Source organism: Nicotiana tabacum, chromosome 3 (genome assembly GCF_000715075.1).
Source record: "Nicotiana tabacum cultivar K326 chromosome 3, ASM71507v2, whole genome shotgun sequence".
In the NCBI taxonomy this organism is placed as follows: Eukaryota; Viridiplantae; Streptophyta; class Magnoliopsida; order Solanales; family Solanaceae; genus Nicotiana; species Nicotiana tabacum.
Window position 1 is genome coordinate 39,629,527 of NC_134082.1, and position 72,089 is coordinate 39,701,615.

The window sequence follows — 72,089 nt, forward strand, 5'->3', positions numbered from 1 at the left end:
CAGTGGCTTTCTTGGGACAAGTGGTGTCCAGTGAGGGTATTCAGGTTGATCCGAAGAAGATAGAGGTGGTACAGATTTGGCCCAGACCGTCCTCAGCCACAGAGATTCGCAGCTTTCTTGGTTTGGCAGGTTATTATCGCCGTTTTGTTCAGGGATTCTCATCTATCGCATCGCCCTTGACCAAGTTGACTTAGAAGGGTGCTTCATTTGTATGGTCGGACGAGTGTGAGGAGAGCTTTCAGGAGCTCAAGACAGCTTTGACCACAACTCCAGTGTTAGTTTTACCATCAGTTTCAGGTTCATATACCGTATATTGTGATGCATCGAGAGTTGGTATTGGTTGTGTTTTGATGTAGGAGGGTAGAGTTATTGGTTATGCTTCTCGTCAGTTGAAGCCCCATGAGAAGAACTACACGGTTCATGACTTGGAGTTGGCTACCATAGTGTGTACGTTGAAGATTTGGAGACATTACTTGTATGGTGTCTCTTGTGAGATGTTTACTGATCATCATAGCCTCCAGCACTTGTTCAAACAGAAGGATCTTAATTTGAGGCAGCAGAGGTGGTTGGAGTTGCTTAAGGATTATGATATCACTATATTGTACCATCCGGTAAAGGCCAATGTGGTGGCCTATGCTTTGAGCCGAAAGACGATGAGTATGGGGAGTTTGGCATATATTCCAGTTGGGGAGAGACCTCTTGTAGTTGAGGTGTAGGCCTTGGCCAATCGGTTCGTGAGATTAGATGTTTCGGAGCCTAGTCGAGTATTAGCTTGTGTGGTTTCTCGATCTTCCTTATACGATTGCATCAGAGAGCACTAGTATGATGGTCCGCATTTGCTTGTCCTTTAGGACAGAGTTCAGCATGATGATGCCAGAGATGTGACCATTGGTGATGATGGCGTGTTGAGGATGCGGGGCCGGATTTGTGTGCCCAATATGGATAGGCTTCGGGAGTTGATTTTGGAGGGGGCCCATAGTTCGCGGTATTCCATTCATTCGGGTGTCGCGAAGATGTATCAGGATTTGAGGTAGCACTATTGGTGGAGAAGAATGAAGAAAGATATTGTGGGATTTGTAGCTCGGTGTCCCAATTGTCAGCAGGTGAACTATGAGCATCAGAGACCAGGTGGCTTGCTTCAGCAGATGGTTATTCCTGAGTGGAAGTGGGAGAGGATCACTATAGACTCTGTAGTTGAACTTCCACAGACTTTGAAGAAGTTAGATGCTATTTGGGTGATCGTGGATCAGCTGACCAAGTCTGCGCACTTCATTCTGGTGTGTACTACCTATTCTTCAGAGCGGTTGGCAGGGATCTATATCCGAGAGATTGTCCGTTTGCATGGTGTCCAAGTTTCCATCATTTCAGATAGGGGCACTCAGTTTACCTCATAGTTTTGGAGGTCTGTGCAGCGAGAGTTGGGTACAAAGGTTGAGTTGAGCACAGCTTTTCACCCTCAGACGGATAGGCAGTTTGAGCGTACTATTCAGATATTGGAGGACATGTTGCGTGCTTGTGTCATTGATTTCGGAGGGTTATGGGATCAGTTTCTACTGCTTGCAGAGTTTGCTTACAACAACAGCTACCAGTCGAGTATTCGGATGGCTCTATATGAGGCTTTGTATGGGAGGCGGTGTAAATCTCCAATTGGTTGGTTTGAGCCCGGTGAGGCTAGGCTATTGGGGATAGATTTTGTACAGGATGCTTTGGAGAAAGTGAAGGTGATTCAGGAGAGGCTTTGTACAGCGCAGTCGAGGCAAAAGAGCTATGCTGATAGGAAGGTTCGAGATGTGTCCTACATGGTTGGAGAGAAGGTTCTATTGAAGGTTTCACCCATGAAGGGTGTTATGAGGTTTGGGAAGAAAGGGAAATTGAGTCCTCGATTCATTAGACCTTTTGAGGTGCTTCGGAGGATTAGGGAGGTGGCTTATGAGCTTGCTTTGCCACCCAGCTTGTCGAGTGTGCATCCGGTATTTCATGTTTCCATGCTCCGGAAATACATTGGGGATCCGTCTCATGTTTTGGATTTCAGCACGGTTCAGTTGGATGATGATTTGACTTATGATGTGGAGCCAGTAGCTATTTTGGGTCGTCAGGTTCGAAAGTTGAGGTCAAAGGATATAGCTTCAGTGAAAGTGCAATGGAGAGGTCGGCCCGTGGAGGAGGCTAATTGGGAGACCGAGCGGGAGATGCAGAGCAGAGATCCTCACCTATTTGAGGCTTCAGGTATGTTTCTTGACTCATTCGAGGACGAACATTTGTTTAAGTTGGGGAGGATGTGACGACCTGGCCAGTCGTCTCATGAGTTACCGCTCCGTTTCCCCTATTTCTGCTTCTTTATGCTTTGTTTATCCGTTTTACGTGGTATCGGGTTGGTCGAATCGAATTCAGAAAGGATTTGGTAAGGTTTGAGACACTTAGTCTCTTTAAGGAAGCTTAAGTTGGAAAAGTCAACCGGATGTTGACTTATGTGTTAGAGGGCTCGGAAGTGAATTCTAAGGGTTCGGTTAGCTTCGGGAGGTGATTTGTGACTTAGGAGTGTGATCGGAATGGGTTTTGGAGGTTCGGAGTAGGTTTAGACTTGAATTGGCGAAGTTGAGATTTTGGCGATTTCTAGTTGGTAGGCGAGATTTTGATATATGGGTCAGAATGGAATTCCGAGAGTTGCATTAGTTCCGTTGGGTCATTTGGGATGTGTGTGCAAATTTTCAGGTCATTCAGACGTGGTTTGGTCTGGTTTTGATCAAAAGCGGAAATTGGAAGATTTTAGAAAGTTTGACTTGAATCCGATGTGTTTTGGGTGAATTGATGTTGTTTGAAGTGATTTGATGATCGGAAAAAGTTTGGATCAGGTATTAGGATATGTTTGTGCTTTTGGTTGAGGTCTCGGGGCCCTCGGGGTGATTTCGGATGGTTAACAGAGAAGTTGGATTTTTGTTGCAGCTGCTGAATTTGCTGCTTCTGATATTTTCGCACATGTGGATTGGGGACCGCAGGTGCGGCGCCACACGTGCGGGAGAGGAACCACAGAAGCGGATTTTGAGGATTTTCCAGGAACCACAGATGCGGTGTGGGACTGCACCTACGGAGTCGCAGGTGCAGAAGGCTGAGCGCAGAAGTGGCTGTGGGCTTTTAAGTGAAGGACCGCAGAAGCGGTGGTTTTGGCCGCATATGCAGTACCGCAGAGGCAGATAAAGGATCACAACTGCGAAAATCCCTGGCCAGAAGGTATATATTGTCTTCTTCGCGAAATTTTGCCAAGTTCATTATTTTTGAAGACGGGAAAGGGGCTAAGGCATAGGATTTCAAGAGGAATCAAAGGATATCAGTTGGGTAAGTTCCCTAAGCTTAATTACTTGGGTTTAAGATCATTTTTCCATTGTTTAATCATGGTTTTAGTGGAGATTAAGGAAGAAAAATTGGGGATTAGGGCTTGAGATTAAGAGACCTTTAAATGGGGATTTGAGGGGTCATTTGGACTCCGATTTCAGTGTTCTTGATATGTTCGTGAGAGAATAAGGATTCCGTTGATGTAAAAATTATCGAATTCCTAGACGTGGGACAGGGGGTCGGGTTTTGGTAATTTCAGGGTTCTTGGTATTATTTGATTGTTTTCACTTGGGCTTCGTTCCCTTGGAATATTTTGACGTCCTCGTTCTGATTTTGGTTAGATTCGACGCGAGTGGAGGCCGATTCTAGGGGCAAAGACGTCGCAGAGTAGTATTTTCACCGATTTAAGGTAAGTAACCATTGTAAATCTGGAAATGAAGGTACAAACCCCGGTATTTGACTTGTTTTGATAAATGCGGTGACGCACATGCTAGGTGACGAGCGTGTGGGCGTGCACCGGTAGGGATTGAGCCTTGGTCCGTCCCGTAGCAACTATTAAGCCGCGTATTTGATTTGGAAATATTATATTATTCCGTATTTTGGATATTTATACTGTATTATGAGTTGTATGCCATGTTTGGGGCCTTGTGCCGACCTGTAGAAACCCTTAGGGGTGTTTTGACTATTTTTCCGCGCTTTACTTGCTAAAAACATATCCTCAGTCATGTTTTACCTGTTTAAATGTTTAAAACTGGTTTTATCTTTCCACTTCTAATTGTGAGGACTATTTGGGCTGAGTTCCCTAATTTCTATTGTCGTGCCCGAGAGGCTGTGAGGTTAATGACTAAGAGAGGTTGAGAACCTAATAGTGAGGATATGATATGTATACATTATGGATCGGGCTGCACGCCGCAGCGATACTTATATGGATCGGGCTGCATGCCGTAGCGATATATATATATATATTGGATTAGGCTGCGCACCACAACGATATGACGTTTGGGCTGTAGGAGCTCCTCTGGAGTTTGCACACCCCCAGTGAGCGTAGTAAACTGTAAATTATGGATCGGGCTGCACGCCTCAGCGGTTACTATGATTTCTATTATTATGAGACACTAATGAGCCGAGTGCTGAGAGTGAGTACTAAGTGACGAGGGTTGAGTCACGAGTGACTGAGAGGCAGCCCGAGGAGCCTTATTCTAAGTAATTCCTTGCCCGAGAGGCCCGTTTATGACGATTTTACTAATTTCACTCTTCTTTTAAACAAGCCTCTATTGGAAATATTGCTAAGTATATGATTTCAAGTGTTTTAAACTGAAAATGTTGATTTATGACAAAATTGGTTTTTAAACTGTAACATTGATCCGATATTCTGTTGAGTATTCAATTATATGTTTTATTCGAATTGCTCGTCACTGCTTTCAGTCCTTATTTACTTTAGTTACTTATAGAGTTGGCGTACTCACGTTACTCCCTGCACCTTCTATGCAGATCCCGGTGCCCGAGTGGCAGAGTGAGGGTCCTCGGCTGATTCAAAGGTTGCCAGAGATTTCAAGGTAGCTCATGGCGTCTGCAGCCTTGTTATCTCCTTCTTATCTTGTTCTTTTTCCGCATTTTGTTAGACATTCGTTGTATCAGACAGTCAGTTAGGTAGTAGAGGCTCAAGACTCGTGACACCAGATATTTGGGGTTGTGTTGTCTTATGTTTTTTTATTGGATTACGCATTATCTTAGCTATTTTAAACACTTCTTATGAAAACCGATATTTAATCCTATGTTGGAAAAATGGTTTTATGAAAGAAATTCGATGTGATTGATGGTTTGGATTGGCTTGCCTAGTAATGTGATAGGCTCCATCACGACCGGGTATTTGGGGTCGTGACATGGCATCTAACCTAACCCGCTAGGTAAGCCAAACAATAATTACACAATTCCAATGAAGATAAATAAGAACTCACTAAGTGAAATAACTGAACTTTTTTACATTAGCCCAATGATTGGTAGTACAAATCACGAGCTACTAAAACTAGATTTATAAAGCTGGTATGAAATAATACATATATTTGGAATATACACAAATAGGATTTAAAACGAAAAACTACCAAGGAGAGGTGAAAGCTATGCCGGCAGGCAGGTACATCTTCAATGCCAGCTCCCACCATATACAGCAGCATCAGTTCCAAGATCTGCACGCAAGGTGCAGAACTGTAGTATGAGTATAACTGACCCCATGTACTCAATAAGTAACAAACCTAACCTCGGGTTGAAAGTAGTGACGAGCTCGGAAGATGATCAGAGTTCAACACCAATAGACAATAACAATTCATAACAATACAGCGAAGACATTAAAGTATATAATTTAAGAGATATTATGCTCAGCTCGTTCACAGTTACGGAAAAGTAGATATGTTTTTCAAGTACAACAGTCCAAGTCCAAATCTTACCACTAAAATTCAATATATATGAGTTTATCAAAAGAACTGTGTTTTTCAAATAGCAGAAAAGACTTTTCATTTACCAACTAGCATGAGGAAAGTACATCTCTATGCCTACATGTCAATATACATATCATGTCATCAAATGCCATATATCGCTTGGCATAAGAAAAATACATCTTCATGCCTACATGTCAAATATACAAATCAAGTCATCAGATGTCATATTACCGTCTAGCATGAGGAAACAACATATTTATGCCTACATGTCAAAAATACACATCAACTCAATATCATTACAGTGAAACCATCAAGAACAACCACACTTAGCACGCTCGCGGTTCCTGGCACAAAGCCCTCACTATCACACATAACACTTAGCACTATACGGGTACCTGGCATAAATGCCCGTCACCAAAGCACGTATATATAACATTGTGCATGCGCCCACTGCTGCCATACCAGACTCTGGAGAGGCGGATCCTACCCAAGTGCTAATCATCATCACGTAGCCCAATCGTTGGACCTAGGGCACGCGTAGCCTCAAAATCAGTAACATTTTGCCAAATGTGGGCCTTGGCTTACGCTCTACCTCAATATCAATATAATCGTGGCGCCTTGCAACCCGATCCAACATAGCTCTATGACTCACATCAGTCATCAATCCGCTCAAGTCTCCATATGCCAACATCTCATAGAAAACATAATCTAATTATATAACACGGAATACCACAATATGCCCCAAATACAGCTCAAACTCGTGTCACGTACAAGGACACCAATAAAATGTGAGACGGCATATCAAAATTGCACCTAGACATAGAGATAACATGCCGATGTGACTATTATGACTTAACAATATGACTATGGCTAAGATAAATAGATCAAAATGGCAAAGATAACCCTATCATAACTCAAACAATTAAGCAGATAACTTAGACATGATTTCTAGCATGAAAAATAACCCACGTAGTCGTACGAATGGAGAAAACATGATATCAATAAAGCATGATAGCAAAACAAGGCATATAATAGTTTAAAGACTACCTGGATCACGAATACCTCGGCGCGCGCACACACATCCTTCACCTAGCACGTGCGCCACCCATAACACATCTCAAATATCTTAGGTATCAGGGATAAATACCCTCAATTCCAATTTTAGAAATGTTACTTACCTCGAACAAGCCAAATCAAATATCGAGCAAGCCAAACAATAGTGCGAATCAACCTCCGAACTGCTCGAAACTAGGGAAAAGCAACTCAAAAACATCAAATAATGCCATAGGAAACAAACCAAGCCATAAAGGTCGGATCTTTAATCCAAACTATAAGTCAACCAAAAGGTCAGCCCGATCGCACCCCAAAACCCGACAAAACTTACAAATTCTGAGAACCCATTCAAATAAAAGTCCAATCATACCAATTTCACTCAAATATGACTCCGAGTCGTTGTTCAAAGTCCAATTATTCATTTTAGGAAAGTTTTGGCAAAAACTCCCAATTTCTCTTTTAGAATCATCAATCAAATGCCAAAATCGAAGATAAAATCACGTAATATAATCAATACCGAGTCAAAAATACTTACCCAAAATCCATGTGGTGAAAATCCCCTCCAAAATCGCCCAAATCCGAGCTCTATAACACAAAATGTGATAAAATGAGCTCAAAGTACGAAATAGAGTACTTATATGCACTACCCAGTGGGACCCTATGCGATCGTGGTTCCATCCTCGCAATCGCGATGCACAAAATCAAAATGCCACAATTTACACTATGCATTCACGAAACTTCCGTTGCGAATGCGATGAACAAACCTGCCAGACCTTCGCGAACATAGACAAACCTACGCGAACGTGAAAAAGAACCTATCATAACTACCCAGCCTAGCTTAATGTTACGTGGACGCGTAGTCCCAGAGGCGAACACGAAGAAGACCAGATCCTAACACTACATGTCGTGGCTTCGTCTTCGCAATCACGAAGAAGAAATGAAGCATCAAAAACCAATGGAAACCATCAATAACTAACATGGCCCAAAAAGGTCTGAAACCCGTTCGAAACTCACCCGAACCTATCGAGACCCTGTACGGACATGCCAACAAGTCCCAAAACACAATACGAACCTACTCAAGGCCTCAATTACACATAATAACATCAAAACCTCGAATCGCACCTCAATTCAAAATTAATGAAATTTTGAACTTTCAACTTCCAAAACTCGAGCCGAACCATATCAAATCAACTCGGAATGACCTCAAATTTTGCACACAATTTCCAAATGACATAAAAACCCTATTACAACCTCCAAAACAATAATCCAAACTAGATATCATCAAAGTCAACTCCCAATCAAACTTATGAACATTCCAAACCTTCAAATTGCCAACTTTCACCAAATAGTACCAAAACCTTCTAGAAATATCCAAATGCAAATTCGGGCATACGCCTAAGTCCAAAATCACCATACGGTCCTAACGGGACAATAAAAACTCCGATCCGAGATCAAATGCACAAAAGTCAAACTTGATCAACTCTTTCAACTTAAAGCTTCCTATTTAAGAATCATTCTCCCAAATCAATTCTGAACAACTCGAAGACCAAAACCGACCATACATATAAGCCATAATACATCATATGAATCTACTCAAGACCTCAAACAACCAAACGGAATGCCAATGCTCAAAATGATTGGTCGAGTAGTTAGATTCTCCCCCACTTAAACATGTGTTCGTCCTCGAACGTGCCAAAAGTCGTAACACAACCATCAAATCACTAATCAACTCACCATTAACATGCCCATGGGTTATCCCATGTCACCCCAAACTATGTAAGTTTGAAAACACAACCCAACCAAAGATTCTCTCCTCAACTTATGTCCATGAACCTCATAATCAATTCTCCAACATCCGGAATCCATCATAAGACTTGAATCTCGCTTCTATATACTGTATAAGTCTGAACAAGTTTTATCAATCCATATCCACATTCCAAAACATAATCGCATGATATACCACATAACTCAAATACTCATAGCAATAGCTTTCGATTGCAATAGCTAATCAATGACAAATTCGGTACCGGTAACAAACCTCATATGAACTGAAACCTTATTCTGAACCTTCGTACACTGCAAATGAAGAAAGAAATATATAGATACTCATAACCACTCATCAGATCAACAAGTCATAGAGCTTTCTCGCGCGATAAGAACCATTGCAAAACTCTAAGCTGACTAATGACGTTATTCACCTAGACATACCTTAACAAATTCGATAGCACTCATTCCAGGTCCAAAATCCCATCTCATCCAGTACAAACGACTCGACTGACATGCCACACCAATACTACCTAGACCACATACCATGCAAACCAAACAAGCAACAACTCGAATGCTCCCAATAATGGAAAGAAAATCAATGAGAGAACCCTTTTGCGAGCTCAACCGCTACCACCACAAGGAGAAAAGTTATGAAACCATCTCATAGAGGAGGGAAAAATCACATGGAGTAGCACAAGGATCATATCCCAACATAACTTCGCTGCGATGCGTGATCCAATCCAAACATCGGTCTACATGGAATACTCTGCCATAATGCCCACAATCAATAACCATGAACATATCAACAACAAACATGGGAAGTGTGTGACCATAACTATGGAGAAATGGATAGCACAATATACCACAAACAGAAAGACCATAACCAAGGCACAATCAACCATTCAACACCCCAAGAGCTATCTCGCTTGAATTCCATCACTAGGCCAAAACAGAACCGCGTCATGCGTGTAAGTAATCAACAATCTCACAATACATCGTCAGATAGAAGAGTAACACATGGAACATATCATACACGAATAAGATCAACTCTAACCGAATGACACACCCCTCAACAGTAGTTGTGCTGAGTAACCAAATTTCGGCCTGATGTAGAAGACACATTCTCATTAGGCCTAGCCTCCAAATCAATATGATCCTCCCAATATAGGTAGATAACCTTTGAAGAGTCCGTAGTAACCTATCCATAACATATACAATCAGCCATCAACCTCTTAACATACCTTCACTGTCCGCAACCAAGGAACAATCCGTCTATGAGAACCCCCTAGTCTTCAAATCTCTAGAATACAAGAATCATCATATCCGATCCAAATTCCAACACTCGAATGACTAACACATCCCTCATACACGACCACCAAATAAGAAATACCTCTATAATTCTTCCATGCTGCATAGAAAAATCTGAACATTAATAGTCGATCAACCAGGCGAGTACCGTAATAGCAATGATGCATCCACAAGTCAAAACATAGTGCCCCTTCTGAAATGTGCACCCTTCTCGGGTGATACCAGATAGTGCTAGCTTTCTTCTAAATATCTGAAACTGTCCATGTTGTCCAGAACCCATGACCTTCCCTTCAAGACTGAACCGAAACCTTGTACATGCAAACCTCAATCTTATATGACACACCTCATCTATTATGCCATCATATGAAAATACGAGAATCCTATTATCAGCTTTGAATCATAGGTAGGATAGACACCCCCTCAACTAGAAACCTTCCACTTGATCCTGCATCTAAGAGAAAATCACAACATCCAACATAATCATCATTCCTGTCAAAAACATCCCCCCCAAACAGTGGTCGAAATCATCAAGTACTCTTCGAAACCCATTTGCACATAACCAAGCCATCAGAACTGAACCTCTCTAACTCAACCAAGTCACACAGATCGTCAATCCCAAGAGCATTGTCACAACACACCTACTAAACCTCGCTATACCAAAAGAACCAAAATAACCGATCATTTCTATTACCATGTTGATCCACACCACTACCACACTGACCTATTTCTTCGAGTTCCTTTAGAATTGCCTTCAAGTTAACACTTTTCTTTGCTAGTACACTACGACCCTTAACCCAACGCTCACCACAAGGGATCCTAGCATAAAACCACATCGCCCTAAAGCCCATAATCCACTATATTCCCTCTTAAGCACCCAAAAGTACCATAATCGAGATAACCACTCTAAAAGACCTTCTCTGGATCTGAAGTTATTTCTTTTAACCTCTCAAATGATGAAATGTTGAATCAATAATGATATAGAAATACTCCAAGTCTCAACACAATCCAATGCAAATCTCAGATCTTAGCCATATACAGATTTGAAAAACCCTCAAATACCACATATGAATCTTGAACTTATTGGAACCTTCTATAAATTCATCCACTATGCTCTATTCTCAAATGCATTGCCAATACAAGTCGAACGACCATTGATCCATTAGAAAATGATTGGGTATGTTATTTGTGTTGGATGTAATGTGTTAAGGAAAAGGAGTCACTCGGTTGGAACCTTCTATAAATTCATCCAATATGCTCTCATCCACTGGATGCATAATGTATTACACACCAATACCTAAAGAAGAAACCCCATCTTAACGCAACCGAGTGACTCCTTTTCCTTAACACATTACATCCAACACGAATAACATACCCAATCATTCCAGGATTTCCATACATTTATAAAGTGTAATACATCATGCATCCAGAGATTTCCTTGCTCAAGTCATCCTCAAAACCAGCCTCTGCAAGTCATAATTGTCCTCAAATATGCCTCAGACGGAAACTAATACAACATACAACCATGCAAGTTGATCATTGGTAGCAGGCTCCCGCACTTGGCTTGAAGCCATAGAACATAAAATTCGATAACACACAATACCCTTACTCTATATCCTCCATGATCTCGTACTGTAATTCAACTGAATCTTACACAAACTCATGTAGCACAAATCATAAAATAGCTCAAATCACCCGCTAAGCGCATATCCATCCTCGTGACGGTCGTGCAAACTACTTTAAGTGATCCAAACTCAAATTGCAACACATACACACCCCGCTGGTAGAAAGGAAACTCTTCACAGAAACATAATAGGGGTTACTCAATCTTAGAACATCCCAAAGGAGATAACCCACCTACTTAGCCTCCAGTGGAATCCCTCTATGACCCCATCATGGTCGTGACCACTATGCAATCGCTAAATCCTCTCGAGTTTGAACTCGTCAACAAGACATAAGAATCTACTTCATTCCACAAATGAACAACATAAAGGATCCCTCAAAAACACTTAAACTCAAGATTGTACGACACATAAACACATAAATCAATCATCCATCATTCTTTCACAACCCAAGAAAAATTCTTTTCATCACATCGAACTATCTAAGCACATTCCTCAGTCACGTGATACTCCTTATATAGCTATCCAACCCGCTCACTTAGCCATCAATCCCACTCCTAGGGATGTTACTGGACATATAAGTCCAAAAGCACATACTTGCATAACTGAAACCACCGAGCCCATGCTGCGGTTTGAACCTGGCCTCAAGTCCTCCATTTTGTCCTATCTCTGCAACACAGAGAATACATATCGCACCTCATCCGTGACAAGCCGTCTATGCACAACTCATATTAGACACTCAACATAACATAAGAGTGAGTGGAAGGACTTTAAAGAGATGCACTTCAAGCTGAATCAATGTTGCAAGATAAGGGAAAGAAAGATGGGAAATTTTCCTAAATGCCCTGTAGCCTCACGAAGATAGGTATGGACGTTATCATACCGATCTGCAAGACTCTACTAGACACTTTCTCATGACTCATTATGAACCTAGAGCTCTGATACTAGCTTGTGACAATCCAAAATCCACTAGCTGTGATGGCACCTAACCAAACCCGCTAGGTAAGCCAAACAACAATTACACAATTCCAAGGAAGGAAAATAAGAACTTATTAAGTGAAATAACTAAACTTCTATGCATTAGCCCAAGAATTAGTAGTACAAGTCACGAGCCACCAATACTAGATTTATAAAGCTGTTATGAAATAATATAACATCTATTTGGAATATATATAAACAGAATTTCAAATCCAAAACTACCAAGGACAAGTGGTAGCTATATTCAAAAGGCATGTACATCTTCAATGTTAGCTCCCGCCATACGCAACAGCATCAACTCTAAGATCTACATGCAAGGTGCATAAGTGTAGTATGAGTACAACCGACTCCATGTACTCAACAAGTAACAAATCCAACCTTAGATTGAAAGCAGCGACGAGCTTGGAAGATGGTTAGAGTCCAAAACCAATAGCCAATAACAATTCATAGCAATATAATGAAGACAGTAAAAATATATAACTTAAGAGATGCTCGTTCATAGTTACGAGAAAGTAGACACATTTTTCAAGTATAACAGTTCAAGTCCAAATCTTACCACTAAAAATCAATAACATGAGTTTATCAAAAGAACCATATTTTTCCAATATCATATAAGCCTTTTTATTTACCAACTAGCACGAGGAAAGTACATCTCTATGCCTATATGTCATGTACATGTCAAGTCATCAAATGTCATATACCGTCTAGCATAAGAAAAATACATCTCCATGCCTACATGTCAAATATACAAGTCAAGTCATCAAATGTCATATTACTATCTAGCATGAGGAAAATATATCTCTATACCAACATGTCAAATATACATGTCAGCTCAATATCATCACAGTGAAGCCATCAAGAACAACCACACTTAGCACGCTCACGGTGCCTGGCACAAGGCCCTCACTATCATATATAGTAACTTAGCACTTTACGGGTGCCTAGCATAAATTCCCGTCACCAAAGTACGTATATATAGCACTATGCGTGTGCCCATTGCTGGTATGTCAGACTCCGAAGGGGCGGATCCTGCCCAAGCGCTAATCATAATCACATAACTCAATCGTGGGTCTTGTTGCACTCGTAGCCTCAAAATTAGTAACACTTAGCCCAATGTGCAACCCGATCCAGCATGACTCACAACGTGGCTCTACGACCCACATCAATCATCAATCTGCTCAAGTCTCCATATGCCAACATCTCACTAAAAACATAATCCAATTATATAACAAGGAATATCACAATATGCCCCAAATACAGCTCAAACTCGTATCACATATAAGGACACCAATAACATGTGAGACGGCATATCGAAAGTGCACAAAGACAGAGATATAACATGTGAATGTAGCTATCATGACTAAACAGTATGACTACGGTTAAGGCAAATAGCTCAATATCGCAAAGATAGCCCTATCACGTCTCAAAGAATAAAGCAGATAGCCTAGACATGATTTCTAGCATGAATAATAGCCCATGTAGTCATACAAATGGAGAAAATATGTTATCAACAAAGCATGATAGCAAAATAAGGCATATAATAGTCTAAGAACTACTCGGATCATTAATACCCCGGTGCACGCACACACAACCATCACCTAGCACGTGTGTCACCCCAACACATCTCAAATATCATGGTTTTCAAGGATAAATACCCTTAATTCTATGTTTAGACGTGTTACTTACCTCGAACAAGCCATACTAAATACCGAGCAAGCCAAATAATACTCTAGAAATGCCATCCCAGGTAAATCAACCTTTGAACGGCTCGAAACTAGCCAAAAGCAAATCAAAAACATCAAATAATATCATAGGAAACAAACTCATGCAATAAAGGTCGAATCTTTAATCAAATACTCAAAGTCAACCAAAAAATCAACCCGAGTCCGTACCCAGAAACCCGGAAAAATCACAAATTTCGACAAACTTGTTCGAATACGAGTCCAACCTTACTTATTTCACTCAAATCCGACTCCGAATTGATGTTCAAAATACAATTATTTACTTTAGAAAAGTTTATACAAAACCCGCTAATTTCCTTTTAGAATCATCAATCAAATGGCAAGATCGAAGATAGAATCATGTAATATAATTAAAATCGAGTAAAAAATACTGATCCCAATCCATGTGGGAAAAATTCCCTCCAAAATGGACCAAATCCAAGCTCTATAACTCAAAATGTGATAAAATAAGCTCAAGGTCTGAAATAAAGTACTTATATGCACTGTCCAGTGGTACCTTACGCGATCGCGGTTGTACCCTCGCAATCGCGATGCACAAAATTACACTTTCATATTATATGCTATGCGTTCGCGGCACTTCCCTCACGAACGCGATGAACACACCTTCCAAACCATCACGAACACAGGCAAACTAGCACGAGCGTGAAGAAGAACCCATCATGACTGCCCAACCTAGCTCACCGCTACGCGAACGTGTGGTGCCAGACGCGAGCACAAATAAGACCAGCTCCTAAAACTACATGATCGCGGCTTCATCCTCATGATCGCCAAGAACAAATGAAGCATTAGAAACCAACAATAATCGACATGGCCCAAATTGGTCCAAAATCCATCTGAAACTCATCTGAGCCCCTCGGGACCCTGCCCAAACATGGAAACAAGTCCCAAAATATAACAAGGACTTACTCGAAGCCTCAAATTACACATAACAATATCAAAACCATGAATCACACCTCAATGCCAACTTAATGAACCTTTGAACTTTCAACTTCCAAAACTCGTGCAGAAATATATAAAATCAACTCGGAATGAACTCAAATTTTGCACATAAGTTCCAAATGATATAACGAATATATTCCAACTCCCAAAACAACAATCTTAATCCGAAATCATCAAAGTCAACTCTCAGTCAAACTTATGAATATTCCAAATCTTCAAATTGCCAACTTTTACCAAATAATGCCAAAACCTTCTAAAAACATCTAAATAAAAATCCGAGCATACGCCTAAGTCCAAAGTCACCCTTCGAACCTAACGGAACCATCAAAACTCCTATCCGAGGTAATATACATAAAAGTCCAGCTTGGTCTACTCTTCCAACATAAAGCTTCCTGTTTAAGAATCATTCTCCCAAATCAGTTCTGAACAACTGGAAGACCAAAAATGACCATACACACAAGCCGTAATACATCATATGAATCTACTCAAGACCTCAAACACCGAACGGAATGCCAATGCTCAAAACAACCATTCAGATCGTTACATAGAAATCTTATTGATAATTGATGCTTTCTTCCAATAGGAAGGTCTCGCTCCCAAGGTTTGGGGCGCTTTGTCAAGCTTCGAACTTGGGGAGGCGTGGCTGGCACTCGATGCCGCACTGGCCTGAGCGAACCACTCTTTAACTCATGATCATTCGACCAAAACTAAAACATACATAGGTCGAGTTAGCTGATCTTATTCCTTTCGTAGCTATCATGGGCCTACATGGCCACAACTCGTAATGTATAACTATAAGTAGAAAACACTATATCACTGAACCATTTTTCTTAAAACATGAATACATATGGGCTGTCAAGGCCTCTGACATACTGTACAAAATAAACCTATGTCTGCAAAGCTTCTAAGATTATTTGACATCAAATTGGATAGGGTACCGGCCTACCCATAAGTCTGTATCAAAATTCTGACACGATGACTCATAGAATTGGCTGCACTCCGAATGAGGTGGAGCCTTAGCGATCCTTCGCTGAATGCCAATCCCGTCTACTATGAAGGCTCGTCAAACTGATTATCTATACCTGCAGTCATAAATGCAGTGTCCCCAACAATAGAATGTCAGTACAAATAAGAACCTGGGGGAGAGACTAGGAAGGAACAAGATTTTTCCAATGGTAGAGAACAACAAGAATATTGTCAATTGATGGTATCAATTTGCAGTTTTCTCGATGGGGATAAAGTAAATTTATATAAGGGTACAATTCATAACCGTTTGCCCTGTTAAATTCCTGCATGTTACTAGTATTTATTACATTAATTACCCGTTACATGAGGTGATTTGTAACAGTTGAAGTGATAATAGCCAATCGCGCATAATCAAGGATTCAACTAATTTCTTTTCATATTCGTAGCTATTAATGATCTTTCCATATATGCGTCTTCCAATGTCCCTAATTATCAACCCTATACATGTTTTCTCTTTTTCAGCTAACATGCACGATATCTTAGTAGACGATCCTGTGGGTATGACTCATATCTTCTTTGCACATCATTCTTCTTTATTGCTTCGATTCCCAAGCCACCTATCATCATAATATTGGTCACGTGGTGAGTTTATTTTTCACCAATACAAATTTGAAGAGATACCACATGCTACAACCCAACTAAGCATATGGAATTGATACGGGACTACTGATTTTAATATATGTCTAAAATGTGATTCTTGAAAGCCTCATGCTGATGTGGCACAAAGAATGATTTTCACTAAGAGTATAGCATGAAAGTTTCTTCTTCTTCTTCTTCTCTTTTTTTTGTGCCTCGATCCAACTCCAAATAATGGAGCCAAAAGTGTGATGACTCTGCTATTGGGAGCTCTTATGTCTGAAGCTGACATTTAATGGAATTGAGAGATGAGGCCGTGATGGGATTAGACAGATGATTTATGTGCAGTTTATTGGTTTTTTTTTGTGTGTGTTATGCTTAGGGTTTTTTCCATGAGAGTATTATGGGAGATGATGACCATCGATTTAATGAAAAGAAATTTTTATTAAAGTGAATGGAGAGTGCAAACGACGAATATGGTAGAGATCGGGTGACTATCTACTATTGAGGTCAATAAAGTAATTATAGTGATTGAAAATATGAAAACAATTACTTCATTTTTTTCACGTTCATAATGCCATCTTCTCTTATTTTAGCCTAGAGATACCCTAGTAATAGGTAGAAACAACTATTCCATTTCTCCACTTGAGTTTCTTTGCAATAAAACAAATTCTCACTAGTCTTTTCTCAATTATTCACAATAAATTTTTGATAATTTTCAGTTTTTACTCTAAAATACTAATGAGAAAAGCATAAAATTTCATTATTCACAATTTAAGTACTAAAGTTCAGTTTGGCTCTAAATAGGTGCGGAGAAAAACAATAGTTTTGTTTCTACAACTAGATGGTTGGTAATCCCGAAGAATTAAGAGGGGAAAAAAGAGAGAAGAAAGTGGAATGGGTGTAATCACATGTGTTCATTTAATTTGATATTTTGCAACATTAGTCGCGGGTAAATATCATGCGCTTTACTTATATTTTATGTCTAATAAGTAGAGGCGGATAAGGGATTCAAAGTTTATGGGTTTAACTTTAAGGTTTTTAATATTAAACTCATTATATTTTTAAAGATATGAGTTCAAATATACTATTTGTTCTAACTTTAATGAATTTTTACACATAAATTTATACTGCGCATTAAAAGTTATGGATTCAATCAGCTCTTTTACCTTTAACTTGCATCCGTGCCTACTAATGGAAAATATGGTCTGGAAGCTTCCTCTCTCCCAGCAAGCAAAACGAGCAACATTTTAGTTGAGGTATTTAAGTGAAAAAAATATGATAGGTTTAGGGCTGTTTATGTATTTGACAATTTAAAAATTATTTAATTTGTACATGATCAACACATACTTTTGTAAGAATTGATTTGCTAAATATCAAGTTGGCATTATTCACAAAAATATTCTCGTCACCTGTATCATCATAGATAAGGCGTATTGTGCTATGTGCAACAGCATTTGTACATTGCGCAGGAAAGTTTTAAGTTTTGCATTGTCAATTCCCAAATTGATCCTATCCAAATTCAGCTAGACTAGCTTAAACCACAATGCTTTCTGCACCAAGAGCACCAGCACCGGCGGTGGCGGCGCCCGCACGTTTCAAATTCCCAAACGTATGTGGGAATCCTGTTAATCTTCTTCTGCTGCACAGAAATGTTGGTAGTAGTTGCAAAAGGGTGGTGGTTTCAACTAAAGCTGCTTACAGTCGTATGCCAATGGACACACCAGGGGCTTACCAGCTTATAGATAAAGAGAGTGGAGATAAATTCATAGTATGGGGAGGTACTGAAGATGACGACTCTTCCATCCCTTCCAAGGAAGTTCTCTCATGGAAACCTCTAGCTTCTACTTCTCCTGACAACAACCACCCTCCTCCAACTCAGAGTAGCAGTAATGAAGGTAAAATGAAACTTGTGATTTTAAACATGTCATAACTTGGCATAAAATGAAAAGTTTAAGTTAAATTGTTTTTAATTTTTTTTCCATAACAAACTAAAAAAGGAAATATGGTCACACTAAGTAACATTTTGGCCTTTTTGTTTAAAATTGTTTTAGATGTCTTAGTTTATTACTAATGCAGAACTTTGTATACTGTGTTAAATGTTAATTGAAGCAAGTTTTCAGGTGTGTTAGCTTTTGTACTATCCAAAATGGGCTGTTCAACGTGAAAGAAGAAAGGAATCTTTTTGTCGAAAATAAAATATATGGAGGAATTTTGGTGAATATTGATGCTAATTGGATATCAGGATTGTTTTTTTGGTGAAATGTTTTATGTACTAGCCAAGATTAGCAATCTAGTATTGATAGAGCAAGGGAAAAAAGTAAAAGACGATATTGTTTGTTTCAGTCTGATTACTACCAATGGGCAATTTTGTGCGTCTATGATGTTGGATCTGGAGCTTACACTTTTTTTTGGTGTATTAGGTTTTTAATTTCCAAAGTGAGCGATACAGTATAGAGGAAAGGAATGTGTAGCGCTATTTACAGAGTATATGCAACAATCTTCCTTTGCTTACTATGATTATCTATCCTCCTGTAGAGTGAAGTACTGAGTTCACTGTGCTTAAGATTGCAACTTATGCTGTCTTTTATTTATCGATTGAGAAGAAAACATATGTGCCATATTTTATTAGGTACTTGCCAAGCCAAATTATCAGATGGTTTACATTCATCTGCTGATTATAACACGAGCTTTGAGGGATTAAAACTGCCATAACGTTCAGGATGTGTATTACTTTATGTTTCTAATCAGATATATATTGGTCCCTCTTATAAATCTCCAAATGTGTTGTATGGAAATTCTTTCCTATGCTTTTCCTTTATTTTTGAAGTTCTTTCTTACGGCTCTGCAGCTTCGACTAGGGGATTGACAGGGAATTTCGGCAGACTGAAATTTCGAAGAATGAGAGATCTAGTAAGAAAAAGCTACACAAAAAACAAAGAACGCGATGTTGTTGATCACGACAAACACAATATTGCAGATGCCTCTTCCCGATCATCATGCAGTTCATATAATGAACCTGATCAGTTAAAAGAGCAACAAACGCTTAGTCTTCCTAGAGGCCGTGCCAAAATTCAGCAGCTAGAAGACAGAAAGAATTTCCAAAAATTAATCAGAGTGGAAGATGAAGATAGAGATATAGTTATCGAAAATGTTAGCAAACATTTCGCAGGCTATAGCAGTGATTCTCATGCAAAATCTGCAAGAGTAGTTCATCCTGGATCAAAAGCTTCGGCTTCTCCCTTACGTGGATGGGGTGGGGGATCAAGTCATTACAGTCTTAAGAGGGAAGAAATTTTTAGAGAAAGGCGAAACTTGGATGATGAAAACAATTTCTTTAGTAGAAAATCCTTTCAAGAGTTGGGATGCTGTGACTATATGATAGAATCCTTAGGGAATCAGCACTTTGTGCGCCCTTCACATATTCAGGTAGATAATTTACTTTATTTTGAGCATGGAATGGTCAATAGTCCAGGTTACCTCATTGCTTTGCTGCAATTCTAATGCATAATAGCGGCTAACATGCCAACAGTCTCATGGATATGGTAGTTTGAATTGCATCATCAATATATCTGTCTGGGTATCTTTACCTCTGCTTCAATTGGCTAGTACGTGTCCTCTGAATAGCCTGCTTTTAAAATATTTCTTCTGGATGTTTTCAAGTTATTCTTGATTTCCTATTATGATTCCTTTGACGCTTCATTTCCCTCAAAATACGGCCCAGCAATGCCTGCTTTAATATTTTTTCGTGCCGGCAATTTCTTATCTGTCTTTAGATGGCTATCCCTAGTCCCCATGTATTATTTTGAGAAATCTCTATTTATGCTTCTTACAAGCAGTAATTATAGACTACTTGCAGGCCATGACATTTGGACCCATCATTGCTGGAAAGAGCTGCATAATATCTGATCAAAGTGGATCTGGAAAGACTTTGGCATATCTACTACCACTTATTCAATGTCTTAGGCAAGAAGAACTTCAAGGACTTAGCAAACCATCATCTCAAAGTCCTCGGGTTGTAGTACTGGCACCAACAGCTGAATTGGCTTCTCAGGTCTGTCAAATTTCCTCTTCCATTAAAGGAACATTTGCCACTTATTCCCCCAACTGTTCGGCAACCACACACTGGAAAAGGAAGAAAAAAATGAGAGAGAGAGAGAAGCATTAGTCGATTACCAGCTCATAACTTTATGGCTGCGACATCAACTTCACCTAAATTGGTGTGACAAGTGCGTTAGAATATATTTTACACTAATTTCCTAGCCAAAGGCCCAATGCTATATTCTCATAATTTTCATGGCACGTCTTCAATGTAAAACATTTACTGCGCTTCTACCATCTCTAAGGGAAAAATTCAATTAGCCATTACGGTTTTTTAATAATGAATCGGTTGGGTGATGGTAGTAGAGTAAGCTTTTGGGGACATACATAGTGTGGAGGTAACACTTTGAGTATCACTTTTCCTAACATATACAAGATTTCATGCCAAAAGAAGATGTCGATTCAAAGCATACGGAGGATACAAGGTGGAGATACGCATTGCGATTTGAAGTTTAGGAGGAACTTGCAAGACTAGGAGTTCATTGAATTCCAGGGATAGATGGAGTTGCTCAACAAGCAGAATACTTGTCACGACCCAAAATCCCTCCAAAGGTCGTGATGGCGCTTAACCTGCTTGCTGGGCAAGCCAACACTCAACAACAACAATATAATTCAACTATTAAGCCTTTAACTGATTCATGATATAAATAACAAGGCGGAATAAGTTCAGATATCAATATCAAAAATACCTGAATCCTAGACAGGGTCTAAACGCGACCACAATTGTCGCACAAATCCCAAGAACTGGTGTCACCAAATCATCACAAGCATCTAACAAGAGTATATAGTCTCAACTGAACAATGTCTGTTCGGAAAATGAAAATACACAGACATCTATAAAAAAGTAGGGAAGGGGGACTCCATATGCTGCAGATCGAATCAAGTAAAACAGCTCACCACGAAGTCTCCAACAAAATACTCCTACTTAGCTCAATGGTACACTAGGGGTGGCAAGCGGGCGGGTCGGTTTGGATGTGGGCGGGTCGAAAACGGGTAATGCAAAAAACGAATAAAATATCCGCCCCGAACCATATTTAATACGAATAGAAAATGGGTTAACCAGCGGATAATATAGATATAGATATTATCCGCGACTTCTTAAATATGATCACTTTTGAGAGAATTCCTAGTCTCCCAAACTTGAGAACCCCCAATTTGAGTCTTTGCAAATGTAAAAGTTAAATCCATTAGTTATTCATTTTTTAAATGATAATATGGATCTTATCCATATTTGACCCATTTTTAAAAAATTCATTATCCAACCAATTTTTAGTGGATAACATGGATGAATAAATGTTTTTTTTATCCATTATGCCACCACTAGGTACTCCACTAGGTACTGCTGATACCAGCTTCAGAACCCACAGAAAATGTGCAGAAGTATAGTATGAGTACAAAACTATGATACTCTATAAGTATCAAGTCTAGCCTCGAAGAAGTAGTGACAGTCGACACTGGCACTTACTAATAGCTTAATGAGCATATGAAAACATAATTAGAACATGAAATAAAGCATGATACAATCAATTAAGCTCACCAGTAGAAATATGACAACCTCGAATTTAAATATGCTTTTCAAACAAGAGAAAGAATACAATATCAATTACTCAATCCTTTTCATAATCATGATATGAGTCAGTCAACATTCATAGATAAATAAGAGCCACTACATGAGTCGAGGCTACTTCAACTTTCATAACAATTCAATGTACTTATTTAACATTTTAAGTCTGATCGTGGCATCAACAAGAGCAAGAAGCCAAAAGCCAATAAATCATAAATCAAGTAAGGCAATTGTTTGACTACGACTAAATAAAAAGCCCATACGGTGAAAGTAGCCCATCATATCCAATCAACAAGTTATAACTCTAGCATGGCTTCTAATCATGATTAAAGTTCATCATGTAATCATAGAATCAAAAAAACATTAATAAACAATTCATAAGGTCCGAATAAGGCCTAACATAAGCCTAACTCTGTCCGGCTAAGGTCATAACCTAACTACCAATATACGCTCATCACCTCGAATATAAGTGGCACGACACATATAGCAAATAGATCACCTATAGGGACAATTCCCTCTTACAAGTATAGACAAGAGATACCTCTTCCCGGTAACACCTTCAACCTTCCAAAATATATTTTCCCTTCAAATCCACCTCCAAACGGCTCGAATCTAGTCAAATATTACTGAAACGAGTCAAATAATGCTATTAAAAATCAATCCCAATCATTAAAGCTTTAATCATTAATCAAATTCCAAAAAATCAACAAAAGTTAACCTGGACCCACATGGTCAAAACCCGAGTCTAAGGATAGATCCTGACTACCCATAACCCCAAGTCCAAATATACAAGTAAATTCCAAATCCGAGTCCAAATCGACCCATAAATCCCCAAAATACATCCTCTTATGTTCATATAAAAACCCTAATTTACATTTTAAATCCTTGTTATTAGGGGTTAAAATCCATGGGGAATCATTATGTAATCAAATTTGGGTAGGAATTACTTACCCTCAAAGTAGTAGTGAAACTCTCCTGAAAAATCGCCTCTTTTCGAGCTCCAATACTCAAAATAATGAAAAAAGAGCTAAACCTCGAAATACATCATGTTGTCAGGCAATTTGCATTTGCAGCCCAAAATATTGCATCTGCGAGACAGCTTTCGCGACCACACTCGCATTTGGGAGCTGTCCATGCTCCTTCTTCGCTTTTGTGCTAGGTCACACGCATCTGCGCCTACAACAAGAAACTCGCAGGTACGACCACCTCTGGCCTGATCAACATGCGCACCTGCGACATCTCTCCCCTGGGCGCGACTCCGCAGGTGCTACAAGCAGCTCGCTTCTGCGGCGTCGCCCGCCTTGCCAACATGCGCATTTGCTCACAATGCGCCACAGGTGTGACCAACACACCTGTGCACCTTTCATCGTAGGTGCGGTGCATCAGACACTAGCAACTTCCAAACAACACCAAAATGATCCGAAACCATCCCGAAACACACCTGAGCCCCCATCTAATCATACCAACACCAATTATGCACAATAGTCGCCAACTCCAAATGAATCGAATAATTCTTCTCATGGGGCTTTAGCTACCGTGACACATAAGCACATCACCCTACCACCCTGCATCAACACCGTGCCAAGACCAACGCATGAAGCATCACAATAAACTGTGTATGACCCTGAACCTGTGGGCAACACTAATACTGGAGTTGTAGTCAATGCAGCCTTGAACTTCTGAAAGCTCTCCTCACACTTATTAGACCATCTAAAAGGAATATCTTTCTGAGTCAACTTGGTCAATGGGGTTGCAGTAGATGAAAATCCCTCCACAAAACGACGATAGTAGCCCGCCAAATCCAAGGAACTCCTAATCTCTGTAGCTGAAGCTCTAGGCCAACCTTGAACCGCCTCAATTTTCTTTGGATCCACCTTGGTACCCTCACTAGACACCACGGGCTATATGCTGTGCAGAATGAGTCGGCCTGCTATGATGGCCTCTACCAAACTGACCCCTACCTCCAGATGAGATACCACTGAAGCTACCAGAACAACGAGGTCTCTTATCTCTCACCATAGCCTCTCTTCCATGGCTACGAATACGTCGAGCTATCTCCACGTCCTGGTGAAAAGTAGTCTGAATCCCTGATTCTCGAGCCATTGCAATCCTGATGCCATAATTCAAACACTCAATAAATCATCTCACCTTCTCTGCCTCGGTGGAGATCAAGATAGGAGCATGACGAGACAACTCTGTGAATCACTCCTCATACTCAGTCACAGTCTTGCGATCGTGCTGAAGATGCTCAAACTTACCTCTCAACTCATCCGTCCTAGTGCATGGGATGTACGGTTGGTTTTTTAGAAGATGGAGCAGCAAAATATTAAAAATATTGATTGAAAATATCTCTCAATAATTTTATTACGCATAACAAGGCTTTAAATAGCTAACTTTAAAACAGAATCTGCAGAATAAATATTCAAGTTCAAAAACCTGAATTATCTCAACTAACTTATCCAATTAAATTTAAATTTAAACTAGGACTCCTCCTACGACTAAAGTACTTTTTATTATAGTAAATCAAGTATCAGCAGTAACAAATGCAAAATCCAACACTCCTCCTTGCTTTTGTTGCTGCAATCTATAAAGGTTAATCCTCCTCAATTTCTTCTTTGGTAATTTGTGCTTGTGAATTTTTTCAAGTGTTTTTTAACTTGCATCCTCCTGCAATGTGACCCGTTCTTTTTTTTTTTTTTGGTTTTGTGCATAAAAAACAATCTTAGTCACCTTGTCTTATCTGAAATCTCTTTTGAAAGTATTTGATTCTGGACAATGATAGGATTTTCAGGGATTGCTCGTAAGAATTGTTCTTCCACTACAACATTCAACAAATTATAGGTTTTAAGATATGATTTTATTTTCACTGAGCAAATCCGATAGTTTTCGCCGGTGAAAGTTCGTGGAGCATTCAAAGAGAGACTGTTGCTTGCCATGTTTGAAAATAGGTTTAAAAATTGATATTGGTTAAAAATGATTTGAAAATGGTTTTTTGGAAGAACTCACAAATCCCGTAAGACCAATGAAGCTCTTGATATCACTGTTGGTTTTTAAAAGATGGGACAACAAAAATATTAAAAATATTGATTGAAAATGTCTCTCAATAATTTTATTAAGCATAACAAGGCTTTAAATAGCCAACTTAAAAACAGAATCTGCATAAAATCTGCAGAATAAATATTCAAGTTCAAAAATCTAAACTATCTCAACTAACTTATTAAAGTCAAAACTTGGTCAACTCTTACAATTTAAGCTTCCAAAATTGGAACTAAGTGTTCCAATTCACTCGCAGGCCATTCTTGATAGAAAAAAACTATCTCCACAAGTCATAAAAGAACAAACAAACATAGAAGAAGCATTAAATAGGGGAACATGGTTCTAGTACTCAAAAAATAATCGGCCGGTCGTTACAATACTTCACAGATTAGCCATGATGGTTGAAGATGGGGAAGGGAATAAGGGTGATTTTTCTGTTAAGTCCTACTATGGTGTGCTTCGGGCTAGAGAGGAAGCAACTCTTCCTCCTTGTTTGGTGTGGATCCCTAGAGTACCGAGAAATGTGTTCTTTTTTTCGCATGGCTAACGACGAGGGGGTGATTCTAACGGCTGAGAACCTGAGGAAGAAGGGAGTTACACGTGTAAGTTCTCAGGAGAAGATGTAGATCACCTTCTCTTACATTGTCATGTTGCATCTCGTTTGTGGGAGAAGTGTTGGGTTGGGTTGGAGTTCAGTGGGTGATGCCAGACATGGTTAATAAAGTAATATTTATTTGGAAATTCAAAGCACAGAGAAGAAGACACATGGCATGGGATGTTGCTCTACTTGCACTCATGTGGATCATTTCAAGAGAGAAAGGATCGGGAAGACTCTAGCTTCAGGGTATGGTTGACACCAAAAATTTGCCCTGAAGCTCCAGATAATGAGGAGTATGTAGGGAAAGGATATGGGAGGGAAGAGAGCGAGAGATGGGTGGGTAGAATATGGAAAGAAATGGTAGGTGGAGAAGTTTGGTGTCAGAATTGATAGGGGAGTCCTCGATAACGGCTAAAAGAGGAGTTAACATAGGCGTATTCAAATTTGGGGATGGAAAATGGAAGAAGAAGGGGGCAAAAAGACATTCATACCCTTGGATTAATGAGTTAATATGGAGGCCAAACTTGAACCGGTTTACTAAAAGATTTGGACCGGTCAAACGAAAAGAAATGACTAGTCAAACCGGTTTGTACTAGGTTTATCGACCCCATGTGGAGGCCTAGAGAGATTTGCGAGTCTATGTACTGTAGAATGGTGTCTTCCCACTTCGGATCTCCCCGAAGCCTCGAAAATTGATCGCGAGCCTCTCTCTAAAAAGATTATGCTGATGGAGGATGAGAAGCAGAAAGACCTAATGAGAGGTCCCAGGTTTTTCGGCAATGGAGCTGTCTAGAATATCAATGCCAACGACTTTCTCTTGAAAGGAAATTGGGGCAGTGTGGGTCGGAACTTCCAGAACATGGTTGTGGGTTCCTCTTTGGGTGCAAACAATGGAAAATCATAGGTGTCACAAGGGGTTCTTGGTGCTAGGAAGACTCCAACGTGATCGCCGACACTAGAATCTGTCTCAATCTTTTAAGGTGGGGGTCGAAATTCTGAGGAATGGGCTATAGGTCCTTTGTGCTCAAAATCTGGAAGTTACGGTGACAAACCTGGTAAAAGGACTTTACGGTGACAAACCATCGCCATGCAAACCCTATCTCCAAGAATCACAAGATGGCTGGGGCCTGTCTTGCCCATATAGCAGTGTCAACATATCTTGGAGCTCCGCATTCTCCTTCCATCTCCCACCCTGTAAGTGATGTTGCCATTGAAGGCTTCCCAATTCTTCATGATGGTCCTCCACATGCCGCACCGAAAGGTGTTGTGATTGCCTTGGTCCTCCAACCCCCTCCCCTGGAATCGTACTTTTCTATTATGACCTCCCTCCATAGAGCATGCTCTTCTAACCGAATCTCCACAGCCACTTCCCCAACAAAGCTCTGTTGAATACCCTAAGATCTTTTACTCCAAGTCCACCCCATTTCTTAGGGGAAGTGACTGTCTGCCAATTCACTAGATGAAATTTTCTAGTTCCATCCGCTACATCCCAAAGAAAATTCCTTTGAAGCCGCTCCAGTTTTTCTGTGATGCTCACAAAGCTTGCAACAAGGACAAGTAATAGGTGAGCATACTCGATAAAGTGCTTTTAATAAGCACTTCCTTACCGCCTTTTGACAAGTACCGTTTCTGCTAGCCTGCTAATCTTTTTTCAACCCTTTCGATTACTGGATTCCAAACTGTAGTATCCTTATGCGAAGCGCCCAATGAGAGACCCAGGTAAGTAGTGGGAAGGGAGCCCACCTTACATCTGAGAACATAAGACAAAGCATCAATATTAGCAGCCTCACCCACTTGGAAAATCTCACACTTGCCGAGGTTGATTTTGAGTCCTGATACTATCTGAAACCACTGCAAGACTTACTTCAGGTAGGCCAACTGATCCATATCGGCATCACAGAAAACCAGGGTGTCATCCGCAAAGAGCAAATGAGAGACTCTTCGAGCACTGAGCACCCCGATCGGAGCTGAGAATCCTCTCAAGAAGCCACCGCCCGCCGCACGATCCATCATTTTACTCAGAGCATCCATCACTAGAATGAATAGCATGGGGGATAGGGGGTCACCTTGCCTGAGACCCCTAGAGCTGCCAAAGAAACCACACGGGCTACCATTAACCAGGACAGAGAATCTGACTGAGGAAATGCAGAACTTGATCTATCCCCTCCATCTTGCCCCAAACCCCATCCGCATCATAATGAAATCCAGGAACTCTCAATTGACATGGTCGAAAGACTTCTCAAGGTTCAACTTGCATAGTAAGCCGGGTTCTCTATTTTTCCTTCTGGAGTCTACAAGTTCATTTGCTACCAAAGCAGCATCTAGGATCTGTCTACCTTCCACAAACGCATTCTTGGAGGACGAAAAAGACACGTCAAGAACCTTCTTGAGCCTGTTGGAAAGCACTTTAGAAATAATCTTGTAAATGCTCCCCACGAGACTAATAGGCCTGTAGTCTCGGATACAAGATGCACCTTCTTTCTTAGGCACAATAATAATAAAAGAAGCATTGATACTTCTCTCGAAAACACCATTCACATGGAAGTATTCAATGGCTTCCATCAACTTTCCCTTGATGGTGTCCCAACAGAGTTGGAAGAAGGCCAAGGAGAAACCATCAGGCCCGGGGGCCTTATCACCAGCACAACTCGACATAGTCTCGTGTACCTCCTCCTCCTCGAAAGCCCTTTCTAGCCACTCACTGTCTCCCTCCCCTATGTGGTTGAACTCTATTCCCCCCAAAGTCGGCCTCCAACTAACTTCCTCTTTGTTATGTTCTCATAAAACCCCACTATCGCCCCTTTTACCTCCTTCTCTCCCTCAATCCTCACGCCATCCACAACTAAGGACTCAATGAAGTTTCTCCTTCGATTTGCACCCGCCACCCTGTGGAAAAACTTGGTGTTCGAATCCCCCTCTTTTAACCAGAGCGCCCTCGATTTTTGCCGCCAACTAGTCTCTTGAGCTATTGCTAACTCGACTATTTCCCTCTTAACCTCCCCCATCTCGCTTTCTCAGATTCATCTAACTCCCTCGCCCCTTACCCTCTCTCTAATTCCCCCAATTCATGCATAAGCTCCCTCATTTTAACCTCTACCCTCCCAAAAACCTTCTTATTCCACCTAATAATATCTCCCTTGAGCAATTTAAGTTTCTTCGAAAGACGAAATGAAGGTGTCCCTGATACCCTGTAGCTTGTCCACCATTCTTTCACCTTGTCACCAAATCCTGGCACTTTCAACCACATGTTCTCGAATTGGAAGGGAGCACGCACTCCTCTCCCTCTGCATCCATCTAGCAAGATAGGCAAGTGATCCGAAGTCTTGATGAAGAATCTCAACTAGGTGTGAATTTAGGGGGCAACAATTCAAATTCATTGGCTATGGAAATTTATGTGACTCCTTTTCCAGATTCTACGATGATAAGGCTTAATGGTGGTGTTGTTACGAGTGAATATGAGACAGTGTTGGAAGAAGGGGAGTCGAATACAAATTATTTTGGAAATTTTTTTAGGGGTGGGGGTGGGGTGGGGGTGGGGGTTATGGTAGTAGAGTAAGCTTTTGGGGATAAAAATGGTGTGGAGGTAACACTTCGAGTATCACTTTTCCTAAGATATCATGCCAAAGGAAGATGTCAATTCAAAGCATAAGGAGGATACAAAGGGGAGAAACGCATTGGGGGGTTTGAGGTCTAGGAGAAACTTGCGAGACTAGGGGTTCGTAGAATTACAGGGATTGATAGAGTTGCTCTATAAGCAGAATACTTCACAGATTAGCCATGATGGTTGGAGAAGGGGGGAGGGAATAGGGGTTTTCTTTCTGTTAAAGTCCTACTACGGTGTACATCTGGGTAGAGAGGAAGCAACTTTTTCTTATTGTTCGGTGTGGATCCCTAGAGTACCGAGAAAGGTATTTTTCTTGATTGCAAGGCTAGCTACGAGGGGAGTGATTCTAATGGCTGAGAACACGAAGAATAGGAGAGTTACATGTGTCAGTTGGTGCTTCATGTGTAAGTTCTCGGGAGAGGATGTAGATCACCTTCTCTTACATTGCCATGTTGCATCTCGCTTGTGGGGAGAAGTGTTGAGTTGGTTTGGAGTTCAGCGGGGTGATGCCTGGATCCACTGGCACGGTTAAAGAAGTAATGATCAGCTAAAAATTTAGAGGGTGAAGAAGAAGGCGCATGACATGGGATGTCGCTTCACTAGCACTCGTGTGGATCATTTGGAGAGAGAGACATAGGAGCGCTTTTGATGGGGTAGAGAAGGGCTTTGTACATTTGAGGAATAACCTCTTTTCTCTTATTATGTTTTGGTGTACCCATGAGATTCCTTTAAGGATAGAAGATTGGGTGGCTCTTGTAGAGAATCAAATTATGTTGTGAGATTCTCTGTTTTTGCTATACTTCTTGTATACGGGCATTTATGCTCTTTATTAATGATATTTTATTACTTTATCAAAAAGATAATGCATCGGTTTATTGTTTCTGGTTAGCACCTGAATCTCGAAATGTATGAAAGCTATTGGTGAAACACTTATACAGGTACTGAACTTTATTCCTTCCTTAGTTTCAGATAGACCATTCTAATGATTTAGCCTTGATTCTTTCACCACTGGCATTGTTTCACCTTTTTCTTCTTTCTCATTCTTTTTAATAGGTAAATTTTAACTCTTTCAGCCGCACTTACTGGGTTAAAATAACAGTACTTGACAGAGTTGTTTGTACATCTAGAGTATGTGTTTGATTGTAAGTCTATGCTTTGAAGAGAAATCACATGAGATTATCAAAAATTACAAAATTTATAATACTCACCATGGTTTATCACCCCAATTATTTTCTCCTGCCAGTTCAAATTGATAAGATCTCAATGTAGAATTTTACATTTGAATTTTTTTTTTTGATGATTTTGACATCAGATTTCCTCTTTTCCCAAAATGTGAAGCTGGCAATTTCAGAAGATGTTTTGTCTCAACCAGCTAGTACTCTGTTTGGCTTGGCTCTTACTTATTTTTTGTGCGATGAAAGGATCTTCTGTCTGTAGTTTGACATTCTTTGGTTTCACTGAATCTCTCTTCCAAAGTTGAATTACTTGTTTGCATGCTTGTTCTTTCACTTTCCTCCATAGTTAAGTCTTTCTTTTTCTAGTTCAAGGCCTCATCACACATTCTGTTGCATCGACTGTGGTGAAACTTGGATTTTGTTTTTTGATATGTAAGAACTTTCATTCTTAGCTGTATTTCACTCGTCAAAAAGAAAAGAAGAAAAACTTACTCTTCTCCTGCAACTTTTGCAGGTCTTAAGCACCTGCCGCTCATTTTCGAAATCTGGTGTTCCTTTCCATTCTATGGTTGTTACTGGTGGTTTTCGCCAGAGAACTCAATTGGAGAACCTAAGACAGGAGTTAGACATTCTTATAGCAACTCCTGGCCGGTTTATGTTTCTTATCAAAGAGGGCTACTTGCAGTTAACTAATCTCAAGTGGTATTAGCATTTTCCTTGAATAGTTAAAACTGTTAAACTAGCCTCAAGTAGTATTACATTTCTTTTAGTAGTTAAAACTGTTTTTCAGTTTCTTGCATTTTAAGGTCTTTACTACATCTGTCCAGTTCTCTCACTTTTACGGGGGTGCATTGGCATTGTGGATATATTTACTCTCTTGTTTGTTAGGCAAGGTCTGATGAACTTTGGATTGAAAGTAGTAGTCTTTTTCAAAAGTGTTTTTCTCAAAAGTACTTTTGGTGAGAAGCAGTTTGTGTTTGGCTAATTAGTTTGAAAAGCACTTCTGAGCAGCAATTAGTGTTTGGCCAAGCTTTAAAAAACTGCTTCTAAGTGTATTTTTCTCAAAAGTGCTTCTCAAAAAAGTGCTTTTGGAGAGAAGCTACTTTTTTCTGCTTCTCCAAAACTGCTTCTGCTTCTCCTCAAAAGCACTTTTTTTTCCTTCCAAAAGCTTGGCCAAACACCTCAATTTTTTGCCAAAACTGCTTTTGGCCAAAAAAAAGCACTTTTGGCCAAAAAGTAGCTTGGCCAAACAGGCTATTAGTCATAAAGATATTCCCATAAAAGATTAAAAAAATTAGAGCTACCCAAAAACCCCAAGAACTGTAGGAGTAGATGGGAGTCGTGAACTATCTATCAAATATTATATGTGACACTGGTATAAATCGCGACCACTGTCTTTGTAAGAATGCAATCTTTCACATCAATACTTATGCTATGCGCTACTAGATAAAGTAAGAAAAAGAATAACATGTGATAGACCAAAACGAATACATAGGAATGTGAAAAATTCCTTTTTCAAGGCTCCCCACTTGATCTTGGGTTGACCATACACCGCTCTCTCTTCTTCTTTCTCTTAATCTCCAGGTCCATTACTAAGAGCCTATGTTGTGTCGATAGACACTCACTCGGGATAACCTTGCAATTAGTGTACATGCCTCTATCATACTTCCTGCAGAGAAGGTAATCAATCTGAGTCTTGGCCACCATACTCCGGAAAGTGACCTAGTGGTCTTCCCTCTTCTGAAAACATGTGTTAGCTATCACCAAATCAAAAGCTTTAGCGAACTCCAACAATGAAATTCCTGCCTCGTTCGTACCTCCAAAGTTGAACCCGTCATGCACATCATCATAGCCCCTAGCAGTCCTAATATGGCAAAAATCACCTCCTATGAAAAGCTTCTCGGTAAGCGGGACATCTCGAACCACCTCGTCCAAATTCTCCCAGAAGTGCCTCTTGACCTCCTCGTCCAAGCTCGCTTGAGGCGCATATGCACTAATCACGTTTAAAGTGAACCCACCAACCACTAGCTTAATAGTCATCAGCCTATTGTTCACTCTCCTAACATCTATCACTAGCTCCCTGAGATCCCTATCAACTAAAATACCAACCCCGTTCTTGCCCCTAGCACCTCTTGGATACCACAATTTTAACCCGTTAACTTTCCGTGCCCTAGTACCCTCCCATCTAGTCTCCTTGACACACACTATATTAATTTTTCTTTTCTTGAGAATCTTCCCTAACTCTAAAGACTTCCCGTCAATGTCCCTATATTCCAGGACCCAATCATCAACCTAGCGGTTCCCTTATCACCTTTGCCCCTTCCCCCCCCCCCCCAACCCAAAGGACATGACCTCACTCTACCATCACTCGCCCTGACCACAATATTCTAAGGTATACTGTTAGATAGTTATGTAAATAATATGAATTAGTCCTAGTCCCACAGAATAAGAGTATGATATGTATTGTATAAATATGGCTCATTGTATTATACTTAAGCAGAATATCATTAATAGATTTTTCTCCCGTGCATTCTCACATGGTATCAGAGCATTAGTGAGAAACTTATCGTTGTGCATCATTCCAACGACTTTCGAAAAGAAAGACCTCGTCGATGTGCAATTTTCCGGCGGCTTAAGAGGTTGTCCGTAACAAATCACTTTCCGTTGGTGTTGTGCAAAAACCAATACCACCACAAGACTCCTCAGGCTCGGGCGACCCACCAGAAAACACCTTCCCACGTGCCGGAAAAGGGAGAAATTTTCTAGCGAGATCTGACCCTGTTCCGGCCAGATTTTGAAAAAGTTTCTATATAGTATGATCGCCTAGTAATTCCTAGCCTATCCATACCTTTTTCTTTTTATTTCGATCACTTTGAGATTTTTTCGACAACTACACTGAGTTTTTGGCGGCTACAATGATTTTTCCGACGAAGCTTTTTTTGGAAAGATTACTCAGGAGGTTATTCTGAGAGTCTGTTCATTCAAGTTTCATCAAATTCCGACAACCTTTTTATATTCCGGCGAGGGAACAATGTTTCCTAAAATAAAAAGTGTTTTCAATTGGCATTCATGGTTAACGATACAATTTTTAATGAAGAATTTGAGAAATTGGTTGTAGAAAAATGGGATCCAATACTATGAATAGTTGGATGGTTTCTCTACCGGATTATATTGAGTTCCTTCCATACAAAGCTTCTAAACATACATCTTCAGAGATAGCTTCCGTTGTTCAAACATGTGATAGCGTGACTTGTGTCTCCCAATCTTCATCCTCCCGTGCATTCAATCATAATAATTAAATAGAATATCAATAATAGATTTTTCTCCCGTGCATTCTCATAGATTCTAAGCTAGTACTACTACAACATGCACAAGGTAACTAAAAGAATATAATATGCAGCTTAAGGCACTAGTAGAAAGCAACTACAGAAAAGCAAGTAATTGATGCAAGTGAATGCGTTGTAAACAACAAAGACAAAGAACGATACAAGAGAAAGAGATACAAAATAAAATCAAAATATATAATGACAAAAAGATACTGAATAAATCAAAATATATAAAGACAAAGGAAGATAGAACCTGGAATGTATTCGAAGATGTCTAGCCGATGCCTCCGCCCACACTGAACTTTGTTTCACTGGGGCTTGCTACTGAAGCCTGCTGTAGCACCTCCTGGATTATGGTCAAGGGAGTCGATGCGTTGCTGTAGAACCAGATCCCAGCCTCCCACATCAATACAAGTCCGAATACATCATACAAACTTATTGGGAACTTCAAAACATGAACCAAAATGATATTACTAGAAGCGAGGGGTAAAATTGCTTCTTAAGCCTTTTGACCTTTCGGATAGCAAGATAATGTTCCAACTCTTTCCCGAGCATTTCGGGGTCCAAACCACCCATACCCACAAGTCGTAAAACATAAAAGGAACGGAAAGTTCCAAATCAAGAGTCTGGAGGAAAAAACTCAAAATGACCAGTTGGGTCGTTACAGATTTGAATCCTGGTCTCGTGGTTCAATTAGCTTCATTAACTGCTGGAAAACACACTTAGGTTACATGTCTTTTTTCTGGATTGAGATACTTCTTTACGAGAAACTGAGAATATTATATATCAGTTGCTTATACAGTTTTAACACTTCATGTTTATCTTTGTTCAGTGCTGTGCTGGATGAGGTTGATATCCTTTTTAGTGATGAGGATTTTGAGACTGCATTTCAATGTTTGATTGACTCTTCACCAATCACCACACAGTATCTATTTGTGACTGCAACTTTGCCCATGGACATATACAACAAGCTGGTAGAAAGTTTTCCTGATTGTGAACTAGTAAGTGGTCCTGGTATGCACCGTACAAGCCCTGGCTTGGAAGAGGTATTTCTTATTTCACTCCTGTCAAACCAGTACAAATTTACCTAGCGGAAAATTGTTGCCTTATTTTCTTGTCAAATCTGTTCCCTAATATTTTGCATAAGCTTGCTAATAAGAGCAACCTTAAAAAGGTTGATTGTTTCCGGCCAGAATTAAATCCCCGGGATTCCTAGGAAAAATTGAAACAGATGTTATTGTTAAAGCTGTAGGATATATCTAATTGTAATTTCTGCTTAGATTGCCTTGGTCAAAGTACATTATTTCCAGGGTTTCCTCTTGCCTTTATGAAATGAGATCTTGATCTCAGTGTAAGTGATTAACCTCATATGCTAGCAGAGAGAACTAGCCCTGTTATTACTGTTTATGAAAAAGAGACGAGATTTTTGACGTGATCAATTATTTTAGCAATATTTCGTCATCAAGAACAGTTTAGGATAAACCAACGATTGTCTTCTCAAAGTAATAGATTCTTATTCTAGTTAGACTTTTATCAGTGGGATGAAAGAACCATCCATTTTTTCCCATTTTCCCTATCCGATCGGGAGAAAATTTGACCAAAATAGCCTTCTTTACTTTATTATTTTATGGAATGGGGAAAGTGGGGTGGGGGTTGTGTTATGAGAAATTGGCTTATGATTGAATCTCAGAGGTCCCATCGATGAACAAATGGAAGTAGCTACTTGGAATAAAAGTTTAGGTGGTTTGCATTGCAGCACTCTATGCCGATACAAAAGGCAAAAATGAAAAAGAGATAAATTAAACAGGAGTGAAATTGGATGATTCTTTGGTTATTATGCAGTTCTTCTAATGATTGTCTTCATTGTCCTGGATGATAAAGAATTATTTGCTCTTTTTCATTATTCTGATTGTGTGGATATGTATAGGTCTTGAAATAGTTTGTGGTAATCCAAAATATATGTAAACACAAGTTTCGTGCCTGAAAATAATCAAGGCAAGAAAAATGTTGCAAATTATAATATTCGATTTCAAGATGCAATGAAGGTTGCAATCTCTATTCTCTCTCGTCTCTTCTGATTCTTCTCAAGAAGAATATTAGATATATTGAGTTCGACTTTGATTGCGATTCAAGGGCTTGAAAAGTTTGATTTCGAATCTTCGTCTTGAATTTGTGTTTGACTTATTCGCCACAAACACTTGGATGGTTCTCATAAACAATGAATTTAGAATCCACACTACGAACAAAACAATCTTCAGCTCAGACGCTCTTCAAGTCTTGATTTATTTTTCACTTGATCTTGGATGCTTGAGTCCTTTGTTGAGGACAACATCCCTTCGTTCAAGGGAAATCCGTAATTCTAATACCTGTTGCTTTTGATATGTTAGATTTATCATCTCTCCTACTCATATTCTTATCTTTGTCTTTGCTTTACCTTCTGATAGTTTTTCCGCAACTAAAACTATATCATTTTCTTTGTTCACTCTAGTCTATGGTAACAATTTAATAATTGCAACCTGCGTTCTATGGAGCTATTGTTTCTCGGTCCATATCCTAGTAATATTGAAAATTTTCACAATTTTTTTCCATACTAGGAGGAAAAGAATATCATTATGAGAGTGTATCAGTAGAAAATGAAACTGTTTAGATAGAAATGTTTAGACGTGGCTTCTAAGGCTTTGGTCTAGTGGTAAGAGTGCAACACGTGTCATGTTGTGTGATAAGACGCACATTACAAGTTCAAACCATGCTGCAGACAAAAGCCTGGTACATGAGCGGAGAAGGGTAGAGGGGTGGACCCATTATCCACCGAGTTTCGAACCATGTCAAAAAAAATAAAAAGAAATTTCTGTATGTGATAATTACAAAAAGTTCAAATGGAAACAAGAAAACTATGCTGGTACTCTAAATCTAAGTTGCTCCGACACAACGATTTAGGTGCCGCATCCGTGTCGACACGACACTAGTATGTGTGTGGGTATGGGATCCGTACCGGATTTGGTCAAACAATTTGGGTATTTTGACCATGACGGACGGAAAAATTTGAGACAAGATACAATTTGATTCCCGAAATCAAAACCGAAACCGGGAAAGAAAATAGCTTACCATAACTAGGAAATCAATCCTTTACTTATCTACAACTTGAGACTAAAAAAGAAATCCACACTTTACAAACTATACATTAGTATTCCTCAAAACTTCTCATAATTTAGAGATATTTTTATATTTTTATTTTCTTGAATTATTTTTAGCCGGATCCTCGAATCTTAGAATTTACATCTTGAAGGATCCGACCTCTAGATTCGCACCCGTGTCCGAGCAACTTAGTGATAGATACACGCTGGAAAATCAGTAGCTTTCTTGAAGAGAGGTAGCATATAGTCTACCTTATGCTACCAGCATCCTAAGTACATGACAATGTGGGAGATTTTCTATTCTATCTATTTTATGCTAAAGCATTATTTACCATTTGACAACCACAATATACAAGTTAATTTTAGCCGTTTCAACTATACAACTCCCATGCTTAATGATATAGTATGTGATAGCATGAATGTACAAGACTCCTTCCTAAGGTCATTGTTTGAGGTGAAGTTCTAGTTTGATGGTTACATGTAGTCTCCACTCTCATTCCTCTGTAGGTGGACAAGATTTACAAATATATTTCCGTCCTTCCAATCAGGGGCACTCTAATGGATCTGCCATCCAGTCAATCCTAGCTATTTGGTAGACATTTTAGCAGTCAGACTCATCTAACAGACTACACGTTAAGTCTTTATTTTGTGTCTTGTCCTTCTTGCATCATAGAGCCTCAACTCTTGCTTCGTTATACTGAAATAGCCTCACTACCTTCTATTCAAAAGGTGAGAGGCGTCTTCCATGGATACACATAAAAACACCAATCTGGGCATAGAGTCATTTCATGTCTTTTTTTATATTATAAGAAGAGTCGTGTCATGTCTCCATAACTATGGCACTGATGCTCTGTTTTTCGCACTACCAGTTCCTTGTAGATTGCAGTGGAGATGAAACAGCTGAAAAGAGTCCGGACACAGCTTTTATCAATAAAAAGAATGCTCTACTTCATCTGGTGGAGGATAGCCCAGTTCCAAAAACAATTGTCTTCTGCAACAAGGTGAATAAGATTTAGTTTCTTCTGCAAGTATATTTATTACTCTTGGTTTGCATGTATGAAAGTTCTCATTCCTGCATGCATATGCAGATTGATTGCTGCAGAAAAGTTGAGAATGCATTAAAGCGCTTTGACAGGAAAGGATTCTCCATAAAAATTTTACCCTTCCATGCTGCACTGGACCAAGGAAGGAGACTTGCAAACATGGAGGAGTTTCGCCGCTCAAAGATGGAGAACGTTTGTTTGTTCTTGGTGTGCACCGACCGGTACTGTAGCAAACTCCTTTTTAGATTTTTTCATATAGTTATTCATGTGTCAGTTAGATGACGTGCTTCAGTTGTTTTCCTCACTAATCAACAAGAAAAAGGGACAAAAGATCTGAATTAATGTCTTCTAAACAATGTTGTAGAGCATCCCGAGGTATCGACTTTGAAGGTGTAGACCATGTGGTCCTCTTTGATTATCCTCGAGACCCTAGCGAATATGTACGTCGTGTTGGAAGAACTGCCAGGGGTGCTGGTGGAAAAGGAAAGGCATTCATATTTGCCGTTGGGAAGCAAGTTTCTCTTGCTCGAAGGATAATGGAAAGAAACAAGAAAGGCCACCCAGTCCATGATGTGCCGTCAATATTAACTTAGCATCCTGCAAAAGGGCGCATGGAACCTGGAAAACAGGACACTATGATGCTGGTGCGCTTAGAAGGCCATTGAGAAGAAGCAAAAGAATTAAGAAACCATCACAGGGGTCACATATTATACTTGGGATCCAGGTTAAGGGCTTGGCTCTGTCAAAAGATTGTAGAGGTTGGGGTTAGTTAATAACACAGTGCCATTATAGTGGAGTAGGCAAGAAGTTTGTTGAGCAAGTTTTGATTCTCATCCCTGTTCTTCTAAGTCTTCTCATCACCATTCTGCTTTCCTTATTGTACTTTTTATCAGTTTCCTTTGTAATTTTCTTTGAGTTATCAATAAAATCTGTTTTCCTTTGTGTTCCATTAAATTTGAGCTGCAGTTCATTCCATTTGGAGTTTTCATCGTTCCGGACTCCATGGATTTGAATTATCTCCAATTTTATCCAATGGTAAACACTCGAATCTCTAGCAATCTTGGCTTGCTACTGAAGATGCAAGAAAATTACCCGATTATGTCTAAGCAACTGTGCGGCATCCAGCTCTATCTTTCCTGCATGTCCAGCCGTGCAGGCTAGGATGCAGGAGGCCATAGTGGACGATACAACTGCCAGTGATGTGAAGGAGTGTATTGGAGAGCTTGACTGTGGATTGGTTGAAGGATATTCAAGCCCTGTGGGCAAGATATTCTTTGACAGCACCTAGAGTACTGCGATCGAGTCGCTTCGCCATTGCACAACAATGCCTTCACCGGTGGATATTGCTGGTGCGACACTTTGGCTGAGGAGCTTGTTTTTTTGATATCCAGAATCCACAAGGTGGTACTCTGCGACAAAGGCTATCTCAGATTAAAGCCAAGTGTTATGAAAGTTCTTACCAGACTGACACCCAGTGGCTTAAGCTGTTCATTTGTAAGGAGTTATCTCTATTTCTCCCAGTTACTTGATCTGCCTGGTGACAATGGAGTCTTCCAATTTTCAGTACTTTGTTGCTGCAAATTTGGGGGCTGGTGGTTGCAATTCGATGCAATGTCGAACAGGGAAAGGTTTGCAAAATTTCGTGGTCCTAGTAGAGCTATTCGCTTCTACATGCTTTTGGCTTACATAAATGGAAGTGGGTGGTTACGGGACAGGTAAATGGTTCCTTGTTTCATGGTGCCAAAATATGATAAGTTCAGCTGCTGCCAACTACCAATTCTAGAAGTCCACCATTGTTGAAGCCACCAACCCATTCTAGAAGTCACCATTGTTGAAGCCTCCATTGTTGAAGGAAGAATTCAACCACCAACCACCTTCTTTAAGGCTATAAATAGAGCCTTATGTTTTACACAGAAAAATCAATCTAGAGAGATTGAAATACAATCCAGGAAGAGATTGTGAGAACAAAAAGAGAGTTTGGTGAGGTTTTTTTGTAGAGAGAAATTCTTGGTGTAAATTCCCTGTAATTCTATTCTTGTGAAATAGAGTTGTTTTTCCTCCCAAATAATCTTCATATTGATCCGAGAATCACAACAAGTGGTATCAGAGCCCTCGATTCTGTGTTCATCGAGAAATATCGGAACACTGAAAATTTCAACCCGGATTTACGTTTTTCGAAAACGTGATCTTCGGTGTGTTTTGATCATTTCATTAGATTCCTTGCGTCGATACGAATTCAACGCAATTTTTCGGAGGCCAAACAAAGCTAAAACGAAGAAGTTATGACAATTTTTTTTCTGCCCAATCAGCGCCACATCATCATCTAGTCAGCGCCACGTCAGCATCCAGTCAACATCTAGTCAGCACCACGTCAGCATCTAGTCAGCACTACGTCATCATCTAGTCAGTGCCACGCCAGCGCCCAGTCATCATAATTTTTAGAAATGTATGAAATAACCCCTGAAGTTACTGAAATTATAAATCTGCCCCACAAGTTCAGTATATTTTCGATTTAACCCCAAAAGTTTGGTGTAAATTTTGAAAATTTTCTGGAGGCCCTATTTTGACCCAAGAAGAGTCAATCCTACCATTTTTCACCATTCCGGACGCGTTGGTGAGTTCTGTTTGGTGAGATTCTGCTCCAAAATTTTGACCAAGCCATTTTAAAGACATAATGGAAGAGTCATCATCATCTGGAGCTATGATAAAGCTTACTGCCACAAATTACACATTGTGGAGACCTCGAATGGAAGATCTCCTCAGTTGTAAAGATTTGTTTGATCCCATAGAAGCAAAGGGTAGGAACCCCGATTCTACCAAAGAAGCAGAGTGGAAGAAATTAAACAGAAAAACTATCGGTCAAATTCGACAATGGATTGACGATAGCGTTTTTCATCATGTTGCACAAGAGACAGATGCGTATGCCCTCTGGGTGAAGTTAGAAGGGATGTATCAAGCCAAGACCGCTAGGAACAAAGCCTTGTTGATGAGGCATTTGGTAAATTTGAAGTTAAAACACAGAACTTCAGTTGCCGAGCATACCAGTGAGTTTCAGAGCTTGATAAATCAATTATCGTCTGTTGACATGCCGCTCGGGGATGAGATGCAAGCCCTACTACTTCGTAGTTCTCTTCCTGATAGTTGGGAGACGCTGGTAGTCTCTCTCAGTAATTCAGCTCCTAGTGGAAATCTGACCATGTCTATGGTTAAAGATGCCTTATTTAATGAAGAAGCCAGAAGAAAGGACATCGATCATGGTGAGTCGCATGCCCTTATTACAGAAAGAGGGAGACAACAAGAAAGAAGTCAAGATAAGAGGAGAGGCGGAAGCAAGAGTAGGGGAAAATCAACAGATGGTAGGAAGTCATCATATGCGTGCTACCACTGTGGAATAAAGGGCCATTTAAAGAAGAACTGCAGAAAATTGCATAAGGAGAAGGAGCAGTTGAAGCAAAAGGATAAGATGCATTAGTCACTACCCACGGAGAGGTAGCCATTTGTTCCATCCAAGAAGAGACATGCCTTCACGTCTCAAGTCAAGAAGAAAACGAATGGGTGGTAGATACTGCAGCATCATACCACGCCACATCCCGAAAAGATTTCTTCACAACATACAAAGCAAGAGACTTTGGAGTAGTGAAGATGGGGAACACTTCTTCCTGTGAGATAGTTGGAATTGGTGATATCAAAATACAAACAAATATCGGGAGTACAATGATATTGAAGGATGTCCGTCATGTGCCAGATCTTCGTCTAAACCTAATATCAGGTATAGCTCTTGACAAACAGGGCTATGAAAGTTATTTCGGAAAAGGCACATGGAAATTGCTGAAAGGGGTTATGATTCTCGCTCGAGGACATATTTGTGGCAACTTATATAAAACTCATGTGAAGGTATGTTCAGACAGCCTCAATGTTATGGAAAAAGAGGCGTCTCAAAACCTGTGGCACCAGAGACTCGGTCACATGAGTGAAAAGGGGATATCAATTCTAACGAAAAAGTAGCTTATCAGAATGGACAAGAATGCTGCTTTAGACCCTTGTAATCATTGCTTATTCGGAAAGCAACATAGAGTCTCTTTTACATTTTCTTCAACCAGAAAATCAGAGTTACTCAGTCTGGTACACTCTGATATTTGTGGTCCCATAGAGGAGAAGTCACTTGGCGGCAATAGGTATTTTCTGACTTTCATTGATGATGCTTCTCGAAAGGTGTGGGTGTACTTCTTAAAGACAAAGGACCAGGCTTTTGATTATTTCAAGATATTTCATGTCATGGTAGAGCGTGAAACGGGAAAGAAATTAAAATGCCTTCGCTCAGATAATGGAGGCGAGTATACTTCCAAGGAGTTCGATTCCTATTGCAAGAGACAAGGGATTCGACATGAAAAGACGGTCCCACGCACCCCACAACACAATGGAGTAGCCGAGAGAATGAACCGGACAATTATGGAAAGAGTCAGAAGTATGATCAGTATGGCAAAGCTGCCTAAGCCATTCTGGGGAGAAGCTGTTCGCGTCGCCTGCTACCTAATCAACCGGTCACCATCATCCCCGTTGATTTTTGAGGTTCCAGAGAAAATATGGTCTGGTAAGAATCCCTCATATTCTCACTTAAGGGTATTCGGTTGTTTAGCACATGCACATGTATCCAAGGAGCTCAGGAAGAAGCTTGATGGTAGAACTATACCATGTATCTTCATAGGCTATGGAGATGAAGAATTTGGGTATAGATTATGGGATCCAATACAGAAGACGGTGATCAGAAGTAGGGATGTTGTATTCCACGAAAACCAGACAATTGAAGACATTGAAAAGCCCACAATGTCTTATGAAAGAGGTTCCAGTGCCCAAAAAGTTGGTCCAGATCCACTACCATTGCAGTTTGACACAAATAGCATGGGGGAGCACGAAGCAGTACCAGAAGCAGAACAGGAAGATGTTTGGCAGGGGGAGGCACAAACCCCTCAGGAAACTACAGAATCATCACAGGGGAACGGTGACGGTACACCCCCTGAAGCTAATAATCAACAACCTCGTCGATCTGAATGAGGTCAGATTCCATCAACTCGATACCCAGAAACCGAGTATATTCTACTTTCTGAAGATGGAGAACCAAAGAGTTTCCATGAAGCTATATCTCATAAGGATAAAGAAAAATGGCTGCAAGCAATGACCGAAGAGATGAACTCTTTACAGAAAAACAACACTTATGAGATTGTGAAACTTCCACAAGGAAAGAAGGTACTGAAGAGTAAATGGGTATTCAAGCTCAAGAAAGGTGGCAGAGGAAAGGTGGTGAAGCACAAAGCCCGGTTAGTAGTCAAAGGATTCCTAAAGAAAAAGGGAATTGACTTTGATGAAATATTTTCACCAGTTGTAAAATTGACTTCAATCCGCATCATCCTTGGATTGGTAGCCAGTTTGAATTTGGAGCTTGAACAAATGGATGTCAAGACAACATTTCTTCATGGTGATCTAAATGAAGAAATCTATATGGAGCAGCCGGAAGGTTTTGAGGTTTCAGGAAAAGAAAACCTCGTCTATAAGCTTACGAAAAGTTTATATGGCCTAAAGCAAGCACCGAGGCAGTGGTACAAAAAGTTTGACTCATTTATGGTAAGTCAAGGATATAAAAGGACTGCTGCAGATCAGTGTGTTTACATTCAGAGATTTTCGGATGGCAAGTTTGTTGTACTTCTACTTTATGTAGACGACATGTTGATCGTTGGACAAGATGCAACAAAAATTAGACAGTTGAAGAAAGAACTCTCTAAGTCCTTTGAAATGAAAGACTTAGGTCCAGCTCAACATATTTTGGGATTGCAGATAACTCGAGATAGGAGAAACAAGAAGTTATGGCTATCTCAAGAAAATTACATTGAACGGGTGATCAAACAGTTCAATATGAGTAATGCCAAACCGGTAGGTGCCCCTTTGGCAAATCACTTCAAGTTGAGCAAGAGTTTGTGCCCCTCATCCAAGAAAGAGATTGAGGAGATGTCTACAATTCCATATTCTTCAGCAGTTGGAAGTCTGATGTATGTTATGGTTTGCACGAGGCCAGATATCGCACATGCTGTAGGTGTGGTAAGTCGTTTTCTTTCTAACCCTGGAAAGAAACATTGGGAGGCAGTTAAGTGGATTTTCAGGTATCTTAAAGGTACTTCAAAATCAAGTCTGTGCTTTGGGGGAGCTGATCCAGTCTTGGAAGGCTATACAGATTCAGATATGGCCGGAGATCCTGATGGAAGAAAATCAACCTCAGGATATGTTTATACTTTTGCAGGGGGAGCTGTGTCATGGCAGTCAAGATTGCAGAAGTGTGTTGCACTATCCACAACTGAAGCAGAGTATATTGTTGTAGCGGAAGCTGGAAAAGAAATGTTGTGGCTAAAGCGGTTTCTCCAAGAACTAGGGATAAATCAAACAGAATATAAGATACATTGTGATAGTCAAAGTGCAATTGATTTAAGCAAAAACTCAATGTATCATTCTCGGACAAAGCACATCGACATTTGCTATCACTGGATACGCGAGGTGATGAATCAACAACTGTTAAAACTAGTGAAGATCCATACGAAGGAGAATCCAGCAGATATGTTAACAAAGGTGGTCACTCAAGAAAAGTTAGAGCTGTGCAGAGACATAGTTGGAATAACTTTCAAATAGTAGCTGCGTTGGAATGCAGCTGAAGGGGGAGAATTGATAAGTTCAGCTGCTGCCAACTACCAATTCTAGAAGCCCACCATTGTTGAAGCCACCAACCCATTCTAGAAGCCACCATTGTTGAAGCCTCCATTGTTGAATGAAGAATTCAACCACCAACCACCTTCTTTAAGGCTATAAATAGAGCCTTATGTTTTACACAGAAAAATCAATCCAGAGAGATTGAAATACAATCCAGGAAGAGATTGTGAGAACAAAAAGAGAGTTTGGTGAGGTTTTTTTGTAGAGAGAAATTCTTGGTGTAAATTCTCTGTAATTCTATTCTTGTGAAATAGAGTTGTTTTTCCTCCCAAATAATCTTCATATTGATCCGAGAATCACAACAAAATATCCCATGGGTTTTACAATATTTTAGGCTATCCCATATCTGTCGATTACTCCGTTTATTCCTGCGAAGTCATTTCTGATTTTTCATGGTTATCAAGTGTATGTGGTGCCAATTCCATCCTCCAATTATCATGTTCTTTCAGGACGTTATAAGAGTTTGTACAACATTTACTGCAAGGTGCTAAAGAAGAAGCTTAATATGGATAAAGTTCAGATTTGCAGAAAGGAGATGCACTTGCAAGCTAAATACGGTTTCATGGCTCATCGGAGATACAAAGAAGGTGATTGGAAACACTCTTCTTTTGTTCTTCAGATGGTGGAGCGGGCTCGTTGGGTTGTTACCTGGCAGTGTGGGACAACGAGCAGGGACCAATCATCTGTTGGCCACCGCTGGATCTATTCAGCCACCATGCAAATTTCATGCTCACTCTGAAGATTATCCTTATTCTTGCAAACCTGATTGTGGAACTGATGGACATGTCGTTGGGTTCTTATTTGATGAACCGAGATGATTGATGCTTTTGGGAATTAATAAAGGGTCCTTTTCAATTGCAAGGTGCACAGGGAGCGTGACAGTGAAGTGTTTAATACTACCGATGGACCAATGGCTTCCAGACTATTCTGCGAATAATGTTACTTCTCTGAAGTTAGATCAACAACAGTTATTTGATATTTCAAGAGAATTGTATGCACCTGTTCTTGCAAAGTGGACAACAGAGAGATGTTCCAATGGTTTGAACATGGAAGGTTCAATAAAAAGGTGAGCAGAATGTTCTTGTTCTTTATTTAGAAAGCGATATTTGTGATGTGTCTATCTTGACTATTTATCAAAGGATTTCTGAGGTGAAAGCCACTGCTGGGAATACCTATTTGGGTGGGGAAGATTTTAATAATAGGCTCGTGAATAATTTTGTGGCTGAGTTAAGGAGGAAGCATGTAGATGTTTGGTGTCCGGAGTCGTTGACATGTATGGGTTAGTTTCCCTCATTGAAAACTTGCAACCTTCCGTTGAGTTTTCTAGCGCAAGAGAATGATATTTGGATGTTTTATAAGGTTTCCGGAGATTTGAGATTCTATGATCAATGTCGGGGGGCATTATCCTCGAATATCGACTTTAGCACGGAAAGAAACTTCGTGATGAAATGGTCTCGATAGGTAAGATTTATTGTAAGGGCCAAACGGTCAAACAAACCGTGCTCGTATAGATTGCTCGAGCCCTAGCACAAAGCATGTACGCATGTATAACTATTTTATACAAGAATAAAAAGAAGTCTCTCCCTTGCAGATAAATATTTTGTCCATACCGGATATGGTCAAACAATTTGGGTCCTTTGACCCCAACGGGCGAAAAATTTCGAGACGAGATGCAATTTGATTCCCGAAATCAGAACCAAAATTAGGGTAAATTTGAAAAAATTACCTTATCTAAGAAATCAATTATTTACTTATCTACAACTTGAGAATAAAAAAGAAATTCACACTTTACAAGCTATACGTATTCCATAAAATTTCTTATATTTTTATATTTTTATTATTTTGAATTATTTTTAGCCGGATGCCCGCGCTCGTATCCGTATTAGGATCGTATTTTCGAATATTAGAATTTACATCTTGAAGGATCCGACCTCTAGATCCGCACCCACGTCCGAGCAACTTAGATCTTGATTCATTCAGTAATCTTACCCTTTGTACTGTGTACAAACTCTAGTTTTGTTTCTGCATTGCGATACCAAGGGAAGGATACTTAGGAACTTGAGTCAGTTTCCTTTGACTAAAGCTTATGATGCGGTTGAAGAGATGCTTTTTGGTAATGAGGTCCTAACACTGCTTGAGCATGTTAACTGGTGTGGCTGTTTGGTTGAAGTGATCAGTTTCTTTGAAAGTCTCGCTGCTACTGCGCAACTGCTCTTGCCTGTTCAAGTTCTCAAAAGAGTTCTGTCAAATGTTCTTTTTCGCATATATATAGAATTGGGGCTTAGAGTGGCAATATGCCATCTACGAAAAGATAAAATGGCATGGCATGACAACACATAAATAGAATTTGTAATTTTTTAGCCTTCTTTAACGTTTGGCAAAGGCAGCCCTAAAAAATTGACACTATATAACCAAATCCTAAAAAATCCTAGTTCCTTATTTATTCTCTCTCCCCGTATCTCTTCTTCTCTCTCCCCTATTTCTTCTTTTCTCTCCCCCTAATCTTCTTAAAGGGTACTGCACCATAATAGACTGGATCAAGTAAAACGAAAAATAGCATTAGTAGACGCACAAAAAAACCCCATCAACCAACTGATCTCTCTCAAACAAACCAATCAGCAATTCAAATTACTAAAATATATTTTTGTGAAAAATCGTTAGGTATGAATATATTGGATACCTGTGACTCGATTGATGAAATAATATCTTTCCCACAAAAACATATTTATTTTTACCGACGCACAAAATTTTTTTTGTTGCGAATGATTGAAAAGCTTGTTGAATATACCATAAGATCCTTAAACGATGAAATACACACAGCCAGGGAAGAGAATTTTTTTAGCCTCAAGTTCAAAAAGTACAGCAAGACTACTTCATTGGGGTTTTTAGTCAATGACCTTAATACTACTATTATGACATGAATTACAGATGGAAATATGACATGAATTACAGATGGAAATAGGCTCTACTCGAGACATTCCCTCTTCTTCTCTTTCTTTTTTAAGAGGCAGATGCCAATTTTTTTTCCTCTTTTTTTAATTGTGGGGAAAAAAATATGTGTTTGAGATGGTGTACATCTATATATATATCACCATGTATACCTATGTGTATATTATATTATATATCGTGATATACATTATTAAATATTGGCACTATAAGGTTAAATCATCCAATTTGATTTTAAGAGGGCGAAATTTGTTTTGAATAAACTTCAATTTTGTTCTTGATCAAAGAAGGAAAATAAATTTTGATATAACATGTTTAGAGCAAGTTGTGACAATAAATAATTTTTTGATATACATTTTGATATACAAAGAAGGAAAATAAATTCTTGATACACACAAAGAAGGAAAATAAACTTGTGATATCTATTTTGGTGTACACATATTTTATGTGTTATACACTGTGATATATAAATAATATAATTATTTTTATTGTGATATACATTGATATAGAGATAACAGTAAATTTTAAATAACTATATTTATAATTTATATTTTAGATAAAAAAAGAATGAAAATAAAAATTTTAATATACGTTTTGATATACACAAAAAAGTAAAAATAAAGTGTATATACACGTTTTTGTTGCGATATACATTTATTGGCTAACTGATGCAAATATTTATAAGTAGGGTTTTTTCTGCTAATTATGTGGGTACATTGTCATGCCATGCTAAAACTCCGAATGAAAAAGAGGTCAGAGAGAGACGAAAAGGGGCTTGGGCCGAACAGAACTTGTGGATAACTAATGGATGATGCTAATGGACTTAGAAAACCATTGAGAAGGAGCATTTTCTTATAGAGGAATTTTCAGAAATGACTATTGTTTAGTGGCTATTAACTTCCTATAGCTATCATATACATAATCACTTTCCGTAGCTACCTTTCAGTTGTTATGGTAATGTATATGATGTATTCGAGCTACTGTATTCATGAATACAGTAGCAATAATCGGCTAAAAAATAGGGCAGTCCAGCTGTTAGCCGCTATATCCCATTTATTCATGAATACAACGTAATAATAGGTCTCTCCAGTTATTTAATAACAGAAAGCTGCTAATTAATTATAACACGCTCCTAATATAACTCACCTAAATCAATTATAAGACACAACATTATCAATCCAATTAATGAGAAGATTTATCATACGCTAAACACCAAAAATAGAACATTCTTTAGAGTTTTTGTCCCTCTTTTTTTATGATACACTTCGAGTTTTTCTTTTTTTCCTGACATTGTTCAAGGTTCATAATAAACCTAGTGCTTGTATTCGATTTTTTATATATGAATACATCATGTATTTATGTCGGATACAACCTGTAGTAACCTACTGCCTGCATATTTTATAATAAAGCTAGTGCTTGTATTATGTTGTATCAAACAGTTGTATTCAATGTATTCAAGTTTATTTTTGTATTCACAATATTTTATTTATTCCTAATACATGGTATTACTGCTTTATTGAGTATATTTTATTGGTTGTATTCATTGATTTTCTATTTGTATTGAGAGTATTTTACTGTATTTCACTATATTGTTGTTTTAAATACAGATGAATACAGTTAGGTTAAAAATACAGATGAATACAGTTAGATTGAATGCATAACTAATTGATGAATAACATCAAAATGATAGAACTAACAATGTATTTAAAAATGTTGTTGTATGAACTCAATACATATAAATACATCTAAATACAACAGTCAAAAATTATTGTACAAAATAAAAATCACTGTATGCCGTATCGAATACATATAAATACAAGAAGAGAAAACCACATTACTGTCACGACCCAAACCGATGGGCCGTGACGGGTGCCTGAGTTCTACCTGTCAAACACCCCTAAGCATGCGTTTAAGATATGAACCTGAATAACATCTGCTGAATTACGAAAATAACATACATGTAGGAAACCTATCAACAAGACATATGTACGTATACATGCAGAATACAATGAGCGAGCCGGCAAGGCTGCTATAGACAACTATACATTCAAAATTGAAAGTCGACAAGGCCACATACAACCCAACTAGACATATTATCTACTGACCTCTAATAGAAACATAACTTTACAAAGACCGGACTGAGCCACGTCATACCCCCACCCCCCATATATATATATATATATATATATATATATATATATATATATATATACAAACGTATCGTACCAAAATCAAAAGCAGCTCCGGATCAAGTGGAGCACGCTAACTCTCGCTGATCAGGGATCCTAAGAAGGGGGACCATCAACTTGCCTATCTGCACCTGCGGGCATGAAACGCAGGCCCCGTAAAATAGGGCATTAGTACAAAAAATGTACTGAGTATGTAAGGCATGAAAATTAGTGCGTAAAAGACATAGATGAAACATGGAATAAAGAAACACATCTTTAAATCTGAATAACTTTGTAAGTTCTGAAATGTTAATAATGTCATGCACGTGCGTATAAATATCATGCCATGCATAGGTATGGTGTACATAATATCATCAAGCCACTGAGGGCATCCCATCATATCATCTCGGCCACTATGGGCAACATCATCAACATATACCAGCTGATTAGGTGGTGATGCGTATATAACGCCGTAACCTTTTCTCATATCCCATATACATATATTTACATATATATGCGTATATAACGCCATCTGGTCATGAGTCAATGCACATGTATAAATGGGTGAAATACATGAAAAATACGTAAAAATCTCAATATTCCTTCCGGATAAACTTTTTCAACTGCGTATTATTCTGAGACCCATGAACAGAAGATAATAATAATTCACATGGGGAATCAAGAATATAGACACCCCCAGTATTTCTATGAATAGAGTAATTTATGGAAACTGTGCGTTTGCTCGTTTCTTCAGTATAATTTGGATCATGCCAAAAGAAAGAAGGGATAACCTTAACATACCTGGAGTAAGGAAAACTCCATATGATATTCCATAGGAAAACCCTCATTTATTGAACTTAGAACTAAAAAGATAAATCGGGATAAGCTTCTGCTTTTTGAATTCTTTGAACGAAATCTGCTTCCGCTTCTTTGAAATCACTTGAACGAAATTGCTTCTGGCTTTACGAAGTTTTTTTGGAATGATAATTAGGCTTCTAATGTTTCCTTTGCCCTAAGATTCATGGGTGTTAGTTATATATTTGAATAGCTTTTTCCATTTTGAAAGGAAAGTACATAAGGTTTCTTATTAGAGACTTATTAAGTCTTATGACTTTTGTCTCTTACACATAATTAAGGCCTTGTTCTTAGATGACCACATAAGGAAATGTGACTCTTAGTCACTTCTTTCTTATGTGGTCAGCTGCCACATTTTGGGTGGTGATAATTATAAATTTTTATCCACTTATTAGTTAACTAGGTAATCTCTCGTTATCCGGTAATTAATCAATTACCCGCATAATATAAAAATTGCCACAAATTGCTTAAAATTCTATTTATTTTTAATATACTTTATATATATATTTTATACATTATACTACCGTGGTCATATGGTACCTTGCATGGTACTAGTTCATAATTATCGGGTATTATTGCTCGACTCGTATTTTATCCCAAATTGGTCACTTTCAACGAAACTCGTTTTCTTTATTTTGTGAATCCTTTATACTTTAGGACACTTATTTATCGCTTGTTATAAATAATGTAAATACGTTAACACCAAAATGAGATCATCCCCGAGTCTACGTCAATTAACTGAAGACGAAACTTTTAACGTACGAAAATGCGAGATGTAACATCCTTCCTCCCTTAGAAACATGCGTCCTCGAATGTTTAACATTTCGGGATCTATATAACCTTGGCAGAGTCGCCCTTGGTAAACAATACTACAACCAACTCTTCCTATAGAAACTTAATAATTCAACGCCGCATAGGACCACGACCATCAATAACGATAATGGCCTCACATGACCAATGACAATAACTATCACTAGAATCCATACACATACCTTAAGGTTATGACGTCTTAGTTGGATCCTTCTCTTGAGAAGGAAATAAATAGGAATATCTAGACTTCATGTCTTCCTCGGCCTCCTAAGTCACTTCTTCCACATTGTTATTTTTCCAAGTACTTTCACCGAAGCTACATCTTTAGTTCTCGATCCCCGAATCTGTCCGTCTAATATAGCGATGGGAGTTTTTTCATATGATAGCTGCTTTGTGACCTGAACGTTGTCAACTAACACAATTCTGGAAGGATCTCCGATACATTTACGGAGCATAGACACATGAAAGACTGGATGTACAAACTCCAAGTCCGAAGGCATGTCTAATTCATATACTACCTAGCTTACTTTGCGTATGATCCTTTATGGTCCCATGTACCGAGGGATAAGTTTTCCTTTCTTTCCGAACCTCATAACAGCTTTCATCGGTGATACCTTTTTGGAATACCCAATCGTTCACCCGAAATTCCATGTCTCGTGGTCGATTATCCGCATAAGCCTTCTGACGGTCTTGAGCTGCCAATAGACTTTCATGTATAAGCTTAATTTTCTCGATTGCCTGCTGTACCAATTCTGGTCCTACTAACGTAGTTTCCCAAACATCAAACCACCCTATAGGCGACCTACACTTTCGTCCGTAAAGAGCTTCGTATGGAGCCATCTGAATACTAGAATGGTAGCTATTATTATATGTGAACTCAATAGGCAGCAGATGATCATCCCAGCTACCTTTGAAGTTTATCACACAAGCTCGTAACATATCCTCCGGTGTTTGAATAGTACGCTCATCCTGTCCCTCTGTCTGGGGATGAAATGTTGTACTAAGACTTACTTGAGTCACCAATCCTTTTTGGAAGGACCTCCAGAAGTTAGCTGTAAATTGCGCTCCTCTATCCGAGATAGTAGATATAGGGACACCATGCAATTGTTCTATTTTCTTGATATAAAGCCTTGCATAATCCTCTGAGGAATATGTAGTCCTAACAGGCAGAAAATATGCTGACTTTGTAAGCTTATAAACAATCACCCATATTGAATCGAACTTACGTTGGGTACGAGGTAAGACTGCGATGAAATCCATATTGATTACTTCCCATTTCCGAGTCGGAATCTCCATAGCCTATAATAATCCACCGGGTTTTTGATGCTCAATCTTATCCTGCTAATAGTTAGGACACTGAGCAACGAACTCCGCTATATCCTTTTTCATTCCTTCCCACCAATATACTCCCCTAATATCATGATACATCTTTGTTGCTCCTGGATGGATAGAATAACGAGAATATTGAGATTCTCACTTAACCTGCTGACACAGCCCTGCAACATTATGGACACATAATCGTTCTCGATATCTAAGGACCCCATCTTCTGTAATCTCAAACGGTGTCTTCTCTTTTTGAGGGGTGGTATCCCTATAATGAACTAACATAGGATCCTCGTACTGGTGTTCCTTTACTTTAGTTACTAAAGAGGATGTTGCCGTATCCTGAATAGTAATTCCAATATCACCTGAGTCTAGTAATCGAACTCCAAGACTAGCTCGCTGGTGAACCTCATGGGCTATTCTCCCCTTCTTTTTTCTGGCTGTAAATATGACAGGCTACCCATTGATCTATGGCTGAGGGCGTCGGCTACTACGTTCGCTTCCCCCGGATGGCATGAAATATCAACATCATAATCTTTAAGTAGCTACAACCATATTCTTTGACGTAAATTCAATTCTTTTTTTTTCTTGAAGATATACTGGAGGCTCTTATGATCCGCATAGATACCAATATGAATTCCATACAAGTAGTGCCTCTACATCTTTAGTGCATGAATCACCAAGGCTAACTTTAAATCGTAGGTCGGGTAGTTCTTCTCGTGCTTACTTAGTTGTCCAGAAGCATAAGCTACAACCTTACTAAGCTGCATCAACACATGATCCAATCCAACGCTTGAAGCGTCACAATAGATAACATAACCATCGGTCTTTTCTAGGAGCGGTAGAACTGGTGCTGAAGTTAATCTGTCCTTCAATGCCCGGAAACTCCGTTCGCAAGGATTGGTCCATTGAAACTTAGTTCCCTTCTGATTTAACTTACATGGGTATCCTAATTTTTTACAATTCAGGAAATTCCCCTCTTTGTAGGCCCAAACTTCATCCTTTATCCATCACAATTATGCCCTTATCCCACTATTAGGGCAGTATTTCATCTATTCTAAACGTTACTAGTCTTAGACTCCTTTAAGTTCTTTCAGGCTATACTGAGCCTTCTGTAACTTAGAGAAATCATTAGCTTTCTTATGAACTTATTCCCAAGGACTTATCCATTCTCGTTACCTTTTTCACTCATCTTTTCTTATCATTTCTCCTGTCTTCCTAAAACCTTGTCGCTCTACCATACTTTAGCTTGCGACCTACACATATCAATTTATACTTATTTGCAACCTTTATTTAACTTGTTGAACCATAGATTTCCTTATGTTATTCTGGAACATCAAGCGAGACACCACATACCACTTTGGTCAAAGGTGCTTAGAAGAGAAGAAAATTTTGTTACAATTTTCTTGTAATTGTCGCGCCCCCTTTTTCCTTCCATGAAGAGGAGTCCGGGTTTCGACATTCCATGGGGTGTAATGACTCATTTCCTTTTGGGAATTGGGTATTTGAAGAGTCGCCACCTAACGGATTATGGTGCGTTAGGGCACCTAGAGTGATTAACTCATGTAACTAGTTTGCATTACCAGAGATTAGGGTAAGGGCTCGAAGTAACCTCGAGGGGAAGGTGTTAGGCACCCCTATTGGTCCACAACTGTGGGTCCCGACCGAACTTATATTTACAAATTAGTCCATACAAATAGCTGAATCAAATAAGTTGCAAGTAAAACACGTTGGATAATTCAAGTAGTAAGATAAGGTTTAAACAAGTTGTAGAAGATAAAAGTTTTGAATAGAGAAAGGATTAGGTAAAGAGGGGTCCTAGGTTGTTTGTCTTATAGGGTCACCCCACACAATGTCCGGTAAACACTCCTCGACGAGGGGCTATACGTGACATTAATACGTAGTCATCATATCCCATATCTACCCTTCCCATCCCCTATTGGTCATGCAAAGCGAGTGTTTGGTCACTGACTTCTATTGCGTGCTGCTACTCGTCCCTTCTTAATAGTCCTGAAGGGAATTAGGACCTCTACCTATAGGTGGTTCTAGACGTACCCCTAAGGCTTTAAAGGCAAATATCTAAGGCGACAACCAAAAAGCATTTAGGACTTCTAAATAATGGGAGCAATTAAGAGGCTCACAATTCCTCCTTAAACAAACATACATGCAGCACGACTCAAACACAAGTAAGGTCTTTATTAATCAAAGTCCTAAAAAAGGATTTCTAAGTTATTATGCAGAAATAGATCACTTTCAGATCCAGAAGTTATAACCTAGTATTTGCCTAGAGACTCCTCTTTAAAAGCTTATCAGAATCAGAAAAGTTGAACGACAAAAACAGTTTCAGGGAAATGCAGATTTTGAAAATGCCCTAAGGCTTGCCTATATGCAGTATACTTTGTCTATATTAATGTAGAAATGAACAGGTTTTCAAAATAGACCCTTGTGATACCTATAAGCAGGATATCTAATGAGATTAAAACAATTTTGAAAGAGCTAGTTTCAGGAAATGTCATTGCTTAATAAGACCAGTTTTAAGAAGATGAACTAGGCGTAATGACATTGTTTTATCAGGCTAATTAGATTATCAGACATAATTGCAAATAGAAATCCCTATAGGCATGGTATCTAGGCGTATTACTGGTTTTAGTCAATTTGCAGTAACATATGAAAGACATGTTAGAACTAAATCAGAATTAGATCCTATAGGCATGGTATCTATACTTGAATTGATTTAAGACACAATTGTTTGAAAACCTATGATCATGACTTCGAAAATGCAGAACCTTAAGAACATAATTTCTACTTGATGCAAACGACATTGGAAGTGGAAACCTATAGGCATGATGTCTATTATGCAAACGAAATCAGATTCAACAAGAGTAAAACCCTATGAACATGTTTTCTATAGAGTAAAGCAGACAGATTTGAAAGTAAAGCCCTAAGAGCAGGATTTCTACCCATATTACCCCATAAAGTACACATCTACCCACCCTTTTTACTAAATACCCCAAATATCTGCTTACAAATTATTACAGGCCAATAACTGAATTACATAAGTGAAATGGAAAATCAAGAAGCTATTCTATAGAGAGCCTGCAATCAGGCCCAAGTTTCCCAAAGCCTCCAATGGTCTTACAAGCCTCATTTCCATAGACAAATTAGAGTCTAGGTGCATCAAAGTTCCCTAAGAGTCTCAAGGACCCCGAGCAATGCTTACACCTAGACTTAGTAACCAAGCATTGAACTAGTGCAGTGTGGAAAGGCCAGCCTCAGTATGCCAGAGTTCAGAGGGTTCTCAAGAGGATCCCAAGGCAGTACACATATTAGAGGGGGATGAACTTATTAACTAAGAGTAAAGTGGAAGTGCAGGACCCAGGTTGAAAGAAGTCTGTTTTGAAAGCAACTAGTAAAGTAATAGAGGTTGTTTGAAAGAGGTTGGAGTGGTAAACAAAATCAAGCACTACATAGAATCCAAATGAACTCAGAAGTCACACAGGGGTCAAAGGGTTTGGGGATACACAGACATTTGACTGCAGACACATAACCCCAGCAAGGGGTCTTAGGACTGGTTCAAACATGCTTAGAGATAGTTGACACTGGCATAATCACAAACCAGTCATGAGGAGCATAAACACACAGAGGAGGATAAGGATTTGGGTTCCCAAAAATGGTAAGTACACAGTAGGTAAAACATTTGTCCAGGCATGCTTTGAATCATATAAGGGAATACATTGATTTAAAGGGAGGGAGTCATACTAGCGTGCTGATAATATAACCTAACTACAGACTTCATAACGGAACCACAAGTAAAAGCAAGCTAGAAATAAAAGAAACTGAAATAAGAAGAGAATCATGTTGTTGTTGAGGCTTTAAATTAAACTAGGACATACCAGTGAAAATAGAAGTAAGTAGAATGAAAGAACCAAAGAGCACAGAGGATTAGCCTTGTCTTGCAGCCGGCTGATAGTAGCAAATAGCACAAGAGAGGGGGAAGAACAAGGATTTTTAAAAAGAGAGGTGTTTTTGAAAAACCAAGTGTTTCCACTGTTTGTAAAAGACTTAGAGTATTTATAGTTGAAAGTAGGTAGTCGAATAAGGTAAAAATCATAGCAGTATGCTAATTTAAGAACTCAGAATCAATCAATTAGAGAATCAAGGAAGCTCTCCCTTAAGTTAAGGGAATCAAGATCAAATGGAAAGATGCAATACCATATAAGGCAGGAAGAAGAATTAGTGCATGATTAAATAAGGAATGAGTCAAGGTTCAGTAGGCATAAAGTAGTCAATTTGGACCAAATTTAGAAAGACCCAATTAAGGAAAGACTAAGTAAAACAAAGTACCATAGTAAATAAGGTAATGAAATCAGTCAATTTAAACATACGAGTAGAATTCTAGGGCTTTGAAAGAAATATTTTCAATTACCATCAATTAAGGAGAATCAGAATCAATCATGGGGAGTCATGATTCTGTCTTCTCAACATATAAATAGAGACGAATGAACAGGAGTAGCAAACAAACAAGGTCAGCTATATAGACAGAAAGAAATAAGAGATGAGAAAACACAATAATATAGAGGTGATATAAGTAGGCTAAAGAATCAGCAGAACATATGCAAGGCAAGGTGAGAGATTAACAAGAATCAGGTAAACAGGCTAACACACAGAACCAAGGCAAAGAAAATCATGCTAACACACAGAACTAAGGCAAAGCAAATCATGCTAACACACAGAAACAAAGTAAAGAAAAATCTTTAAAAATTAGGGCTTTTAAGAAAGTAAAATGGTTTAAGAAAATGAGGATCTTTCAGAAGAAGTTCAAAAATAGGCAAATCATAGAAGGAAATAGGCTTAAAGCATGAAAATAACATAGATCTGAGAGATTCAGAAGAGGGTTAGGGTTTCAAAAGGAAACCCAAATAGAAATCGAAAGAACCTGTTGTAACTTCACAAATCGTAACACATATGGTGTGATTTTGCCCAAAATCACACTAGAGAAACCTCGAACAACAGAATCGGAAACCCTAGGTCCAAATCGACATGGCCCAGGGCCCTTGAAGGCCTTAGAGATGATGAGCAAGGTGATGAGAGACCCATTGGAGGCTTGGGGTTGAAGGAGGTAGCCGGAGATGATCGGAGAAGGAGGGGATTGACAGAGTTTTAGGGTTAGGTTTGAGAGAGGAGAAAAGATGAGAGCATCTGAAGGCGGTGCCTTTGGAAAAATGACTTAGGGTTAGGGGTCGTTTGGAAATTAAAAAGGAAATGAGGAATAAGGGCCGTTGATCTTTTAGATCAACGACCAGGATTTATGACGGCTTGGTGATTGGGTGTGAAATTGGGCTGGAGAGGGGTCCAATTTAGGCTATAATTGAAAGCCAGATTTGGCTATAATTTAAATATCCAATTTTCCCCCTATTTAATTTATAAAAATAATAGGAAATTTCTAAAAAATAATTTAAAGTGCCAAAATGATTTAAAATACATAATTGACATTTTAAAAATATAGGGACCAATTTTATGCATATAAAATATAATTATACCTTAAAATGGGCTAATATTGCAATTATATACAATTTAGCTTAAAACAAATACTAAATATAATTATAAAAATGCATAAAAATTATACTAGCTATATTTTGGCATGAGTATAGAAATTAAATAAATAAATTATCAAAACAATAATTTTGTAAATAATTGTTGGGGATTTTATGGATAAAAGGGGAGAAAATAAATCAATTTAAACCCTTAAAATTATGGAAAAAATAATAAAAGCCTTGTGCATGCTTTTATATGCATATATATGCTATTTTGAAGGTATTTATGCATATTTAAAATATATAGGGAAAAATTAGGTATCAACAGTAATAACCTGCCAAACGGAGAAGCTACGAACCTTCATCGGTGTTATGGGTCTAGGTGAAGTCTTCACTGACTTAGTCTCTTGTGTATCCACCCAGATGTCTTTACCCAAAATAAAATGCCCAAGGAAAGCTACAGAGTTCAACCAAAATTCACATTTAGAGAATTTTGCATAGAGCTTCCCTTTTTTAAGACTCTGGGTACAATACGCAAGTGATCTGTATGCTCAGCCTCTGAACGAGAATACACCAATATATCATCGATAAATACAATTACGAACAGATCTAAAAAAAAGCTTGAACACATGGTTCATCAAGTCCATGAATACTGTTGGGGCATTGGTCAGACCGAACGACATAACCCGAAACTCAAAGTGCCCATATCTAGTCCTGAATGCTGTCTTCGGAATATCTTTATCCTTAACCCTTACCTGATGGTACCCGGACCTCAGGTCTATCTTTGAAAAACACTTGGCACCTTGCAACTGATCAAATAAATCATCAATTCTCAGAAGCGAGTACTTATTCTTGATCGTCACCTTATTCAACTGCCTATAATTAATACACATTCGTATTTCTTTCTCACAAACAACACAGGTGCTCCCCACGGTAACGCACTAGGCCTTATAAAGCCTTTTTCAAGTAAGTCCTTTAATTATTCTTTTAACACTTTCAGCTTTGCGGGGCCATTCTAGAGGGAGGAATAGATATTGGGTGAGTGTCGCACCCCCCTTTTTCCTTCGCGGAATCGGGTTTATGACATTTTGGTTGGGACAACTCTTTCCTTTTGGGAAGGGGGGTTTGCATTTTTGAAGAGTCGCCACCTAACGATTTAAGGTGCGTTAGGGCACCTATAGGGTTCATTTATAACTACGTTTGGTAACCAAAGACAGTGTAAAGGCTTGAAATTATCCTAAGGGGAAGGTGTTAGGCACCCCTCAGGATCCACTAGTCTGGTTCCCGGCCAAACAGTTTTTGTGAATTTGTACAATTAACAAATAAACAGGTATGGCTCAAATAGTAGGGAATTTTAGTTTAAATAAACAGATGTTTGAAAAAAAATTAATGAAAAAGCAAGAGTTTAAAGGAATTACAATCTAAGCACATTTGTGAATGTAAAGGGGGAGTGTCCTAGGTTTATTTATAATACGGATCACATCAATGCAATACCTGGTATGAATCTCCTCAAAGAGGGGCTACATGTGGTATTAGTGCACCGGTCATCATATTCATATCTATCCTTTCCCACCCCGTGAAGGTAAATAAAGCGAAGGTTGGTCTCGACCCCTATTGCATGCTGTTACCCGTCCCTCCCTATCAGTCCCGAAGGAATTTAGGACTCCTATCCTATAAAAAAGGGGGGGGGGTTCTAGGCAGACCCTCAGGTTTAAAGGCAAAATACTAGGCGACAAATAAGAACACATAAGACTACATTTATGGGGGAAAGCACAGGAAACAGATAGAAGGCTCAAATATACCTCCACAAGTAATGCACATAAACGACATGACTCATATACAATTAAGGTCTAAATTCAGATCATATGCATGGTATCTAATTGACAACAGCAGAATCAGATTTATTACATGACTCAGAAAAGAAGTCTGAATCAGGCTTGCCTACTGATTTTAACAATTGACAGTTAAGCAGCATACACAAAGAAGCAGGTTCCCAGTTCTGACAAATTTAGCACCTAAGGCTTGCCTAGGTGTAAAACAATATTCCAGTTATCAGGGTTACTTAGAGAAGACTGTTTGAATTGCATTACTAAACATGCTGTTCTAAATGTTCAGAATTTCGGAATTATTACTAGCTAGGTTAATCTATTTTTATCCATAATTAAACTAGAGATAACTAAGCGGATGTGAATGTAATTCTAAGGCATGATATCTGATGCACAAAAATGCAGAGTGATGTATGCAGGACCTGAGCAGGATTTTTTCTAAATGCATAAGTATCACGTACTTTCAGAATATGCAGAAGATATGGAAATGATTTGTTTATCAGCGTTGTTCTTATCCTAAGGCAGGATCTCTACGTGTACATGGCAGCACATAACATAATAGTAAAGTGCTAGTTATTAACAGATTTTAACACATGATTTTTGTAAATATGCACATGCTGAAACAATAAACATGGGGACCTAAGAGCATGAATTCTAATGCATGTATGAATCCTAAGCATGGTTTCTATTGCACAATTAGGAATATAAACCTAATAACATGTTTTCTACCCTTAACAACTATAGCATGCATATTTACCCAATCCCTTTTCACTAGCCAAACCCAATACTTGTTTACAACAGATTATTACAGACCAACATTGAAATGAATCACATAAATAGAAATGAGAAGTTACACTATAGAGAGCCTGATTAGGACTTCCTCCCTGAGTTATGTAATAGATCACTTCAAGTACCAAGATTGTTCCATAGCCTTTCTCATATTTGGGTGTGTCAGAGTTCCCTAAAGACCTCAAGGGATCCCGGGCAGTGCTCACACCCAGATTTTATAGACAAGACAGAGTAAGTGCAGTGTGGAAAGGCCAACTTTTGTGTGTCCAAGTTCAGAGGGAGCTTAAGGGTCCCAAGGCAAGGCTTACACAAAAGGGGCAGAACCTAGTGGTCTAAGAGTACATGTGACATAGATTTAAAAGAGTTAGAGTTGGAAATAGTTTTGACAAAGATTAGTTTGAAATAAGTTTTGGAAAAAAAGCAATAGAAGAGTTTGCCTTACTGAAAACCAGTTTGGAGAAGACAAGAACAGTCAGCAACTCAAGAGCCAATCAACATACATAGTTCAAACACAAACAGGGAAAGGAGGAATTGGGGACAAGTAGTTCATATGTGAAAGCATATTTGCACACAGGTTAACACCAGAAAAGTATTACAGAACTTAAATAGTCACAACAATAGTCTATCCCAAAGTGTTCATGCCAGGAGTTTAACAGTATTAGATCATATGGTGCTAAATAGAGTTACTCATTAGTTTTAGGGGGAAGGGTTTAGGATCACATAGTGACGGGTGTTACAAACACATGCTTACAATGTATTGGGGGTTAGGGGGTTAGGGCAGAATAGTGGTAGAAAAATGTAAGAAAGCTGTAGACATGCTGACCGAGTATCAAGCAAGACAAGTGATACCCGAACATGCTGATTACACACTTGAACAAGAGAGGGCAAAAATTAAGCATACTGAATAAAGCAGTAAACAAGAAGGGCAATTAAATACATAAGCCATTAAATTAGTGCAGAAGGAGACATGGATTAACAGATATGGAGCACATAGAGTTGAATTTTAGAATTGAACTAGGAACATACTAGTTAAGGAAGCAAAAATGCAGAAAGTAAGGCAAGTAGAGTTCCATAGTCTAGCCTTGGCTTTCAGCCGGCTAGACAAGCAGTTAGCACAAGTAGCAGAGAGATAAGAGAGAATTTTTATGTGTGTGTATTTTTTTAACTAATTGTTCGTGTCTTAATACTGTAGAAGAGAGTCATTTATATAGTAGTTTGAAAACTGGTTAAAATAGGCTAAGAATCAATTCTTCAGTAATTATAGAACTCAATATAAAAATCGGTTCGAATCTCCCTTTGATTAAGGGAGTCAGTGTAAATAGTAAAGAGTAGGTGACAAGTAAGGAAAGAAATCATACACGGCTAGAGTATAACAAATAAGGAAAGATTTCAAAATAATACCAGTATAGAATATGTAATTAAGGCTAGGTTCAGAAAGTTTTCAAACTTAGGAAACAATCAGTAAGAATTAAGTAGCAATGCAGACAAGGCAAGGGAAAGATAATTAAGGCAAGCAACTAATCAAATTAAGTAGAAAGGTAGGAGTCGAGGGGTCCAAAGGAAAATGTTCAAATCACACCAAGTAATAAGGAATTCAGAATCAATCAAAGAGAAAGTCATGCAAAAGAGTCAGCATGTTTAACATATAAATAGAGAAAGACAATCACAAGAAATCACAAGAACTCAAAAGAAACATGAGAATCAGTAAGTCATACATAGAAAACAAACGAAGAACCCTAAAATTTAAAGTTTTTGACATAGGCTAGTTAAGGTCAAGGAAGAACTAAACGAAATCAGTCAAAGCACATAGACGCAGGGAATTAATCACTTAAAACCAGAAAGCATTTCGAAAAAAAATAGGATTTTCAGAAACCCTAGTTTAGGAAGATGACAAGCCACTCAAAAATCAAGAGATTTTCCATAAAAAAAAGTAAAAATAAGTTCGATCTTTCTCAAATCTGTACAGATCTAAGAAAGAGTTGTCGGATAAAGATATGATGGCTAATTTTGACCGAGCAAAATGGTTTGAAGAGGTTTAGGCCGCACCCTGGTTTTTGAGTTGCCTACATATCCCTAGTTCTGTAAGAATCATGCCGTATGTAGTTCAGGATCCATCGATGGAGTATACTGATGAAGCCATTTCAATAACGGACGCAATACCTAGGGTTGGGTGAGTGAACGGTTTACGGGAATGGTTAGATTCGATATAGCTTGAGGAAACTGGAGTGGGATCGTTCCTACCGAGATAGCCGTTGCTCGCCGGCTTACCTACAAATAGAAGCAATACAAGCGTATATTGTGCATAAATTTGAACAAGATGCAAATTCCTGTCGGACCATGAATGTTGTCTTTGGACGGTTAGGAATGGCGTCCTCAGACCATGATGTCCTGGGCCATGAAGCGTATGATAAGGGATTCGCATGCCATGAAATGATATTCTCAGTCTATGAGGGTGGTGCCTCCGAACCATGACACCTTTGAATAATGATATGCAAAAGATTGAAAGAGATTCTGTACAGATCTAAGAAAGAGTTGTCGGATAAAGATATGATGGCTAATCTTGACCGAGCGAAATGGTTTGAAGAGGTTTAGGCCGCACCCTAGTTTTTGAGTTGCCTACATATCCCTAGTTCTGTAAGAATCATGTCGTATGTAGTTCAGGATCCATCGATGGAGTATACTGATGAAGCCATTTCAATAACGAACGCAACACCTAGGGTTGGGTGAGTGAACGGTTTACGGGAATGGTTAGATTCGATATAGCTTGAGGAAACTGGAGTGGGATCGTTCCTACCGAGATAGCCGTTGCTCGCCGGCTTACCTACAAATAGAAGCAATACAAGCGTATACTGTGCATAAATTTGAACAAGATGCAAATTCCTGTCGGACCATGAATGTTGTCTTTGGACGGTTAGGAATGACGTCCTCAGACCATGATGTCCTGGGCCATGAAGTGTATGATAAGGGATTCGCATGCCATGAAATGATATTCTCGGTCTATGAGGGTGGTGCCTCCGAACCATGACACCTTTGAATAATGATATGCAAAAGATTGAAAGAGATCCTTAGGCCATAACATGGTGTTCTTGGGCTATGAAGATGATGCCTCCGAACGATGACGCCTTTGGATGAGTTGGTGATATTTCAGCCCATAAAGGTTGCAATAGTATGATGCGGATAAGACAGAGCTCAGTCTTGCGAATTAAAGGTCAGATCTTAACCCATAAGAGAAGTGAGATAAATAGTGCTTGGGATAGCGCTTAGTTTTGAAGAAAAAAATGGAGCCAGAGCTTAGCCTCAAAAGGCAGAATGGTAGCCTTATGCAAATTGGAAGGCAAAATAGTAGCCTTATGCAATGTAGATGTTGATGGAGGTAGAGCTTAACCTCAGAAGGCAGAATGGTAGCCTTATGCAGATTGGAAGGCAGAATAGTAGCCTTATGCAATGCAGATGCAAATGGAGGTAGAGCTTAACCTCGGAAGGCAGAATGGTAGCCTTATGCAGATTGGAAGGCAGAATGGTAGCCTTATGCAAATTAGAAGGAAGAATAGTAGCCTTATGTAATGTAGATGCAGATAGTGTTTAGTCTCGGAAAGAAGAATGGTAGCCTTATGCAAATTGGAAGGCAGAATAGTAGCCTTATGCAATGCAGATGCAAATGGAGACAACGTTTAGTCTCGGAAGGCAGAATGGTAGCGTTATGCAAATTTGAAGGTAGAATAGTAGCCTTATGCAATGCAGATGTAGATGGAGACAACGTTTAGTCTTGGAATAAAGAATGGTAGCCTTATGCAAGAAATAAAATAACAAATAACAGTGGAGTTTTCTTAGCTGATAGCAGATTGTGGCATTGTGATTATTGGGAACATTGTGACATATGGAACATCACTGGTGTGTGCTGATAGAAATGTTGGTAAGTGTAACGGTTCTGAGAATCGTATTTTGAACAATGTTTTTCCCGTGGGCGTACAGTACGTCTAATGATTTCACAATCCTAGTGCCTGCATCCAAAGAAAAATCGTGAGTTTTGTAAGGGGAGGTTAGTTCGTATCCCCGTTGGCCTTTGCTTGACTCATTCAGCTTTGATCTGGTGATACCGTCTGTATTATTAGGGTAGCGTTGCTAAACAAAGTAGTTTCAATAATAACATGCATGATTTTGTAAAAGTATGACATAAATTAAAAATAGCATTTTAGATGAACCGACGACTGTGACGTAGTTCAGGACATTGCAACCTCTCCTGCTATGGAATTTTGAGGGTCCTCCTCAAAAATCTGCCCCAGTTTGATGGGTTGACGTTTCTGACTGTTGCTCATGTGGTGATCTGTTGAAATTACTACCCTCAAAATATTCTGCCCTAGTTTCCAATTGCGGGGGAAATGAAATTTTTTATTAAATTGTGACCGAACCCGTAGGGCTGCCTACGTATCCTATCTTAAACGGGAATCAGGTAAGGCGTAGTTCAATTTACATCATATAAGGAAAGCATAAAGATTACACATAGTAACGCTTGACTGCATCTGAATTGATTGACTTTGGCCAGACTTCTCCGTCCATTTCTGCAAGTATGAGGGCTCCTCCTGTTAAAACCCGGTGAACCATGTATGGACCCGGCCAGTTGGGAGAGAACTTCCATTTAGCTTCATCTTGATATGAAAATTTTTTCTTTAACACCAGCTGCCTCGGTGCAAACTGTCTTGGCTTGCCTCTTTTGTTGAAGGCTCTGGACATTCTGTGCTGATAGAGTTGACCATGGCAGACCGCATTCCTTCTCTTTCCATCTATAAGGGCTAGCTGCTCATAACGACTTTTTACCCACTCTACATCGTTAAGCTCAGCTTCTTGTATGATCCTTAGGGAATGAATTTCTAACTCAGCAGGAATGACAACCTCTGTAACGTAAACCAGCATATAGGGGGTTGCCCCGATTGATGTGTGGATTGTGGTACGATACCCCAGAAGAGCAAATAATAACTTCTCGTGCCACTGTCTGTGATTCTTTATCATTTTCCTCAATATCTTCTTGATATTCTTGTTGGCGGCTTCTACAGCTCCATTCATCTGAGGCCTGTAGGCTGTGGAATTCTTGTGTTTGATCTTGAAAGTTTCGCACATAGCTTTCATCAAGTCGCTCTTGAGGTTGGAGCCATTATCAGTAATGATTAACTCTGGAATCCCGAATCGACACACAATGCAGTCATGGGCAAAGTCTGCCACAACTTTCTTAGTCACTACTTTGTAAGATGCTGCTTCGACCCATTTGGTGAAATAGTCTATGGCTACCAGGATAAACCTGTGTCCGTTGGAAGTAGCAGGCTCGATTAGTCCAATAACGTCCATTCCCCAGGCGGCGAACGGCCACGGTGAGCTTGTTGTGTGAAGCTCGCTTGGAGGTACCTTTATCATGTCTGCATGTACTTGACAGTGATATCATTTCCAGACATATTGGATGCAGTCTGTTTCCATAGTTATCCAAAAGTAACCAGCCTGGAGTATCTTCTTTGCTAGGACAAAACTGTTCATATGTGGATCGTAGGTCCTAACATGAATTTCCTCTAGTATCTTGGATGCTTCCTTTGTGTCGACACATCTTAATAATCCTAAATCGGGAGTCCTCATATACAGGATTCCTCTGCTGTGAAAGATGTTGTTGTACAATCTCCGAAATGTACGTTTTTGAGTAGGATTAGCAAGCTCTGGGTACTGTTTTTTTGCCAAATATTCCTTGATATCATGAAACCAAGGCTTTCCGTCAGCTTCCTCTTCGACATGGGCACAATAAGCTTTCTAATTATGGATTTTCACTGGAATAGGATCAATGAAATTCTTGTCTGGATGTTGTATCATAGATGATAGGGTAGCCAATGCATCAATGAACTCATTCTGGACTCTAGGAACATACTGGAATTCCGTCTTTGTGAACCTCTTTCTCAATTCCTGTACATGATGCAGATACAGAAGTATCTTGGAGTTCTTGGTTGCCCATTCTCCTCGTACCTGATGTAAAAGTAAGTCTGAATCTCCAATCACTAGAAACTCTTGAACGTTCATGTCAATGGCCATTTTGAGTTCTAAGATGCAGGCTTCATACTCAGCCATATTGTTGGTGTAGGGGAACCTGAGTTTGGCAAACACTGGATAATGCTGGCCGGTTTATGATATTAGGACTACTCCTATGCCAACTCCTTTGAAGTTTGTTGCTCCATCAAAGAACATTCTCCAACCGTCATAGTATTCCGCAATGTCTTCTCTTATGAATAATATCTCTTTATCAAGGAAATACATTTTTAGGGGTTCGTATCCTCCATCTACGGGGTTTTCAGCAAGGTGGTCTTCCAGTGCCTGTCCCTTGACCGCTTTCTGAGTTACGTAAACAATGTCGAATTCACTCAACAGGATTTGCCACTTGGCTAGCTTGCCAGTGGGCATATGCTTCTGAAAGATGTACTTCAAAGGATCCATCCTTAATATGAGATATGTAGTATAGGCGCAGAAGTAATGTCTCAGCTTCTGAGCTACCCAAGTCATAGCACAACATGTGCGTTCCAATAGATAATACCGGGCCTCGTACGGGGCAAACTTCTTACTGAGATAATAAATGGCTTGTTCCTTCCTCCCTGTTTCATCATACTGCCCCAGAATGCATCCGAAAGCTCCATCTAACACTGCAAGGTAGAGTAATAAGGTTTATCTGGCTCGGGCGGGACTAAGACTGGCGGTGTTGACAGGTGATCCTTGATTTTGTCGAAGGCCTTTTGGCAGTCATAGGTCCATTTGGTGGTGGCTGCCTTCTTTAACATCTTAAAGATTGGCTCACAGATAACTGTAGACTGTGCTATGAATCGACTGATATAGTTAAGCTTTCCCAAGAAACTTATCACATCCTTTTTGTTCTTTGGCGGTGGTAGTTCCTGAATGGATTTGACTTTTGATGGATCCAGTTCTATTCCTCGGTGAATCACAATAAACCCAAGCAATTTCCCAGCAGGAACTCTAAATGCGCACTTTGCAGGGTTTAGTTTCAGTTTGTATCTCAATAGTCTGTTGAAGAACTTCCTCAGATCCTCTATGTGGTTAGTGACCTTCTTGGATTTGATAATAACATCATCCACATATACCTATATCTCTTTGTGTATCATATCATGAAAAATGGTAGTCATGTCCCTCATGTAGATGGCCCCTGCATTCTTCAGGCCGAATGACATCATCCTGTAATAGTACACTCCCCACGGCGTAATGAAAGCTGTTTTCTCAGCATCTTCCTCATCCATCTAGATCTGATGATAACTAGCGAAGCAATCTATGAATGACTGTAGCTCATGCTTGGCGCAATTGTCAATCAGGATGTGTATATTTGTCAAAGGCAAGTCGTCTTTCGGACTAGCCTGATTGAAATCCCGGTAGTCGACACAGACTATGACTTTCCCATCCTTCTTTGGCACTAGCACAATGTTGGCTAACCTTGTCGGGTATTCTACTACCCTGAGAACCTTAGCGTTGATCTATTTGGTAACTTCTTCTTTGATTTTCAAACTCATATTAGGCTTGAACTTTCTGAGCTTTTGCTTTACCGGTGGACACATTGGATCGGTTGGCAGTTTGTGAGCCACAATAGACGTACTTTGGATCGGTTGGCAGTTTGTGAGACACAATAGACGTACTCAGACCAGTCATGTCATCATATGACCAGGCAAATATGCCCTCATACTCCTTCAGAAATTCTGTGTATTCTTTCTTCTCTGATGGCGATAGGTGAATGCTGATTCACATTTCCTTAATGTTTTCTGCATCTCCCAGGTTGACAATCTCAGTCTCGTCCATGTTGGACTTAGGTCTATTCTCAAAATTCTCAACTTCTTTGACAATCTCTTCAGGTATGTCATCTTCTTCTGAATCCATGTCTGTTTGTTGTGTTATCTCATTGCATGTCACAGTCATGGTTCATCAAGACAAGTAATAGTAATGCTGTATAGGTAAGCAAGGAGAGAAAATGATAGCAATAAATATTACTTCATAAGAAAAATAGAAAATGCTTTTGATAAATTGAATACGGTTTTGAACATCGAAGATCTTATTGCAGGAATTGAAAAATGCGAAAAGAAAATCATTTAGTAAAAATAGTGAATAATGCTTGTTTTAGTCTTGCTACCGCGAGGCACGTCGGGCTTTGGTTGTCCTAATGGTCCAATTCTTGAGATGTGCCCCTCTACTCACAGCCTGTATGGAAGGGCCTTTCTCCCCCTCCTCCTCGAGAATAATGCAACAGTCCATATCACTGTCCTCTAGAAACAAGTTCTTTATTGCTGCAAGTGCTTCTTCTTCATCTGACCCATAAATAATGTCGGCCTGTTGGAAGGTCTGCTCCAGATGTGGTATTGGCTGCTCTAGTGGATAATAAGGACCGCGCCATGGTGGCAACTGGTTATTGAATTCTTCCCAGGTGTATTCATAACCCAAACCGAAGGTAGTGCCATGTTTCTTGAGTTTTATAGGTTTAGAGATTCCTTGGAGGTTCTTGCCGAGCCCTTTGCCAGGTTTGTACCCACTCCAACTCAGTATACTCTCGATTTTGCTATCCCACCATTTGTCTTTGTCGATAGCATTGACCCGTTCAATGTGGTGGTAAGTTTCTCCACCCAACTTCCTTCTTCTCTCGATTGCTAGAATGGTTTGGCGACTGTATATAGGGTTGCTACCATCGCTGTGAGTGATCACTTCCTGGTGATTCCATTCGAACTTTACTGCCTGATGCAACGTTGATGCTACGGCCCCAGTAGCATGAATCCATAGCCGTCCCAATAGCAAGTTGTAAGATGCTGGTACATCTATTACCTGGAAATCGACCTCAAACCAAGTTGGTCCCATCTGTAGGCATAGACTAATCTCACTAGTGATGGACCTTTGAGAACCATCAAAGGCTTTCATATTGATTGCCGCATCCTGTATCTCATGCAACCCTTTACCCAACTTCTTGAGTGTTACCAGCGGACAAATGTTAAGACTGGAACCTCCATCGATCATGACTCTAGTAATGAAATAATCTTCGCATTGCATAGTGATGTGTAGTGCTTTGTTGTGCCCCAACCCTTCAGGTGGTAGCTCGTCTTCATAAAAGGTGATCTTATGGCTTTCCAGCATTTGTCCTACCATATTAGCCACTTCCCTGCTAGTGATGTTACTTGGTACGTATGCTTTATTTAGCACTTTTAACAAGGCATTCTTGTGCATCTCAAAATTTTGCAGCAAGGAGAGAATGGATATTTGTGCTGGCGTCTTGTTTAACTAGTCGATGACTGAATATTCCTTGGCTTGTATTTTCCTCCAAAGGTTGTCTGGACCTGTCTCAATGAGGGGCGGCCGATTGGAGGCCTACTTGCTTGATTCAGCTAGATGTTCAGGGGTATAGACTCTACTAGTTCTTGTCATACCCTGTGTCGTGACAGTTTTTTCAATCCTGACCTTGCCCTTACTTCTCGCCTCGACTGTATAGTCCCAGGGTACAACATTTGTATAGAATGGTGGCATGGTTTACATCACCATTGGGACCGGTGAGACTATCCTTACTTCGAATGGAACATGTGCCTTGGGTGGCAAGATTGTAACCTCAAATGGTGCGGGTGCATTTGCCGAAGACATGAATTCAATCTCAACTGGTGCCGGTGTCTTTGTGAATGGCGCTGCTTCAAACTCACGAGGTACAAACATATTTACCTCAGCGTCCTCGGACAGTTGGATCTGGACTATGATTGGATTAAGAGTAATTGTTGGTTTCTTCGGGTTATCACCTTCTACGATCAGCCCGATTGATCCCTCGGGATCCCAGTCATCTTCTACTTCAATCATGTGGATACCTCCACGCTTATGGTCTGGCAAAGGGTTGTTGCGGATGTTTGGAGCTGGTTCCTTTGCCATAATGATCTTGTTATCAATCAAAGACTGTATCTTGTCTTTCAAGGAGCGACATTCATTGATGGTGTGTCCTTTCATGCTGGAGTGGTATGCACAGGCCTTGTTTGGGTTAACCCACTGAGAAGGATTCTCAGGGATTGCAACAGGGATGGGGGTGACATAACCAGCTGCTTTGAGACTCTCATACAGTTGGTCAATGGGTTCAGCGATGGCTGTATATTGTTTTGGAGGTCTGTGATCAAAATTAGGTCGGGTTCTAGGGAAATTTTGGCATGTAGGGGGTGATTAACAGTGGGATGGTTGAGCATTATAGGTTTGGTAGACATGAGCGGGTTGGGAGTATCTGGGTGAAGTAGGTTGATATGTAAGAGGTGGAGGTGACTGATAAGTTGGTGGCAGAGCTTGGTATGAGGGTGAGGGTGCTTGGTAATTTGGGGTTGGCTGATATGTGAGTAGAGGTGTTAGGTAAGCTTGGTATTTGAGGGGAGACTTGGTCCTTTGTGCAACCAACATGGCCCCTACGTTCCTTTTCTTGGACACACCACTGGACTGAAAAGCCTTATTTGTAGCTTGTAAGGCCTCAAAATTTGTGACCATACCACTTTAATACCTTCTTTAATTCTTTCACCTAATTTGATAATGTCGGAGAACTTGTGGTTCTCAATCATCATCAGTTGTTCATAGTACTGTGGGTCCTGAGCCCGGACAAAGAACTTGTTCATTTGCTCCTCTTCTAAGGCGGATCTGACCTTAGCAGCTTCGGACCTCCAGTGAGTAGCATACTCGCAAAATATATCTGTGGGCTTCTTCTTTAAATTCTGGATA

At 39.5% G+C, this 72,089-nt stretch overlaps 1 protein-coding gene across 1 annotated transcript; it reads left to right on the top strand.

Annotated features, from left to right (window-relative positions):
• Positions 1 to 17,976: 17,976 nt before the first annotated feature.
• Positions 17,977 to 39,308, top strand: LOC107793034 (DEAD-box ATP-dependent RNA helicase 50-like). Its single transcript, XM_016615314.2, has 8 exons — positions 17,977 to 18,671; positions 19,625 to 20,202; positions 20,633 to 20,827; positions 31,366 to 31,553; positions 35,010 to 35,223; positions 38,181 to 38,312; positions 38,400 to 38,575; positions 38,719 to 39,308. The coding sequence occupies exons 1-8, from the start codon at positions 18,320 to 18,322 to the stop codon at positions 38,945 to 38,947; spliced, it is 2,064 nt and encodes a 687-aa protein (XP_016470800.2). The 5' UTR covers positions 17,977 to 18,319; the 3' UTR covers positions 38,948 to 39,308.
• The last annotated feature ends 32,781 nt before the right edge of the window (positions 39,309 to 72,089 follow it).

What these genes read in the sequence shown, in the direction of transcription:
- LOC107793034 (XM_016615314.2), top strand. Translation starts at nt 18,320, where the DNA reads ATGCTTTCTGCACCAAGAGCACCAGCACCGGCGGTGGCGGCGCCCGCA. An exon ending in CAGCTGAATTGGCTTCTCAG is followed by an intron (nt 20,828 to 31,365) that starts GTCTGTCAAATT and finishes CAACTTTTGCAG; the next exon opens with GTCTTAAGCACCTGCCGCTC. An exon ending in CAGTTAACTAATCTCAAGTG is followed by an intron (nt 31,554 to 35,009) that starts GTATTAGCATTT and finishes ATCTTTGTTCAG; the next exon opens with TGCTGTGCTGGATGAGGTTG.